The sequence below is a fragment of the Coffea arabica genome, chromosome 11c (genome assembly GCF_036785885.1).
Source record: "Coffea arabica cultivar ET-39 chromosome 11c, Coffea Arabica ET-39 HiFi, whole genome shotgun sequence".
NCBI lineage: Eukaryota > Viridiplantae > Streptophyta > Magnoliopsida > Gentianales > Rubiaceae > Coffea > Coffea arabica.
Window position 1 is genome coordinate 25,491,840 of NC_092330.1, and position 72,089 is coordinate 25,563,928.

At 39.1% G+C, this 72,089-nt stretch overlaps 1 protein-coding gene across 1 annotated transcript; it reads right to left on the reverse strand.

Annotated features, from left to right (window-relative positions):
• Positions 1–25,733: 25,733 nt before the first annotated feature.
• Positions 25,734–33,955, reverse strand: LOC140016512 (uncharacterized). The gene is made up of 5 exons (XM_072070045.1): positions 33,175–33,955; positions 32,447–32,694; positions 31,691–32,350; positions 31,033–31,535; positions 25,734–25,845 (listed from the first exon to the last, which is right to left on the reverse strand). The coding sequence occupies exons 1-5, from the start codon at positions 33,953–33,955 to the stop codon at positions 25,734–25,736; spliced, it is 2,304 nt and encodes a 767-aa protein (XP_071926146.1).
• Positions 33,956–72,089: the final 38,134 nt, after the last annotated feature.

Here is a 72,089-nt window from a genome sequence, read left to right on the forward strand (position 1 = left end):
TAAGCCTAGGATACACTACAAAGATCTGAAACCTAAGCTCTGATACCAACTGTGACGCCCCCACTTCTCCCAAGATTGAACCCAAGGGTATCGGCGGGATGCCTGCCCAGCTCTCGCCAGGACTCGGTACAATCCATAATTCAAAAGTTTGAAATACTGCGAATAATTTCAATATATATATTTAAAGTACTCCAAAACACTTCATACTTACAATAGTCAGCTCTCAAGCTTACTACAACCCAAAAGAATATTTACTACAGCCATCTGCTGTAGTACAACTTAAAGTTTTCAAAAGAAAATAATCTAGTATTATTCACGAGTACCCTTGGTCTCGAATCCTGTTAAGGAAAACAAAAACGTGGAATGAGCTACACAGCCTAGTGAGGTTCCAAGACACTCTAGCAGTTCCAATAAATCAATTAATTTGAGCATACCACATATATGGTTCAAGGTTTCATATTGGACACCTTAACATGAGATAGTCATCATTGTACGAGTACTTTGAGCATAACATAAGCATGGTTCAAGGTTGCACCTTAGCACATTAGCATGATGTAGTTATCATTGTACGAGTAATTTGAGCATATCACAGGTATAGCTCAGGTCGCACGTTGGCACATTAGCATGAAACAGTTATCGTTATGTACAATAAACACACATTGAAGGATACGATGTTCCAGTGGAACCATTTCAGTCAACTACACCTTATAACTTTAGAATTCCCTCGGTTTGTCTGGCCATCACCTTATCCCTCCAGTGGTAGTACTCGAGTATACCGAAATGGTGGTCTAAGGTTCCAACCTACCCGACCGAGCCTAGTCCTGGCTCGAGTAGGTTAGTAACCAAGGGCAGGGTCCAGTTCAGCTTAGAGCTTAAAATATGCACAAGTAATCAAATAAATCGGTGAACGGTTGTGATACCCTAACTTTTAGGATATTATTGTTGTTTAGTCTCCAAGAGGATATTACGATTTCTTTATTTAAGGCATTGTTTTGTTTTAAAAATGAGAAAACCCTAAATTCTAGAAACCCTAAAGTTTGATAAAAAAACCCTAGTTTACTTGTGACTAATCGATTTTCTTAAATCTCTCATATTTTAATTGAAACCCTAATTTTAATCACTGGAATTGTAAAATCCCTCATATTTTTCTTAAAATTCCTTTTAGTTGGAAATTATTACTTTATAATAGCCTCACTACCCAATCACCCCACAATAAGTACAAATGAATATAGAAGTAAGGGTTTCCTTTTCGTTTTCAAGTTAGCGCGAATTAGGGTTTTACGCCTATCCGTGGTGTGACTATCTGGTGTAGACACCAAATTTTTATTTTTATGTTTATTTTATTTATTTATTTATTTATTTATTTTTATTGTTATTGTTTTACTTTATTATCCACGTTTGCTCATTAGTCTCCTAATTTTATTTTTAGGCATTTTTAGCATTAAAAAAAAAAAGAGAAGGAAAAAGGAAAAAGGAAAGGTTCACAAAATATACTTTCTTTTAGCATTTTGTTTATCTTGTTTTATTTTATTATTTCATTATTTAATTTTTTTTTTTAAAAAAAAAGAGAGAAGAAGGGAGCAAGCTCACACGGGTGTGAACCACACAGGATCCAAGCCCATTCCTTCATATTACATTTCCAGAAAAAAAAGAAAAAAAAACAAACAACAACACAAAACAGCGGCTCAAATCTATCATCTAAGGGCTCCAAAGATCACCAATACACAATTCCACCTCACTCATTAAAAGATATCAAGAAGCTTCTGGAACGAGACCATCAAATGGCTAAGAAAACCTGCCAGCAAAACAGAGGTTTCATCGGCACCCTTGAAGGTAGGTTTTAGTGACCTTGGTTCCATATAAAAGATGAAGAAAAAACACAGCCGAAACGGAGAGCCTTTTTGGAGAGCAAAAGAAAGAAACCAGAGAGGGGGTGACGGCTGAAACAGAGGGCAGAGGGAGAGTAGAAAGGGAAGAGAGACGGCTAGGTAAGAAAAAAGCTGAGAGCTCTAGAGGTTTTGGCAGGCGGCGGAAGTCTAAGAAAAAAGAGCGGCGGCGGGGAAGAATCTGGGAGAGACAGGGAGAGAGGAAGGAACCAGAAACCAAAGAAAGGGAGCGGGAAGTGAAGGAGCTAGAGGGCAAGGAAGAAGAGCAAAACCGAGAGCTGAGGGAGGAAAAGAAAGCTAGCAGTTTGAAGAGTGCTACTGAAACTGCTAACCTCCACGCCATCAGCAGTCGCGGGTCTTCATCAAGAGAAAACACGAGTATTGTAAGTCATTTTTCCTTTTAAGTTTCAGTATCTTTTCAAACACAGCCTCTTGAACCTTTCAAAGTATGTATTTCATGACCTGACTTATGGAAAGTTAAGCTTACTATTCTTTTTGTTGCCCACTATTCCGCCCCTTCTGGTTCATGTTCACCGAGAATTTGTTGCATCATTTGTGAGTAAAAAGGCCAAATCTTGTAGCTGCACGTAGATTATAATGTGTGTTTTGAATTTGTGTGATTGAAAGCTTGTGAACCTAAAAAGCCATCAGCTTTGCATTTTTCTTCCTCTAAAATCGCAGGGATATGAACCACGGGTTGTGTGTTTCATTGTCTTGATTGTTATGATTTGGGTCTGTTTTTTTTTTTCTTTCCTCTTGAGGATATGGGGTTTGAGTTTCCATCAGCTGTTCATAGCACTTTGCCGCATTTTATGTCTAGTTTTCCTGCTAGAATTTCTGGGGGTAGATAATTGTATTATGGGCAGTGTTAACAACATGAGTTGGAGGTCATGGCATTGGGGGGTTTGGGGAATAAATTTATAGACTTATTTGAGTTGTTTCACAAGCATGCTTCGGCTTCATAAGAAAATTGCAGAAGAAAAATGGTGGCTGGAGTTTGCAGAAGGCCGTGTCCTTCGGGTTTTTTTTTTTTTGTGCATGATCTGGATAAGAAAATTTTTGGGAGATGCATAGTAAATAGTTGGGTTTTGATGACAAGATACGTGAAGTATTGTTTTGGGTTCAAAGGATTGTTGTTTGTGGAGACTTTGTCACTTGCGTCTGACATGAAAGTCATTAGCAACAAAAGTTGCAGAAACCAGCAATAAAAAGGCAAAGCTTTGACCCTGCTGTATTTTTCTGTTGTTAAACGATTATGGCTATGATTTGCTAAGTTCAGTCTGCGTTTTGTTGCAAATGGGAAGACCAGACGTGAAGTTCACTAGATTTAGGTCCCTTTAGTTACGCTTGTTGGTCATCTTCGTTGCTTTCATTTCCTTTCTTCATGTTCACTGGTTTATCCAAGAGACTGTTATCTTCAAGTTGAGGTCATGGATCGTTGTTAATATTTTGGACGATTTTGCTAGGAGTTTTGAATGAATCTTGACTTGTTTGCTTTGCCTTTTTCACGGTGATAAGCTTGCAAATGGTTGGCGGGTTAATGAAATGTTTTAGCGAACCAGAAAAGTTTCAAAGCGTAGGAAAAATTGCAGAAATCCTTCTTCTTTGAAGCTTGCATGGGAATTTCAGAAAATTACAGTTCTAATCCCCCAAGTCTTTCCTCGTTTCACTATGACCCAATCAATTTAATAATGTCCTCAATTTGGTCCTTAGTAGTTTTAATTTTACAACGTCATTGCTTGTTTGTTTCAATTAACTACTATGCTTTGTTTCAATTGCACTTATGTCATGACTTTAGGGGCTTTACGATCAAGTGAGCTTTGTATTTGCATATTTTCTTTAATTGTTTCAAATTAAATTGGTGCCTTGACCTTTTCTTTTATTTTGGAGGATAAATAAGTGACTTCACCCCATTAGAGCTCCATTTCAAGGGAGGTATAACTTCTTTTATCTTTTTTGTCTCTCCCCTATGTGATCCAATGTGTTAAGTGAGAATTGCATGTCTACTTTGCTTTCCTTGCTTTTCCTTAATTCATTTCATTTATTTCATTTACTTTCGCTTTTATTAAGTTATTCTTTATGGGGTATGTGTACACCTCTTGGCTTGTAATAGATAGGGCTTGGAGAGCATTTTTGTCCATTTTTTCCCTTCCCCATTTGTTTTAGTTAGCAAATGTAATAGGTTCATTAGCGTGATTACTTGCTTTTATTGCTATGTGTTAAGTTGCTTTATTAGGCTCTTGCATTTAGTCGAGCATGCTAAGTGTTATGTGCTACGTGTTTATAGGTGATTGGCATGCCTACTTGCTTTCTATAGTCGTAGATGAATTTGATGGATGAATGCACATCACCACACTAGTCCAACGCTAGTTGTGGCTCATTGTTCCGTTTTCCACTAGTCCAACACTAGTAGGAATTCATAGATATGGGCTAGTCCAACGCTAGACCCTTAGGCCTCTCGTTGGTACATACTTGCATGTTTCACTACATTTCATGCATTTTTTTTAGTTTTTTTTGCATTTGGCATGCCCCTCCAACCCTTTCCCTTTCATTTTAGGTTTTTGCATCCTCATGCTAGTTATAGGGTACATTTCCTTGAGAGTCCCCTTTTGGTAAGGGAAACGAGCGAGTGTGGCTACAAAATAGCCTTAGCACGCTAGTTCTTCCTTCTAATCAAAGGGAAAATTAAAATCATGAAGTTAGGAGTCATTCCCGTACCCGACTTGATGCATTCCTCTAGGTTCATACACACTCATTTTTTATTGTATCACTTCCTCACTTTCTTATCCACATTTTCTCACTACTTATATCCTTCTCAATACAAATGTCATGTTCACACATTTTTTCTTCTTGTCACTTGTTTTTCTACCTCACAAATTGCACCCAATTGCACTTATATGTATCTACTATCATATTTTTATCCATTTGCACACAAACACCTTTATTTTCCCAATTTGCACACATGCACTTGTCTTACATTCGTACACATGCACGTTTTCTTACATTTTCACACTTGCACTCATATTTGAGTCTTCATTTGCATCATTCGCGACCTCTATGAGGACTTTCCTTATTGGCCAGCACAACTCATGTGGTTGGGACCAAAAAGCCTCGTAAGAGACATTTTAGATTTAGGATTGCATTTCTTTTTTATATCCGTTAGTCATATCCATCATGCAACGCATATTTTGGGTAGAAGAATTAGGAAACGTGGGGCAAAATCGCGCAACTAGCTTTGGCTAGGATAAGGGAGTGCCTTAGGCTTTGCCTTTGCCTTCTCCCTTATCAAATGTGACCCCCGATCCCTTTCTTTGGTTACGTAGACCTAAAAGTTCTTAAAAAGGGGTTTGTTTACTTTACTTTTCAAAAAATTCATTTTTGGGTGACTTGGTACACCCTAACTCTATACCAAGTGAAAACTCAATTTTCCATGCAAAAAACCCTTTTTTTGAACTCTGTTTGGCCAAATCGTCACATTTTCAAGTCCCACGGCCTTTTATTTTCATTTACACACACATTCACATACATATTCCACACACACTTTCACACCATTGAAAAAGTGGGGCGCGACAGTTGGCGACTCCACTGGGGACCTCCTAAGTGGGTCCAAGCATTTGATTTAGCCATTCTTTTCCGTTTTCTACCCTTATTATGCATAGCATTTGGATATTAGGGTTGCATTTTCCATTTTTAGGACCTTTTGCCTCGCACGCGTATCAAACTACTCCCTCACTCACTTATGTATGATTGGTTGCTTGGATGTATGTTTTACTTGTTTTATCTCGCGCTTTGCATTGCATTTGGGGGGGGGTGTGTCACCTTTAGAGCCTCACGTTGGATCTCAACCCTTTCCCTCAAAATAGGGAACACTTCATACGTGCACGTTTATTTACTGTTATCCCATTTTATTTTATTTTTGTGGGCGCCATCCCACACCTCCTTGTAGGACTAGGATCGATTGCCTTGGGTAGGCGGATGGTGTGCTCTGCACCCATAGCGCTACCTAAGGGATCACTCGAGCCACCGACCGAAGGCCCTAGGAGTGATGACCCTTCGCCTTTAGGTCTGAAGGCTTGGGAGCCAAAGCCTTATCGAGTCTAGTCGCATTAGTGAGCCCCAGCCTCATGCATCCATGTTAGATATTTCCTAGGTTAGAGTCAGCCTCACCCTTTTTAAGCACATTAGGCATGAGGGAAAGGGTTCCACCCCTTTTACTTGCTTTTATTGTATTTCTTTTCCTAATTGCTCCCAATATGTTATGTGTACTATCAATTGCACTAACCATTTCATTGTTTTCTTGGCTTGCATTCATGTGCCTTACAATAAGAGGCCTCTTTGGTACTCTTTTAGTGACTTACCCACTAGATAACTCACATGTCTAAATTTTAGTCATTACACTTAATTTTCAATAAGTACATTTCATTTTTAGACCCTTTTCCCCCGATGCATTATTTATGTTCTTTAGGCCATATTTGTTACATATTTACATCGCTTTAATAAATGGCATCATGCATAAACCCTAGAAGGGAATGCCATTTAGGGGATCCCGTGCTAGGATTAAACCGCCCTGTGTCTCGGATATATAATCTAATGAGACTTGCACGTTTACATTTTGTACCATCCAAAGGGGTAGTGCACAAGGTAAGGTAGGATCCGATCCTTTCCATGACCCTGGGGCGATCTTTGGTACATTAGAATATGAGCATCTAACAATCATTCTTTGGCTATTTTTAACATAGTTGGTAAAAATCCCTTGTTTAAAGGACATTAACTTGAAGAAATTCGCAAATAATTCCTCATTGTTGAGCTGGTAAACTTATTGAGGCCAAATCTTGATTGTAGGAGGCTCATAGGCTAAGGCATCGCAATGCATTTTTGAAACTACCAAAGGGGAGATAATTTCATCGATTTTTGAATAAACCATCAATTCATTTGATCCAATTGTTTATCAGTTTCATTTTGTCAATTCATTCATTTTATTCACCAATTTTGTCTAGTCCATTTTATCAATTTGTCCATTTTTAGGGCAACCTAGTCGATTTTGAATTCATTTGACTAGTTTATCCATTTTAGGGCAATCTAGTCGATTTTGAATAAACCATCAATTTCAATTCATTTGACCAATTTACCTATTTTTAGGGCAACTCGGTCGTTTTTGAATAATTCATCCTTTCACTCGATCGATTTGATCAATGGATTTCATGCAATTCATTTGATTAGTTTAATTCATTTTTAGGGTTATCCATTCAATTTTCAATAAATAATCAAATTTCATTCAATGAATTTGACCATTTTACCCCCTTTGGCACATCATGCGTCGAACAAAGTAAGCAATCTATTCCGACTTTGCTCTCATTTTTAGGACAAATGTCTCTTCTCACTCCAAATTGGCCAAATTTTTCAAATAATTTTTTACTCAATCAGTTGATCGGATTCATCAGGTATTGTATGGTGCCTACCCTAGAGGATTGCATTTTCATGCTAGGCCGACCCTTGGCATAAAAGGGCTCCCCCATAGGACATGCATACCGATTTTGTAGTCTTGCTTACTAACTCAGGGTATTTTTCTTTTGTTTTTCCCCTCCCCTGCATTCATAAAAATGCCTTGGAAATATTTTTCTATATCTGATAACAATTTTGATCCGATAAAGTTTTGAAAGGTAATACTTGATTCTTGGGCAGACCCCACAATGAAAAATTTATTTGGAAGCGCTAGGCTAAAGCCTCCAAGAGTCTTCATCATTATTTTTCAAGAAAAAAGAAAAATTATGTTCCGAAAAGAAGGCAAACAAGTGTGTATATGTGGAGCTCTTCAGAAGTCTTTCTCTTCTCATTTGTAGAAATTTTGTTTCAAGCTTTTCTAACAATAAAGTTTTTATTTATACAATTGTTGTTTTGTATATAATCATGTATATTTCATTTTTTTTTGGCTATTTGAGGGATTTCATGATGAATTTTAAGAAATAAGACTGAATTGAGATTTTCCAACCTCTAGCCTGAAAATTCACAAGTGTATGCTTTCTAAAATCCTTACAATAAGAGTGCTCAAAAGTAAAAAAGAGGTCACTCAAAAGGCCCCATGAGATATCTTTTCTCCTTTACTTAACCCCTCCAAAAATCAGTCACATTGATTGATAAATTGCAAATTGGGGAAATTTTTGCTTGAAAATACTCACTGGTCTAACCGATTCAATCCACATCTCAGTGAAAGCAAAAATGTGCATTATTCTTGTTTGTTTTGAAAATTTGGGATGATATTTCGAGCGTTCGTTTCTCTACCTATACAGATTTTATCATTTGCTCGCTCATTTGAGCCTTTAAAAGAATAATTTCGTTCCAAAAAAAGAGCCTTAATGATCATTACCCTACGTTGGAAAATTTCAAAAATCAAAAGGGAATGGGTTCTCAACGAGCAATTCGTTTACTTTGGTTGTCATGAGGCGTAAGAATGATACTTTGGCCATCGTTTCTGCAACCTAAACACTGATCATCCCTTGCATCCTCATTTGAGCTAAAATTGGTGGTTCTTTTCAAAGCACTTACGATCGCACCCCACATTGGGGAAGGAAATTTGAGAGTTTTCCAAAAGGGGAAAAGGCAAAAATGCTAAATCCAAAAAGGGAGAGAACTGCAAATTGGCGAGATTTGATTCTACCTGGGTTTCAATTTTGAAAAAGAAAGAAAAGAGAGAAAGAGAAAAGGAAAGGAAGGGTTTTGTCTGGCGGATCGCCTATGTTTTCACAAATGTAGATGAACAGGAGTTTTCCTCAGTCAATTAATTCAGATACATGCAAGAAATTTCGCATTAATGAAAGTTTCCTTTCAGAGTTATTGTAAGGAACGGAATAAAAGTCAGGCCCTCTTCTTTTCCGATCAAGCATTCTATCCCTAATTATCCCTTTTGAGCCTTCAGAATAAAATACTTCATTTGGCAACCCCTGAGAATCGCAAACCCCACACTGGGGCAAGTTTGAGTTGAAAAGGGAAATTTCAAGAAGTGAAAAAGTGAAAGGCAACAAAATCAAAAACAAAAGAAGAAAAGAGAACCTCAGTTCAAAAAATAACTGGGGCAAATTTTGTGAAAAATTCAAAAGAATGGCAGAAGGCCGAAAAATCAAAAGAAGAAAGAAAATGAAAGAGAAAAAGCCTCAATTGAGTATAAACTGGGGCAAATTCTGATTTAGCCCTAAAATAGGGTTGACGCAACAATGCGATCTCAGATTTTTCAAACCACTTTTGAAATCCGCTTTCAAGCCTTAACTTTTCTAAGCACCCCACCTGACCCCATTACAAAAGCCGAAAGTCCTAACTTCTGTTCTTTGCAATGGCCCTGTCAAGAAAATTTCTGATGCCGGAAAATTTTAGCTGTATTTCTGAATTGCTTGAGTATGGGGTTGACGCTACTCACCACGTGAAAACCCACCAAGTTGAGGGAAAGGGAAAAGAGGCGAAAAAAAGTAAATGCAAGAAAATGCAGAAAAATTCGACGCTGAAGTCCCTGGTGAATGATAAGAAAAATGCAAACAAAGTCCGAGATCTTTGAGTATGAAATAAGAGCCATTTTGGAAAAATGCGATCTTTGGTGCAATGTCTTTGAAAGTCTTATTCTTTAACTATCGTTTTCAAGCCACATTACAAGTTCATAAAGTCCATCGTTGACTTATTCCTTCATGACAACCCAAAGTGAGGATTAAGCTTATAAGAAATCCATCAATCGCTCATGATCATAAGGGTATAACCAGTTTTCACATGTTTAGCTATCGTTTCTACCCATTTGTTGCAAGCTTAAACCTTATATGTTGACTAAATTTTCTTAAGAAATAAGGGTGACAAACTATTTTGCTTTCACGAAAACGTGATATCGAATGAGCACAAAATGAGACAAATCTTGACCTCCCATTTTCCTTTAGCCATCTCCAAATCAGAAATAACGCCCATTTGATTGGTTCTGAAAGATGAGCCAACAAGAAGTGGTGACCCATTGCCTCAAGCATCAATGCTAAAGTGAGGAAGGAATCATTTGTAATTTGGTATTATTTTGAGAAATTCATCATGAAATTTTCTGTTAAGAAACATAGTGTTCAAATAAATGGAGAGTCATCCAAACCAATTTTTGCAATTGAATAGGTCCACACTGGGACAAATTTTCATTTAAGAGATTTTACAAAATGGGCCCATACTGGGGCAAATTTTTTATTTGATTTCGCGAAATAAGCCCACACTGGGGCAGATTTTGTAACACATTTGAGGATTTCGTCCAAGAAGCAAATAATACATTTTTCAAATCAATCACGCTACTCTTTTCATGAAATTCAAGTGCATGTCATAAGCCCCCTGCGCAGGTATTCATAGTTGAAATCGGCGAAAGAGCAGCTGGTGATGTGGAAGGCCGATGCCGAAGAAAGAGAAGAAAAAAGGGAAAAGGGCCCTACACTGGGGGCAAATTATTTTTGAAAAGATTCTCTCAAAAAGATTCAAGAAAAATTCAAATTCAAAAAAAAAAGTCAAAAATCAAAAATCAAGTTCAAATTCTTGTTTCTTGGAAAATCAAATTTAATTTCTGGTTTTTTTACAAATCAAATTCAATTTCTTGACCAATTGGATGGCAGGACTGGGTCTTATCCCATTGACCATTCACAAACTTCACAAAAATCACGTTGGAACTGGGTTTTATCCCGCCAACCTCGGCAAAACTGGTTCTATCCCGCTGACCGTTTATATCACGTTGGAACTGGGTTTTATCCCGCCAACCTCGACAGAATTGGGTTCTATCCCGCTGGCCGCTTATATCACGTTGGAACTGGGTTTTATCCCGCCAAATCTCGGCAGGACCGGGTCTAATCCCGCTGACCAATGAAAGGCAGGCTCGGGTTTCAATCCCACTGACCGACCGATTTATCAAGGCAGGCTCGGGTTTAATCCCACTAACCTACCGATTATCAAGGCAGGCTCGGGTTTCAATCCCACTGACCGATCAATTTATCAAGACAGACTCGGGTTTCATCCCACTGACCAATTTGTCAAAGGCAGGCTCGGGTTTAATCCCACTGACCGACCGATTTATCAAGGCAGGACCGAGTCTAATCCTGCTGACCAATGAAAGGCAAGCTCGGGTTTAATCCCACTGACCGACCGATTTATCAAAGGCAGGCTCGGGTTTAATCCCACTGACCGACCGATTTATCAAGGCAGGCTCGGGTTTAATCCCACTGACCTACCGATTATCAAGGCAGGCTAGGGATTCAATCCCACTGACCGACCGATTTATCAAGGCAGGCTCGGGTTTAATCCCACTGACCTACCGATTATCAAGGCAGGCTCGGGTTTCAATCCCACTGACCGACCAATTTGTCAAAGGCAGGCTCGGGTTTAATCCCACTGACCGACCAATTTATCAAGGCAGGCTCGGGTTTCATCCCACTGACCAATTCATCACACTGGGACAAATTTTCGGATAATTTTTCGAGCAAGTCTTACACAGTCTCTTCATACATACCCGCATTTCTTTTATTTTTGCCACTAGCCATTGGATTAGTCCCACTAGTGCGCATTTCTTTTATTTCGCTACTAGCCGTTGGGTCAGTCCCACTAGTGAGCATTTCATTTTGCGTAGCCACTGAACATGGGTCAGTCCCACCGGTGTGCACTTCATTCGGGTCAGTCCCATGATTTAATTTTATTCGGGTCAGTCCTATGATTTAATTTTGTTCGGGTCAGTCCCATGATTTAATTTTGTTCGGGTCAGTCCCATGATTTAATTTTATTCTAGTCAGTCCCATGATTTTAATTTTGTTCGGGTCAGTCTCATGATTTAATTTTATTCGGGTCAGTCCCATGATTTAATTTTATTCGGGTCCGTCCCATGATTTTAAATTTTTGTTCGGGCTAGTCCCATGATTTAAATTTTATTCGGGTCAGTCCCATGATTTTAAATTTTATTCGGGTCAGTCCCATGATTTAATTTTGTTCGGGTCAGTCCCATGATTTTAAATTTTATTCGGGTCAGTCCCATGATTTTAAGTTTATTCGGGTCAGTCCTATGATTTTAAATTTTATTCGGGTCAGTCCCATGATTTTAAGTTTATTCGGGTCAGTCCTATGATTTTAAATTTTATTCGGGTCAGTCCCATGATTTAAATTTTGTTTGGGCCAGTCCCATTTTAAAGTTCTTGTTCAGGCCAGTCCCACGTTTTAAATTTCTTGTCTGGGTCAGTCCCATTTCAAAATTTTGTCAAAGGGGTCAGTCCCCATTTCTAAAGCGTCCATCGTTCGAGCAATTTGCAGCCGAATAACACAGGTAGGTATTTGGTGTCCAGTTCTTTGTCTCAAGTTTTTCCAAAATTCAGACAAAAAGGGGCAAACTGTAGACACCAAATTTTTATTTTTATGTTTATTTTATTTATTTATTTATTTATTTATTTTTATTGTTATTGTTTTACTTTATTATCCACGTTTGCTCATTAGTCTCCTAATTTTATTTTTAGGCATTTTTAGCATTAAAAAAAAAGAGAAGGAAAAAGGAAAAAGGAAAGGTTCACAAAATATACTTTCTTTTAGCATTTTGTTTATCTTGTTTTATTTTATTATTTCATTATTTAATTTTTTTTTAAAAAAAAAAAGAGAAGAAGGGAGCAAGCTCACACGGGTGTGAACCACACAAGATCCAAGCCCATTCCTTCATATTACATTTCCAGAAAAAAAAGAAAACAAAACAAACAACAACACAAAACAGCGGCTCAAATCTATCATCTAAGGGCTCCAAAGATCACCAATACACAATGCCACCTCACTCATTAAAAGATATCAAGAAGCTTCTGGAACGAGACCATCAAATGGCTAAGAAAACCTGCCAGTAAAACAGAGGTTTCATCGGCACCCTTGAAGGTAGGTTTTAGTAACCTTGGTTCCATATAAAAGATGAAGAAAAAACACAGCCGAAACGGAGAGGCTTTTTGGAGAGCAAAAGAAAGAAACCAGAGAGGGGGTGACGGCTGAAACAGAGGGCAGAGGGAGAGTAGAAAGGGAAGAGAGACGGCTAGGTAAGAAAAAAGATGAGAGCTCTAGAGGTTTTGGCAGGCGGCGGAAGGCTGAGAAAAAAGAGCGGCGGCGGGGAAGAATCTGGGAGAGACAGGGAGAGAGGAAGGAACCAGAAACCAAAGAAAGGGAGCGGGAAGTGAAGGAGCTAGAGGGCAAGGAAGCAGAGCAAAACCGAGAGCTGAGGGAGGAAAAGAAAGCCAGCAGTTTGAAGAGTGCTACTGAAACTGCTAACCTCCACGCCATCAGCAGTCGCGGGTCTTCATCAAGAGAAAACACGAGTATTGTAAGTCATTTTTCCTTTTAAGTTACAGTATCTTTTCAAACACAGCCTCTTGAACCTTTCAAAGTATGTATTTCATGACCTGACTTATGGAAAGTTAAGCCTACTGTTCTTTTTGTTGCCCACTATTCCGCCCCTTCTGGTTCATGTTCACCGAGTATTTGTTGCTTCATTTGTGAGTAAAAAGGCCAAATCTTGTAGCTGCACGTAGATTATAATGTGTGTTTTGAATTTGTGTGATTGAAAGCTTGTGAACCTAAAAAGCCATCAGCTTTGCATTTTTCTTCCTCCAAAATTGCAGGGATATGAACCACGGGTTGTGTGTTTCATTGTCTTGATTGTTATGATTTGGGTCTGTTTTTTTTTTTTTTTCTTTCCTCTTGAGGATATGGGGTTTGAGTTTCCATCAGCTGTTCATAGCACTTTGCCGCATTTTATGTCTAGTTTTCCTGCTAGAATTTCTGGGGGTAGATAATTGTATTATGGGCAGTGTTAACAACATGAGTTGGAGGTCATGGCATTGGGGGGTTTGGGGAATAAATTTATAGACTTATTTGAGTTGTTTCACAAGCATGCTTCGGCTTCATAAGAAAATTGCAGAAGAAAAATGGTGGCTGGAGTTTGCAGAAGGCCGTGTCCTTCAGGTTTTTTTTTTTTGTGCATGATCTGGATAAGAAAATTTTTGGGAGATGCATAGTAAATAGTTGGGTTTTGATGACAAGATACGTGAAGTATTGTTTTGGGTTCAAAGGATTGTTGTTTGTGGAGACTTTGTCACTTGCGTCTGACATGAAAGTCATTAGCAACAAAAGTTGCAGAAACCAGCAATAAAAAGGCAAAGCTTTGACCCTGCTGTATTTTTCTGTTGTTAAACGATTATGGCTATGATTTGCTAAGTTCAGTCTGCGTTTTGTTGCAAATGGGAAGACCAGACGTGAAGTTCACTAGATTCAGGCCCCTTTAGTTACGCTTGTTGGTCATCTTCGTTGCTTTCATTTCCTTTCTTCATGTTCACTGGTTTATCCAAGAGACTGTTATCTTCAAGTTGAGGTCATGGATCGTTGTTAATATTTTGGACGATTTTGCTAGGAGTTTTGAATGAATCTTGACTTGTTTGCTTTGCCTTTTTCACGGTGATAAGCTTGCAAATGGTTGGCGGGTTAATGAAATGTTTTAGCGAACTAGAAAAGTTTCAAAGCGTAGGAAAAATTGCAGAAATCCTTCTTCTTCGAAGCTTGCATGGGAATTTGAGAAAATTACAGTTCTAATCCCCCAAGTCTCTCCTCGTTTCACTATGACCCAATCAATTTAATAATGTCCTCAATTTGGTCCTTAGTAGTTTTAATTTTACAACATCATTGCTTGTTTGTATCAATTAACTACTATGCTTTGTTTCAATTGCACTTATGTCATGACTTTAGGGGCTTTACGATCAAGTGAGTTTTGTATTTGCATATTTTCTTTAATTGTTTCAAATTAAATTGGTGCCTTGACCTTTTCTTTTATTTTGGAGGATAAATAAGTGACTTCACCCCATTAGAGCTCCATTTCAAGGGAGGTATAACTTCTTTTATCTTTTTTGTCTCTCCCCTATGTGATCCAACGTGCTAAGTGAGAATTGCATGTCTACTTTGCTTTCCTTGCTTTTCCTTAATTCATTTCATTTATTTCATTTACTTTCGCTTTTATTAAGTTATTCTGTATGGGGTATGTGTACACCTCTTGGCTTGTAATAGATAGGGCTTGGAGAGCATTTTTGTCCATTTTTCCCCTTCCCCATTTGTTTTAGTTAGCAAATGTAATAGGTTCATTAACGTGATTACTTGCTTTTATTGCTATGTGTTAAGTTGCTTTATTAGGCTCTTACATTTAGTCGAGCATGCTAAGTGTTATGTGCTACGTGTTTATAGGTGATTGGCATGTGTTGTAGCTACGTGTTTATAGTCCAACGCTAGTTGTGGCTCATTGTTCCGTTTTCCACTAGTCCAACGCTAGTAGGAATTCATAGATATGGACTAGTCCAACGCTAGACCCTTAGGCCTCTCGTTGGTACATACTTGCATGTTTCACTACATTTCATGCATTTTTTTTAGTTTTTTTAGCATTTGGCATGCCCCTCCAACCCTTTCCCTTTCATTTTAGGTTTTTACATCCTCATGCTAGTTATAGGGTACATTTGCTTGAGAGTCCCCTTTTGGTAAGGGAAACGAGCGAGTGTGGCTACAAAATAGCCTTAGCACGCTAGTTCTTCCTTCTAATCAAAGGGAAAATTAAAATCATGAAGTTAGGAGTCATTCCCGTACCCGACTTGATGCATTCCTCTAGGTTCATACACACTCATTTTTTATTGTATCACTTCCTCACTTTCTTATCCACATTTTCTCACTACTTGTATCCTTCTCAATACAAATGTCATGTTCACACATTTTTTCTTCTTGTCACTTGTTTTTCTACCTCACAAATTGCACCCAATTGCACTTATATGTATCTACTATCATATTTTTATCCATTTGCACACAAACACCTTTATTTTCCCAATTTGCACACATGCACTTGTCTTACATTCGCACACATGCACGTTTTCTTACATTTTCACACTTGCACTCATATTTGAGTCTTCATTTGCATCATTCGCGACCTCTATGAGGACTTTCCTTATTGGCCAGTACAACTCATGTGGTTGGGACCAAAAAGCCTCGTAAGAGACATTTTAGATTTAGGATTGCATTTCTTTTTTATATCCGTTAGTCATATCCATCATGCAACGCATATTTTGGGTAGAAGAATTAGGAAACGTGGGGCTAAATCGCGCAACTAGCTTTGGCTAGGATAAGGGAGTGCCTTAGGCTTTGCCTTTGCCTTCTCCCTTATCAAATGTGACCCCCGATCCCTTTCTTTGGTTACGTAGACCTAAAAGTTCTTAAAAAGGGGTTTGTTTACTTTGCCTTTCAAAAAATTCATTTTTGGGTGACTTGGTACACCCTAATTCTATACCAAGTGGCGACTCCGTTTTCCATGCAAAAAACCCTTTTTTTGAACTCTGTTTGGCCAAATCGTCGCATTTTCAAGTCCCACGGCCTTTTATTTTCATTTTCACACACATTCACATACATATTCCACACACACTTTCACACCATTCAAAAAGTGGGGCGCGACATCTGGTACGGAGTGTGGATCAAATTTGGTGATTAAGAGTGATTTTTAGATGATATTAAGTGTGTGATTGGAAGTGAGAATAATAAGTGAAAGAATTATAAGTGAAAACCCTAGTACGCGCGATTTAAGAAACATCGGGTTGAACCGACGGGTACCGTTTGTTACCGATTTAGTGCACCACTTGACCACCATTTTCTTACCATAAAATAACCTTGATATTAGTGCAAAATATCAGCCCTTAATCCAGCTTAAGATGGCCGAAAATATTGACCAAGAAAAGGGAACAAAAAAGGAAAAATTAAGGTTGAATCTTATGGTGACACTTGGGGGTCATCCACCTAACTTTGACGCAAACCAATTACCATCTTATAAACCTTCTTGAAGCTTCATTTTCTCCTCCATTCCAGCCTCATGGTCGTGGGTTTGAGAGGAAAAAAAAAGAGGAAGACAAGCTAGCAACTTCACCTTGAATCCAACTTAGTTGAGTGAAAATCCAAAATCCAAACCGATTAAACTTTCATTTTAGTGCTTAGATAGTTGTGTGTGGAAAAAGTTTGGGAAGAAAGTGTTTGGTTTCTCACCTACAAGGAGCTTTTGGAAGGTACCATGGCTGCCTATCCCTTTACTCTTCATTAATCTTGTTTAAGTTTGGATAGAAACTCATATTCTTGGTTTATGACGGTAAATTTGCTAATTGGGAATGGTATGTAGAATATGGAGTTAGGGTTTACATTTTCAGCCTTGCTTATGGTTATTCATCTAGTAATAGATGTTATAGTGTTAGTAATTGTTGGCTTTGATGCTTGAATGCTTACTAGATATGAAATTCTAGAGGAAAAGCTCAAATTCCATGTTTAAGTTTTCATATTTCCCTGTTCTGCCTGGTTCTAGTTTACCATGTTAGAGGTTGAATTAGGCTTAGCCTAAAACATGAAATTTGTAGAGAATGATGTTTTATAGTTTTCTATAAAATTTCAGCTCAATCCGAGCACTGTAGCATGTAAAATGATAAAAATACCCCTGACTGCCTTAGTAGAACGTGAGGGACAGTTTTGACATTTTACCAATTTGATCGCATCTGTTCACCCTGATCTGTACTGAATTAGCATTTGGTCAAAACACAGAAGTTGTAGTGCTATGTCTTATATTTCCAAAATCGCTGAAAATACCTAAATCGGACTTCGGTAGCCTGAGTTATTGTCGGTTACGCATAGTGTAGTTAATTAGCCCAAATGTGAGATTTTGGTTCTGTAATTTGAAATTTTGACCTAGATATACTATGAACTGGATGAAGTGGTCCGCATCAAAGTTGTAGGTCTTTGTCTTAGCTTCAAAACGATATCTCGTACACCTTAAACCGATGACCACAGCTTCTGTTATAATTAAAACCGTAAAAGGTGTCAAAACTATAAAATGTCCGTTTGTGCTTTTGGGTGCGGACGCGCGACCGTTTTCATTTCTGCACACACGTACGCACATTTCTCAACTGTTTTTGCCATTTTGGACCGTTTAGAACTATTTTTGTTATTTTGTTACCATTCCGGCCGTTTCAGCCAATTTTGACAATCTTGTGGCCTTAGTGTCGTTTTGACCGTTTGTTTTATTATTTTTGACCGGTTTCGGTCGTTCAAGTTATAAACTGCTATTGTATGGCCATTTCACTTATGTGTGTATATAATCTGTCAATACAGACTGTGAGGCTTTTGACGGTGACTGTCAAGCTCAGTGAATTGTATCGTTTTTCGTGCCAAACTTTATCAAGTGGGCAATTGGGTTGTTTATTGATGTGAAATTGTTAAAGTGCTTTGTATATGTTAAATATATACTTAGGGGAGGGTGTACTTTATCTCACTCGATCTAAGCCCATCCTTGTTTTGATTTAAAATGTGAGAATACATGTTTTGTGCTGAGTAACACCCTTTTGTTGTGTGCTGATGAGGGTGATTACGTGACTTGACTTGAACCCCATTTGCTGTGTGCTGTTTTGGGTAAGTACTTTGTTGTGTACTTTGTTGAGAGATACCATCTATTGAGAGATCAGATATTTCAGGGCTTGGTTCCAGCCCGATTCTAAGGGTAGACGAACTATTCAAGCTAGCCAGGGCTTGGTCGAAATTAGTTCAATGCTAACCTTGGGATTTAGTTCTTTGTTAAAGCTTTGTTGAAAGTTAAGTGATTTTGTTTTGCTCGAGCTGCTGTGTGCTGTTGACTGGCCAGCGAGAGTTGATAAGGTGAACGGGGAAAGTTAAGTGGAGTCTACGGACTATGAATACTTTGGTTGACAGAGTGTCAACAGGCGTTCAAGTTCGGGGAATTGAACTGGTTTTGGAGCCACCCGTATCCTACCATTGTGATGTTACATTTCTGTATTGATGTGAAATATTTGGATTTATATGTTTATTTGAATGTGTTTTTACATTTAACCCCAATTATTCACTAAGCATATAACTTACCCCATTCCATTTGTTTTCCTTAGCAGGAGGCCGACGCTTAGCAGGGGGCCGACGCGGGGATCGCTCGGGAAGGTGTATAGACTTTTGGTTATAGACTAGTTGACTTCGTACTTGTTATAAGTTAACTAGTAAGATGTGTATAGTTGTCGTGGTGGTTGTAGTTATCAGCTTTTCTAGGGTTTACTTTCTGGTACTCGTGATATGTAATTCTTGGAGAATTGGATGTAATATTTGAGATTTATCTTGTAATTTATTTGAGGACTGTAGTGAATGAGTGAGTCCCGACGAGAGCTAGGCAGGCGACCCATTGAACCCTTGGAGTACGCCCTAGGAGGAAGTGGGGCCGTCACAGGTGGTATCAGAGCTTAGGTTTCAGATTTTTATAGTGTATCTTAGGCTTAAAGTTTAGGATGCCAGACTATGGGATTGGTTTGTAAGTTAAGTGCTCTTTTGGAGCGTAAGTTGTGAATCTTGGAAGTGGTACGCGTAAGATATGACTTTACTGATTTTCATTTGAGAGCGTATGGTCTGAGTCGTGAAGTTTCTTAGTTTGAATTCTTGTACTTGAGCACTCGATATTTTTCCTGAGGAAATGCTCATGAATTTTGGACGGAACATGGTTTAATGTATGATGATGTGAATAGAAATTATAATTGAGTTTGAGGTAAGTTGTAATGGCACAGGTTAGAGAGCAGAAGATTTTGTCTTGTACTCGAGACTTAACTGAATGAGGAGATTGAAATAATGATTTGGACTTGTCCAATAAGTGTTTGGCTTGGGTTTTGATAGATTATGGTGGTGGCCGGAATTGTTGAGAAAACTTTGGATTTTGCACCCTGCTTCTAGTCTTCTTGTTTGATTAAGGTTGGCACCATCCGATTTGAAAGTGTTGGGATTTGAACTACTTGAACTGCCTGAGACTGACTAGGCTGAGTTCATTTGAGACTTGAACTTGTTTAGGCGAGTGTGCTCTTACGTACACTTAGTGGACCTGATTTGACTGAATGTATGGTATTTCATTTACACATGAGCAAGTAGTTTGGTTCGTATACGACCTGTAAGTGGACTTGGATTTTGTGAGTTCTTATTCGTACCTGTGCTCCTTGAACTTGAAGTAATTGGCTCTGCTTTTGAACTTATTTGTTTGAACCCTGCTTTGACCCTACTTTTGAACTTATTCGTACTTGTGTGGTTGTAGACCAGCTACTACTCTTCTGTAGCAGATTGAACTAAAACTCTCTAGTGAGGCATTGCCTGTTGTGTTTTCATGCACCGCCATTCTACTTGTGAGGCATTGCATGTTGTGTTTTCAAACACCACCAGGGATGAAATTTTGAACTGAGATCCTTCGGTGAAATATAGCCGTTGTGCTAGCTTGTTGTGTTGTCCAGCACCGCCAGGGGTAATATTTCCGACCAGAGAAATTTTCGACTTGAACCTAAGCCATGTTCTGAATTTTTCGAATATTTGGGACTTTATTTCCAACTCAGAACTAGTTGGTTGAACCGAGCCCTTTTGCATGTTCTATTTGGTTACTTGTTTAGCTACCTGTTGGCTCGTTGCTAAGTGATAAATAGGATCGGAGATTCTTAGTAATTGACTGCTTTCAAGGATTGTTTTGATCTGATTGGTGCAAGTTGAAATGTCGAGGGCGACATTCTTTTAAGGAGGGGAGATTGTGATACCCCAACTTTTAGGATACTATTGTTGTTTAGTCTCCAAGAGGATATTACGATTTCTTTATTTAAGACATTGTTTTGTTTTAAAAATGAGAAAACCCTAAATTCTAGAAACCCTAAAGTTTGATAAAAAAATCCTAGTTTACTTATGACTAACCGGTTTTCTGAAATCTCTCATATTTTAATTGAAACCCTAATTTTAATTGTCGCGCCCCGCTTTTTGAATGGTGTGAGAGTAGTGTGTAGGATATGTATGTGAACGTGTGTGAAAGTGAAAATAAAAGGCCATGGGATTGTGAAATGCGACGGTTTGGCCAAACAAAGGGTTTCAGATAGAAAAGGAGTCGCCACTTGGTATAGAGTTAGGGTGTACCAAATCACCCAAAAAGTCATTTTTGGAAAAAAAAAGTAAACAAACCCTTTTTAAAGAATTTTTAGGTTTACGTAACCAAAGAAAGGGATCGGGGGGTCACATTTGATAAGGGAAAAGGCAAAGGCAAAGCCTAAGGCACTCCCTTACCCTAGCCAAAGCTAGTTGCATGACTTAGCCCTTCTTTTCTTAATTCTTCTACCCAAAATATGTGTTGCATATTGGATGTGACTAATGGATATGAAAAAGAAAAATGCAATCCTAAATCTAAATGTCTCTTATGAGGCTTTTGGTCCCAATCACATTGAGTTGTGATGGCCAATAAGGAAAACTCTCATAGAGGTCGCAAGTAATGCAAATGAAGACCCAAATATGAGTGCAAGTGTGAAATGTAAGAAGAGTGCATGCGTGCAAGTGTAACAAAAGTGCATGTGTGCCAATTGAGAAAATAAAGGTGTTTGTGTGCTAGTGGATGAAAATGTAATAGTAGATACATATAAGTGCAATTGGGTGCAATTTGTGAGGTAGAAAATAAATGATAAAAGAAGAAAAATGTGCAAACATGGCATGTGGATTGAGAAAAATATAAGTAGTGAGAAAATGTGGATGAAAGAGTGAGGAAGTGATGTGATAAGAATGAGAGTGCATGAACCTAGAGGAATGCATCAAGTCGGGTACGGGAATGACTCCTAATTTCACGACTTTAATTTTCCCTTTGATTAGAAGGAAGAACTAGCGTGCTAAGGCTATTTTGTTGCCACACTCGCTCGTTTCCCTTATCGAAAGGGGACTCTCAAGCAAATGTACCCTATAACTAGCATGAGGATGCAAAAACCTAAAAATGAAGGGGAAAGGGTTGGAGGGTCATGCCAAATGCTAAAAAACTAAGAAAAATGCGTGAAATGTAGTGAAACATGCAAGTATGTACTAACAAGAGGGGACGGCCTATTGGGTCTAGCATTGGACTAACCCTTTCTATGAATTCCTACTAGCGTTGGACTAGTGGAATACGGAACAATGAGCCACAACTAGCGTTGGACTAGTGTGTGGACATGCATTCATCCATCAAGTTCATCCATGACTATAGAAAGCAAGTAGGCATGCCAATCACCTATAAACACGTAGCACATAACACTCAGCATGCTCGACTAAATGCAAGAGCCTAATAAAGCAACTTAACACATAGCAATAAAAGCAAGTAATCACGCTAATGAACCTATTACATTTGCTAACTAAAACAAATGGGGAAGGGAAAAAATGGACAAAAATGCTCTCCAAGCCCTATCTATTACAAGCCAAGAGGTGTACACATACCCCATAAAGAATAACTTGATAAAAACAAAAGCAAATGAATAAATGAAAGGAATTAAGGAAAGGCAAGGAAAGCAATGTAGACATGCAACTCTCACTTAGCACGTTGGATCACATAGGAGAGACAAAAAAGGGATAAAAGAAGTTATACCTCCCCCGTTTGTGATGCTAATAAAGTGAACAAGATTTAACTTGGGCTAGAGTCCCCAAAGAAAGGGATAATTTGGGCTAAAACTATCAAAGCAAAGGATTAATGCACCAATTTAATGATAAAATGTAAATAAGCCAATTTGAATCCATCAAATCATCGAATCCTTCTTCAATTGCAACTTAAAAAAAGTGATCGACTAATGCATAATTTCCAAGCAAAAGTGAATCATTGATCAAACTTCTTAAATAGAAAAATGACTAAGGACCCAATAGCAACTATTAATCAATCAATCAAGGCCAATTAAGACATTTTAGGAACTTCAAGGGTCCAAAAGCAAAGAAAAGGTCAAATAATGATTGAAATTGCAATTACTTTAGGACCTAATCGCAAGAAAATGGAACATAGCTGGGCCTTTGTAGCATTGCTTAACAAACTAGGGGTCAAGGTACAATTTTTGAAAGCCATTTGCATGCAATTTCCATGCAACTACGAAGGAACATGCAAACAAGCTTCTTCAACAACAAACTTTCAGCATTGCTGAAGTATTCTTCTACAATTTCCAGCCGCTGCTCCCTTTCATTTCATTACCTCAAGCAACCAACATTTTGATATCCCAAGCAACTAATACACCACAATCACTAAGCATTCATCTCATTTCTCACCTTGAGACCCTTGCGTTTAAGCACCAGAAATGTATACAAAAGATCATGCAAACATCCAACAATAAAGCTGTACAATTTTCAGCTACGATTAGCTACACTTGTGGTGTTCATCCGATGTGATTTTCTCATCTAAACTCAGCTAATATCTCAAACCGACATCAAAGTCTCGGTCCCAAACAACGAACTTACCAAAAATTCAACGTCCAAACAAACCAAGAAAGAAAAGAAAAATTTAGAATGGGAGCATGTAATTCTGGAAAATTTTCTGCTATTGCTGTCATGAACAAACAAATCATCATTTTTGATCCAAAACAAAAGCACAATCCATCTAACGTGAACCGAACATTTAATAAAAGAAAATCAACAACAAATGGCCAAGCACCGAATCTGAATATGCATTTGTTTCTATGTCCCCAACAAGAAGGTTCTAAACACAGCTTTGATATTGAGCCATAAGACTATGACGAAACGCAGGAGAAAGAACATGGAAACTGCAAAAACTCAAGCTTCTTCTGAAATTCTGGTTTGAAAAACTCTTGCAAAGAAAACCATTTCAATCACTCACCCATTACCCAACACTGACCCAAAGTAATAGAAAGGAGAAATGCAACCCCAGAAATAGCAAGCAAACCCAAAAGTTCGAGCAAACCCAGATCATGAAAACAAATAAGATACTAAGAACAGAACTTGCAACCCACGAGCTACACTTATTCAAATTCATGGAAGAAAGAAAACACGAAAAGCTAACAGCTTTTTGGTTCATAAGTTTCTAATCACAGACATTGAAAACCCAGCTATTGAGGTTATAATCTCTCCACCAAGCTACGACCAACCGAAAACAATGCATTCTGAAGACCGAGATGCCAGCCATGCTAACAAACAAGAAACCCAAGTTCCAGTTTTAGAAGAAACAAACAAGAGAAGTGTTTAAAACTACCTCTTTTGCTGCCTTTGGAGTCGAACCACGGTGGGTATGTTTGGATGAGCGGGATTCACCAAACCCAGATCACAAGCTTCGATAAAGGGCTGTAAAGCTCTGGGCTTTCGGTCTGAAACCTGTCTCCTTCCTTTGTTTCTCCTCTGCCATTCTCTTTCCTCTCAAGCTCACGGCTTTCCTAGCTTTTCTTCTTTCTTTTCCTCCTTCAGATCCCTACTGTCCAGCCCAAGCTCTCCCTCTAGCCCTCTCAGTTTCTTTCTTTTTGCCGTCACTCTCTCTCGGCCTTTCCCTTCCAATTTTCCAGCCGTCCGTCCCCCTTCTGGTCTTTCTCTCTCTCGGTTTTTCTCCTGCGCAGCCGTCAATCGATGCCCCCCCTTCTTGAACCCTTAGCCTCTTCTTTTATATCCCATCCAAACCCCTTAACCCTTATCTCAATGACTCTAAAACAACCTCAGATCCTCCCCTTATTGTTAGCCGTAGGATTTGCTAGAAAATGGTATATGTTTTCACACTGCTGCATGCGGCTCTCTCTTTTTTTTTTTTTTAACATCTAAACAACCTGAAACCTGCGTGCGGGTTTTCTCCTTTTTTCTTTTTTCTTTCTTTCTTTTTTTTAATAAGTAAAAAAAACAACAACAATTTAAGTAAATCATTTAACAACAATTTAAATCATTTTTCATTTTTCATCATTTTTCTCTTTTTTTTTCAAGAAAACATTGAATTTAAAAAAATCAACTAAATCATATTTTTTGAATGCTTTTCCTTTTTTCTTTTTCTTTTTTCTCTTTTTTTTCTTTTCGAGAAATTCTATGCTAAAAACGTACAAATAAAAATAATAAAATGAAAACTAAAAAACTAAAAACTAAAAAGTGAATAAAACTAATACGACAAATAAAAAATAAGACAAAATAGTAAATGCAAATTACACTAAAATTTTGGTGTCTACAGTTTGCCCCTCTTTGTCTGAGTTTTGGAAAAACTTGAGACAAAGAAATAGACACCAAATAGTTACCTGCATTATTCGGCTGCGAATGATTCCAACGATTGCCGCCCTTGAAACGAGGACTGATCTCTTTATCAAAATGTTGAAATGGGATTGACCCAAACAGGAATTTAGAACGGGACTGACCCGAACAAGAAATTTAAACGGGACTGACCCGAATAGGAATTTAAACGGGACTGACCCGAACAGAAATTTAAGACGGGACTGGCCCGAGCAGGAATTTAAGACGGGACTGACCCGAACAAGAAATTTAAAACGGGACTGACCCGAATAAGAAATTTAAAACGGGACTGACCCGAACAGGAATTTAAAACGGGACTGACCCGAACAGAATTTAAAACGGGACTGACCCGAACAAGAAATTAAAACGGGACTGACCCGAACAAGAAATTTAAAACGGGACTGACCCGAACAGGAATTTAAAACGGGACTGACCCGAACAGAAATTTAATACGGAACTGACCCGAACAGGAATTTAAAACGGGACTGACCCGAACAAGAAATTTAAAACGGGATTGACCCGAACAAGAAATTTAAAACGGGACTGACCCGAACAGGAATTTAAAACGGGACTGATCCGAACAAGAAATTTAAAACGGGACTGATCCGAACAGGAAATTTAAAACGGGACTGACCCGAACAAGAAATTTAAAACGGGACTGACCCGAACAATAAATTTAAAACGGGACTGCACTGGGGAGGTTTAAACAATGAATTGAGTTTTTTTTTGGGAGTAGTTCAAACTTTTATACCAAGAGGGAGATTTGATCTCTGTAGCTGAAGCGATAGCTAATGTTGTATCTTATGATCAAGCTTTGCCAATAACATCACCGCTTCGTTTTTGCTTACTGGGGAGCTTTTCTGGCGTCGATTTGGGTGTGAAAAGTAGAGTGGTTGTTTCATTTGTAAATGCACCGTTCCTGCAAGAAAAAGAAGAAATAATGGACTTGCCACCATCATGTGATCCGGTTTGCCTTGAGAATCGTGTAAACATGAGTCTTGTGGTGCTTTTGCTTCTGTTCTGCGGCGTCTGGCTTAGTTGAACTTGTAATTTTGAAACCTTTCCATTTCTGAGACTGATAAAGTACGTATTTATCACGTCACCAAATCTATGTAGCAGCTTTGTTGCGTTTTACTCCTTGCACAAACTTTAGGGTTTATTATGCATTCGAATCCAATGATGAAAGAATGATGCATGAAAAATTTGTCATATAAAAATCAATGATATATTGCAAGATGATTTCCTATGTCAGGCAAAAATGAGCATGCAAAAGAATGCAGATAACCACAAGCAATCGAACGCAAATAATCGAGAGAAACCAAGAGATTTATAAAGATACATTTTGCAAAAGAATATTTGTAAAGGAAAAATACAAATTTGGCCAACGAATATCATGTTCAAGCCTTTGGATATATTTGCTTCGGAATTCGATTCTGGCAGAAGTATCACAATCATGAGGAAAAGTCTAAATGAACCAGGTCACCAGCTATTCCTTCTCGTTTCGTCTGTTGAGAAAACCTGCCTTGGCGCCCTTTCGGGTTTTCACCAAGGTTGCCCCCACCCCTTTTTTGTTTTTGTTTTGTCTTTTCTTTTTTTCTTTTCTTTTCCTTTTTTCATTTCTTTTTTTTTTCGAGGTGCCCTTTCGGATTTTCACCTATAGAGTAGCAGAACTACCTCATTCCCAATCAACTGAGAAATGTGGTTAAAAGATTGTTGGCATCAGTAAAATGCACGTCCATTATAAATTTTAGGTGAAGGCATTATAGACATCACTTGCCAATTAATTAGCAAACTTTCAAGTAAAAATGCAGCAAGTGACGAAAGCCAGGACTTTGGGCTTTTGTAATGAGGTCAGGTGGGGTGCTTTGAAAATGGTTGAGGCTTGAAAGCAAATTTTGATGAAAGGTGTGCAATTACCTGAGATTGCATCATTTTGAAATTATCTCCAATTTTTAAACGAAACCAAGGAATTTTGCCCCAGTTTGATTGGATTTTCTCTCTTTGCATCTTGTATTGCATTTTTCTTATTTTTGCATTTTTTTTTCAAAAGACTAAATTTGCCCCAGTGTGGGGTTCTTTCTTTCTCTTTTATCATTTTTCTTTCAAAATAAATTTGTCCCAGTGTGGGGTTTGCAATTCTCAGGGGTTATCAAGGGAAAATTTGTCAAATCTGACGGCTCAAAGGGGACAAGTAGGGATAAAATGTTTTAAGTGTAAAAGAAGATGGCCTGACTTGCATTTCGCCGTTTGCGTGAATTTCTAAAAGAAATTTTGCATAATCAAATGAAGAACTTCTTACACATGTCCGAGTTGATGGGTTGAGGGAATGCCCGCCCATCCATTTCTGCCAAAATAAGTGCTCCGCGGGATAATACCTTTTGGATGATGAACGGCCCTTGCCAATTTGGAGCAAATTTGCCTTTACCTTCATCTTGCATTGGCAAAATCCGTTTTAGTACTTTATCACCTTCTTCGAATGTATGCCGATGGATTTTTTTGTTGTAAGCCCGGGCCACACGTTTCTGATAACACTGACCATGACAAATAGCATTGAGCTGCTTTTCATCGATCAAAGTCAATTGCTCATGGCACTGCTTCATCCAATCAACCTCCTCCAATTTAGCTTCCATGAGGATTCGTAGCGAAGGAATTTCAACTTCAGCTGGTAATATAGCTTCCATTCCATACATGAGTGAAGATGGCGTTGCCCCAGTCGATGTCCGGATAGAAGTCCGGTACGCCATTAATGCATAAGGCAACTTTTCATGCCAATCGCGATGCCTTTCAGTCATTTTACAGATAATCTTTTTCAAATTCTTGTTTGCGGCTTCTGTGGCTCCATTCATCTGAGGCCTATAAATGGCAGAGTTGCGGTGTCTGATCTTGAACTGCTCGCATAGTCCATCTACCAGGTCATTGTTGAGATTCTTAGCATTGTCTATAATAAGCGTTTCGGGTACTCCAAAGCGACAGATGATGTGATCTCTCAAGAAATTGGCAACTACCTTCTTCGTTACATGTTTGAATGACTCCGCTTCAACCCATTTAGTAAAGTACTCAATTGCCACCAATATAAATCGATGTCCATTTGAAGCGGAAGGATCAATTGTACCAATCACGTCCATACCCCACATTGAACAAGGCCATGGGGCGATCATACTATGCAATTCAGTGGGTGGAGCGCGTATAACATCACCGTGCATTTGACATTTTATACATTTCCGGACAAAATCTATGCAATCACGCTCCATAGTAAGCCAAAAGTATCCGGTTCTCATGATTTTCCTTGCTAGCAAATGGCCATTCATGTGAGGTCCACAAACGCCACTATGCACTTCTTTCATCATATATTGAGTTTCGCCTTTGTCAATGCACCTTAACAAGTTCAAATCTGAGATTCTTTTGTACAACACTTCTCCACTTAAGAAAAATTTTGAAGCCATTCTACGCAGAAAACTCTTATTATTTGTACTAGCATGCAGAGGGTAAGACCCAATTTTGAGAAACTCCTTAATATCATTATACCAAGGAATATTGTCAGAGGACTTGTCTACAACCCAACAGTGGGCAGGCTTGTCTTGAAGTTGAATCTGGATTGGTTCGATCCTCAATTCATTTGGATATTGGATCATAGAAACTAAGGTGGCCAAAGCATCAGCAAATGCGTTTCGGGCTCACGGGAGATGTCTGAACTCCAAATTTTGAAATTGCTTGGCCAGAGTGAGCAGACTACAATGGTAGGGCAGAATTTTTGAATCTTTGGTTATCCACTGCTTCAAGGTTTGGTGCACGAGCAAATCTGAATCACTGAAAGCTATCAACTCTTTGATTTCCATTTCTAAAGCCATTTTGAGACCAAAAATGCAGGCTTCATATTCAGCCATGTTGTTTGTGCAAGCAAATTGCAATTTGGCAGCGGCAGGGTAATGCTTCCCTTCGAGTGAAACCAAAACAGCTCCAATTCCAGCTCCGAGAGAATTCGAAGGTCCATCGAAGAAAAGCCTCCATTCAGGGCTTTGGTCACTTATATCGTCTGTGGCACCTACAAATAAGACTCTCTCATCAGGGAAATAAGTATGGAGTGGTTGATAATCATCATCCTTTGGATTTTCTGCCAAATGATCAGCTATAGCTTGCCCCTTGATAGCCTTTTGTGAAGTGAAAACAATATCGAACTCTGCGAGAATTATCTGCCATTTAGCCAGACGTCCCGTTAACATCGGCTTCTCCAAGAGATACTTCAAAGGATCAAATCGGGAAATAAGATAAGTAGTATGGCTCAACAGGTAGTGTCTCAGCTTTTGAGCCGCCCAGGCCAATGCACAGCAGTTTTTCTCAATGAATGAATAACTAGCCTCGTACTGCGTGAACTTCTTGCTTAGATAGTAAATGGCTTGTTCTTTCCTTCCGGAGTCATCGTGCTGACCTAAAACACACCCTACCGCTCCATCAAGTACAGACAGGTACATGATTAATGGTCGGCCCGGCTTGGGCGGCACCAAGACTGGCGGATGTAACAAATAATCTTTAATCTTGTCGAAAGCCTGTTGGCACTCCTCATTCCAATACAACGGCACATTCTTTCGTAATAATTTGAACAACGGCTCGCATGTGGCAGTTAATTGGGCAATGAATCTCCCAATAAAATTAATTTTCCCTAAGAAACTTTTCACGTCCTTCTGAGTTTTCGGTACTGGCATGTCTCGAATTACTTTGATCTTTGCTGGGTCTATTTCTATGCCTCTTTTACTAACAATGAATCCCAACAATTTACCAACTGGTGCTCTAAAGGCGCATTTCGCAGGATTTAGTTTCAAATTGTACTTCCGCAACCTTTCGAACAACTTCTTCAAATCAACCAAATGGTTCTCTGCCCTTTTAGATTTGATTATGATGTCATCCACGTAGACCTCCATCTCCCGGTGGATCATATCATGAAACAAGGTGGTCATGGTTCTTTGATACGTAGCTCCGGCATTCTTTAAACCAAAGGGCATCACTCGGTAGCAAAATGTGCCCCAAGGGGTGATAAAAGCAGTCTTCTCCCTATCCTCTTCTGCCATCAAAATCTGGTGGTATCCAGCGAAGCAATCACAAAAAGATTCAATCTCATGCCCAGCGGTATTGTCCAGGAGAATGTGAATATTTGGCAAAGGAAAATCATCTTTAGGACTGGCCTTATTGAAATCTCTATAATCAACACAAACTCGCACCTCTCCATTCTTTTTTGGAACAGGGACTGGATTCGAAAGCCAAATAGGGTAGTGGGAAACAATGATAATGTTGGTTTTGAGTTATTTTTCAATTTGCTCTTTTATTTTGAGGCTCATATCTGGTTTGAATTTTCGGAGTTTTTGCTTTACGGGTGGAAAAGTAGGGTCTGTGGGCAACTTATGCACTACCACATCAGTTGAAATACCAGTCATATCATCATAGGACCATGTAAATACATCCTGGAACACAGTTAAGAATTCAAGCATCTTCTTTTTCTGCCTCTCATTCAAATGAATACTAATTTGCACCTCAACTTCATCTTTAGTGCCAATGTTAACCTTTTCTGTTTCTTCGAGGTTCGATTTTGGTTTCTCCTCATATTGTTCAAAATCCTTTGCAAAAGAATCGAATACCTCCTCATTATCACTCTCGCTTTGGAGCTCAGATTCACAGACCTCCAAGTCGTGAGTGATATAGAGATTGCCATTATTCAATTCCAGAACAGTGATATCCAAAGGGTCAAACAGTTTTATTTTTGGCCATCTGAAAGAATTAACGAATGTGGGATAATAAGCAAACAAACATACAACATACAAATGAATAAGCAATATGACAAACAAATAAACAAAACATCATGACAAGAACCACTTGTGCATTTTCATAAAACCTTTGATTAAAAGCGAAAACAAAAGGAAAGCAAGCAGAAACAATATTTACATGTGCAAATTTTAGTCAAAGATAAAGATGCTTTCATTAGCTATTTACAGATGCAGAAGTATTTTCATGAATTCGCATGAATGACAAACCCCTCTAGTTTTACCGAAACTCCTTCTGAATGGGCAGAAACTCGGCTGTCCAATTGGAAATTGATCCTTCAGGGATGTCGGGAAACTCGGCCTCATCTGGGAGACTGTCTTCAAATGTTGCCCCAACGAACAATTGGGCCAGACTGGTTTCGATTTCGTCAACTGGGTTAATCTCTGACGTGATCACCTCGGTTGGTCGTGGAAAGGTATAATGCAGTGGTGGAATATCAAAGGCCTTTTGCCTGCCTTCTTTCTCTGCTCTCTTGCGTTTCTTCATTTCTTTGATGTCTTTAGCGGTTGGTCGGAAACCCAAACCGAATGAATCCTTCTTCTCCACAATTTCCACTGGTTTCAGAATTCCTTGTAAATCGCGTCCCAGCCCTTTGTCAAACTCATATCCTCCGCGAATCATTTCCTTAGCCATCATGACACTGGCCTTTGACAGAGCTCGTTCCTCTTTTGTTATCCAACTTACGGAGACGATATCAGCTGTGTTATGAGGGGTCACTGTGGCGTTTCGGCTGCCATCTTCTTCGGACCCAGAATCAGCAATTACGAAGCAATCCTCCTCGGCAAAGATAGTTATCAACTTGTCATTTAGTATGAATTTTAACAATTGATGCAATGAAGAATGCACAGCCCCGACTTATGAATCCACGGCCTTCCAAGCAAAACATTGTAAACACTAGGAAAGTGCATAACTTGGCAGGTTATTTGAAACTATGCGGGCCCCATCTCGATCACTAAATCCACTTCTCCTATTGGTTCCCTTTGTGCTCCATCAAAACCTCGAACTATGGTCCCTGAAGACCTCAGCTTGATATCTTGCAACCCTAGCTTTTCCAAGGTACTCCAAGGACAGATATTAAGCGCAGATCCGTTGTCAATCAACGCCTTTGGTAGCATTTTCCCATTGCACCTCATAGCTATGTACAGAGCCTTGTTATGTCCAATACCTTCTGCTGGTAATTCATCATCGGAGAAAGTGATTTGCTTTGTAGATAATACATTCCCAACTATATATGAGAAATTAGCAACCGAAATGTCTTTAGGGATTTGAGCTTTAGTCAACACTTCGAGCAACGCATCCCTATGCATATCTGAAGAAAAAAACAGATCCAACATGGATATTTGGGCGGGCGATTTGCTTAGCTTCTCGACTACGTTATATTCGCTTCTTTGCAGCCTTTTAAGAAAATCCAAGGCTTCCTTCTCAGTAATTGCTGGTTTAGCGGGCAGCTCAGGACTGTTTGTTTGAATCGGGACGGTAGCTCCAAACGGACTTGCAATTCTCCCTGATCTAGTGACCACTGACACCTCCTCTTTGGCAACTGGCTTTCCTCCAATTTGTATGACAGATTCATTGTAATTCCATGGCACTCGTTGCAAACTTAGAACAGGCGCCTGCTATGGGAATTCGATGACCACTGGCTCCAAAGCCTCGCTCTCAGCTGGAGTGAGATCCAAAGTAAATGGTCTTTTGTTCTCCTCAAATGGCACCTCTATTATAAATGGTTGGTCTGTGACCCCAAACACCTCAGCTTCCCTTGCTAATTTTTGGGCTAGTTCGTCATACTCTGCGTCGTCCAGAATGACCCCAATGGTATTAGCATGTTCCGGCAAGGGGTTCCTATTTATATTCGGCCCTTGTGCCTCCCTTTTCCTAATTACAATCTCTCCAGCTTCAATCATATCTTGAACTTTATGCTTAAGAGCCTTGCAATCCAAAGTTGAATGTCCGGGTGCCCCTGAATGATAAGCACAGACAGCTTGTGGGTTATACCACGCGGGCATGCCATATGGATAGGTAGGAGGGGGTACCATACCAATTTTCCCGGCAGCCTTCAACTGGTCATACAATTGGTCCAGAGGCCTGCCTAAATTGGTAAATGTACGGCTAGGGGGTCGGTTGTAAGGTTCAGGAGGTTGAGGGTGGCTGTAAACAAGTCTATTTGGGGGAGGAAACCTTGGGTTATATGGAGGGCGAGGTCGGTTTTAGGGCGGATTTGGTTGAGAAATTTGAAAAGAAGCTAAAGGTGGGTTAGGATAGCTTGGGCGAGGTCGAGGGTGGTGGATATTGGTAGTATATACATGGTGCGGGTTTGAATAATAAGGGTAATGTGGTTGATAGGTTGGATTGTGTTGGTATCGGGGTTTGGGCGAAGGGTTCTGGTTCCAGATAAAAGTTGCATCCCTCTCTTTCTTTTTAAACTGCGGTTTCTTTCCACTGCTCCCTTGCCCTTGCAAAGCTTCTACTTGCGATTTTAAGGCAGAGACGTTAACAATTTTCCCGATTCTCACAAAATCATCATACTTTTCGAGTTTATTCACAATCGCAGCAAATGAACATCCGGTCATACGGAAGATTTCTTCAAAGTGTGGAGGATCATGCGCCTTTATAAAAGTGCGAATAATTTCATCTTCGGTCATCGGAGGTTCAACCTTGGCAGCTATCTTTCTCCATCTTTTTGCGTATGTCTTGTGATCTTCAGATGGTCGCCTCTTTGCGTCTTCCAAAGTAGTTCTGGTCGGTGCTAGCCCGCAATTATATTCGTATTGTCTGATGAAGGCGTTGGATAGATCAAACCAATTCTTCACCTCCTCTGGCTTTAAGTTGGAATACCAATCGAGGGCGTCTCCCTCTAGACTCTCTAGAAATAACCTTAATGGTAAGTTTTCGTCATCCACCGGTCTGCCCAACTTGTTGGCAAACAAACGCAAGTGTGTCTTAGGGTTGCCCGTACCATCATATTTATTGAATTTCGGAGTCTTGAACCCCACGGGCAGCTGTACATTTGGAAACAGGCACAGATCATCGTAGTCTAGCACCCCTTGTTTGCTTAAACCTTGGCTTTTCTTGATGAACTCATCGAAACGATCCAACCTCTTGAGTAGCTTCATATCCATCGGGGCAGACGACTCTCCCACTTCTGGCTTGGTTTGAACAATATGCTCTGGCACAACAGGCTCTGCGGTAGTCTGATAAAAAGCTTGTGGATCCAGAGGCATGTTTGGACCACCTTGAGGCTGAAATCCTTGCCCATAGGAAGGATAGAACGGAGGATTTTGAGTATAAGTATACTGCGGGTTAAAAACTCCCTCAAAAGTGGTTTGAATTGGAGGAATGACAAATGGTTCGGATTCCGGTTGTTTGGCGGGCACAGGCTCAGGCTGCACTCCGCTACTAATGAGCTCGTCGATCAATTTCTTTTGGGCGGCCATTTCAGATGCCATTTCCCCAAATTTAGTGAGTAATTCAGTCAACTGAACCCCGGAACTTGTGGCTTTCGGCTGGGTAGTTGTAGCGATCTTATTAGACGATTCTGGCTGAGTACTCATGTCTACACGATTCCTTTGGGCTTTACTTCGGGATCGCGTAATAATGGGGCTTTTCCGAGAAGCTATTTTGAAACTTTACCTGAGGATGCAAAAGACATCTTTAGATAAACCAATCGTTACTAGATTTCTGCAACTTATTCAAAAAAGAAAAGGAAAAAGACATGAGTTAGTAATTGTTCAAACAATTCAGATGCATGTCCTATAGGGGGACCCTTTTTGTGCCAAGGGTAGGCCTAGCATGATGCAAGCCTTCGGGGTAAAATCCCATTTCCAAACCTGTAAGTGAATTTAGAACTTTGAAATGGAAAACTTCTCAAAAAATATAGAAGAGTTCAATCTTTCTTTACAACCTCGTCAATGGTCTTAGTAACCATATTTACAAAATCCCTATGTCTCAAGAGACTTGTACTTTGTGACTCTCTAGAGCTTCCTAAACTGAGCCTAATTCTATCAAGGGCGTCTATGGTTTCCTCTAGTTTCTCATTCTTCTTCTTCTCCCTCCTCAACTGTACTTGGGTATCTTCTAAAACCTTGTTGGCCATTATAAGTTGGGTTTGAGATTTCCCTAATTCTTTCCTTAGCTTCTCCATTTGTTCTTCGGGACTGGCTGATGCTGATTGTTGCCTTGCCCTATCGTGTTCCACCCTTTGTTTGGTCCATTCGCTGTACCCAGGTATAACTGCAGGTGCCATCTTGTTTACCAATTCCAACTGCAAATTCTCAAGACCTTGCAAATTTCCCCAAGCCTCTAATACCATGCTTTGACTCTCGGTCACCGTACCCAATCTGAGATCTTCAACCCCTTGTACCATAGGAATGCTTTGCGGGTAACCAAACTGTCTCATAACCCTTTGTGGAATATAGGCGACTAGACCATTAACTCCAGCTAGAGGGATGAAGTCATGTTGAGTGGTCCTAAAAGCTGGGTCCCTAACCTTGGTCCAATCTAGAACCCACTGCACTTTTTCTGGTGTCAAATTGTTGAACTCCTCAATAAACTGGCTTGACGACATCACGCGGTAGTAGCAGCTGACTCTCTCTCGATGTGAATCGATCCAATTCTCAACTGGGAGACAAGAACCCAAAGGGTTAAGTGATCACTTCACCAAATGTTCCATGATCCACATTTGAAGTAGCAAATTTGAAGCATAGAAGAAACCCCCTTTCCTTTGGCAATTGGTAAGGGCTGAGAAGATGTCCGCTATGACAACGGGTATCAAAATTGGTGTTGTTCCACGAATTCCTAAAAAGAGACCTTGAATCATGTTGATTGTTGTAAATGTCATCTTTTCATGCCTTTGAGGGAATAGCAATAAGTTGATCAAAACCAAACCAAAAGCTTGCACACGCTTCTCTTCCCATTGCCCCCTTGTTATAAAGAAATCGATCTGATGGCGCTCAAAGGACTCCTTTTCCCCAAACCGGTCATATAAAAACCTCAGTAGACAAGATCTAGCGTCGAGGTGTTGGTCTAAACTATTGTTCCTCAATCCCAAAAATCTACAAAACTGCTCTCTCATTCCCCCGCTCGGGTATATCATAGGACTGCCTTTTCCCGATACTTGCAATAATCCCTCTAACTCTTCTAGGGTTGGGGTGAGTTCGCACATTCCAAACCGAAAAACTGAGGCATCCGGATCCCAATAATTGATCAGTACTTGGATAGCAGACACGTTGGGTATTATGTCGACAAGGCTTGGTAGATGCCCCACATATTGGAATAGCCCCCCAATCTCATAAGATAGATTATTCTTCCACTGATTCAGCTCTCGGGGGACTTGGTTGAGCATTCGACACTGCCTCATCTGGATGAGGAATTCACTTAGATACCGTTACCTTGGGATTTTACCCCTTAGGTTATTTTGCAAAAAGGGTAAACGTGCAGATCCCAAAAATAGGGTTAAATACCCATGGGATTGTAGGGTTGGTTTATCCCTAATGATGGAATTGCCTAAATGGCGTTCCTTCTAAGGTTTAATGCATGATGCCATTTATTAAAGCGATGTAAATATGTGACAAATATGGCCTAAAGGACATGAATAATGCATCGGGGGGAAAAGGTCTAAAAAATGAAATGTACTTATTGAAAATTAAGTATAATGACTGAAATTTAAACATGTGAGTTATTTAGTGGGTAAGTCACTAAAAGAGTGCCAAAGAGGCCTCTTATTGCTAAGGCACATGAATGCAAGCCAAGAAAACAATGAAAATGGTTAGTGCAATTGATAGTACACATAACATGTTGGGAGCAATTAAGAAAAGAAATACAATAAAAGCAAGTAAAAGGGGTGGAACTCCTTCCCTCGTGCCTAATGTGCTTAAAAATGGTGAGGCTAACTCTAACCTAGGAAAATTCTAATATGGATGCATGAGGCTGGGGCTCACTAATGCAATTAGACTCGATAAGGTTCAAAAGGTCCGCAAGCCTTCTGACCTAAGGGAATGGGTCATCAATCCCAAGACCCTCGGTTGGTGGCTCGAGCGATCCCCTAGGTACTGCTATGGGCGCAGAGCACACCATCCACATACCTAGAGAAATCATTCCTAGTCCTACAAGGCGGTGTGGGAAAGAGCCCACGAAAATAAAATAAAATGGTATAACAGTAAATAAACGTGCACGTATGAAGTGTTCCCTATTTTGAGGAAAAGGGTTGAGAACCAACGCAAGGCTCTAAAGGTGACACACCCCCCCCAAATGAAATGCAAAGCGCGAGATAAAATAAGTAAAACATACATCCAAGCAACCAATCATACATACGTGAGTGAGGGAGTAGTTTGATACGCGCGCGAGGCGAAAGGTCCTAAAATGAAAAATGCAACCCTAATATCCAAATGCTACGCATAACAAGGGTAGAAAACGGAAAAGAATAGCTAAATCAAATGCTTGCACCACTTAGGAGGTCCCCAGTGGAGTCGCCAAGTTGTCGCGCCCCACTTTTTGAATGGTGTGAGAGTAGTGTGTAGGATATGTATGTGAACGTGTGTGAAAGTGAAAATAAAAGACCGTGGGATTGTGAAATGCGACGGTTTGGCCAAACAAAGGGTTTTAGATAGAAAAGGAGCCGCCACTTGGTATAGAGTTAGGGTGTATCAAGTCACCCAAAAAGTGATTTTCGGAAAAGAAAAGTAAACAAACCCTTTTTAAAGAATTTTTAGGTCTACGTAACCAAAGAAAGGGATCGGGGGTCACATTTGATAAGGGAGAAGGAAAAGGCAAAGCCTAAGGCACTCCCTTACCCTAGCCAAAGCTAGTTGCATGACTTAGCCCTTCTTTTCTTAATTCTTCTATCCAAAATATGTGTTGCATATTGGATGTGACTAATGGATATGAAAAAGAAAAATGCAATCCTAAATCTAAATGTCTCTTATGAGGCTTTTGGTCCCAATCACATTGAGTTGTGATGGCCAATAAGGAAAACTCTCATAGAGATCGCAAGTAACGCAAATGAAGACCCAAATATGAGTGCAAGTGTGAAATGTAAGAAGAGTGCATGTGTGCAAGTGTAAGAAAAGTGCATGTGTGCCAATTGAGAAAATAAAGGTGTATGTGTGCTAGTGGATGAAAATATAATAGTAGATACATATAAGTGCAATTGGGTGCAATTTGTGAGGTAGAAAATAAATGATAAAAGAAGAAAAATGTGCAAACATGGCATGTGGATTGAGAAAAATATAAGTAGTGAGAAAATGTGGATGAAAGAGTGAGAAAGTGATGTGATAAGAATGAGAGTGCATGAACCTAGAGGAATGCATCAAGTCGGGTACGGGAATGACTCCTAATTTCACGACTTTAATTTTCCCTTTGATTAGAAGGAAGAACTAGCGTGCTAAGGTTATTTTGTAGCCACACTCGCTCATTTCCCTTATCGAAAGGGGACTCTCAAGCAAATGTACCCTATAACTAGCATGAGGATGCAAAAACCTAAAAATGAAGGGGAAAGGGTTGGAGGGTCATGCCAAATGCTAAAAAACTAAGAAAAATGCGTGAAATGTAGTGAAACATGCAAGTATGTACTAACAAGAGGGGACGGCCTATTGGGTCTAGCATTGGACTAGCCCTTTTTATGAATTCTTACTAGCGTTGGACTAGTGGAATACGGAACAATGAGCCACAACTAGCGTTGGACTAGTGTGTGGACGTGCATTCATCCATCAAGTTCATCCATGACTATAGAAAGCAAGTAGGCATGCCAATCACCTATAAACACGTAGCACATAACACTCAGCATGCTCGACTAAATGCAAAAGCCTAATAAAGCAAATTAACACATAGCAACAAAAGCAAGCAATCAATCTAATGAACCTATCACATTTGCTAACTAAAACAAAAAGGGGAAGGGGAAAAATGGACAAAAATGCTCTCCAAACCCTATCTATTACAAGCCAGGAGGTGTACACATACCCCATAAAGAATAACTTGATAAAAACAAAAACAAATGAATAAATGAAAGGAATTAAGGAAAGGCAAGGAAAGCAAAGTAGACATGCAATTCTCACTTAGCACGTTGGATCACATAGGAGAGACAAAAAAGGGATAAAAGAAGTTATACCTCCCCCGTTTGTGATGCTAATAAAGTGAACAAGATTTAACTTGGGCTAGAGTCCCCAAAGAAAGGGATAATTTGGGCTAAAACCATCAAAGCAAAGGATTAATGCACCAATTTAATGATAAAATGTAAATAAGCCAATTTGAATCCATCAAATCATCGAATCCTTCTTCAATTGCAACTTAAAAAAAGTGATCGACTAATGCATAATTTCCAAGTAAAAGTGAATCATTGATCAAACTTCTTAAATAGAAAAATGACTAAGGACCCAATAGCAACCATTAATCAATCAATCAAGGCCAATTAAGACATTTTAGGAACTTCAAGGGTCCAAAAGCAAAGAAAATGTCAAATAATGATTGAAATTGCAATTACTTTAGGACCTAATCGCAAGAAAATGGAACATAGTTGGGCCTTTGTAGCATTGCTTAACAAACTAGGGGTCAAGGTGCAATTTTTGAAAGCCATTTGCATGCAATTTCCATGAAACTACAAAGGAACATGCAAACATGCTTCTTCAACAACAAACTTTCAGCATTGCTGAAGTATTCTTCTACAATTTCCAGCCGCTGCTCCCTTTCATTTCATTACCTCAAGCAACCAACATTTTGATATCCCAAGCAACTAATACACCACAATCACTAAGCATTCATCTCATTTCTCACCATGAGACCCTTGCGTTTAAGCACCAGAAATGTATACAAAAGATCATGCAAACATCCAACAATAAAGCTGTACAATTTTCAGCTACGATTAGCTACACTAGTGGTGTTCATCCGATGTGATTTTCTCATCTAAACTCAGCTAATATCTCAAACCGACATCAAAGTCTCGGTCCCAAACAACGAACTTACCAAAAATTCAACGTCCAAACAAACCAAGAAAGAAAAGAAAAATTTAGAACGGGAGCATGTAATTCTGTAAATTTTCTGCTATTGCTGTCATGAACAAACGAATCATCATTTTTGATCCAAAACACAAGCACAATCCATCTAACGTGAACCGAACATTTAATAAAAGAAAATCAGCAACAAATGGCCAAGCACCGAATCTGAATATGCATTGGTTTCTATGTCCCCAACAAGAAGGTTCTAAACACAGCTTTGATATTGAGCCATAAGACTATGACGAAACGCAGGAGAAAGAACATGGAAACTGCAAAAACTCAAGCTTCTTCTGAAATTCTGGTTTGAAAAACTCTTGCAAAGAAAACCATTTCAATCACTCACCCATTACCCAACACTGACCCAAAGTAATAGAAAGGAGAAATGCAACCCCAGAAATGGCAAGCAAACCCAAAAGTTCGAGCAAACCCAGATCATGAAAATAAATAAGATACTAAGAACAGAACTTGCAACCCACGAGCTACACTTATTCAAATTCCTGGAAGAAAGAAAACACGAAAAGCTAACAGCTTTTTGGTTCATAAGTTTCTAATCACAGACATTGAAAACCCAGCTATTGAGGTTATAATCTCTCCACCAAGCTACGACCAACCGAAAACAATGCATTCTGAAGACCGAGATGCCAGCCATGCTAACAAACAAGAAACCCAAGTTCCAGTTTTAGAAGAAACAAACAAGAGAAGGGTTTAAAACTACCTCTTTTGCTGCCTTTGGAGTCGAACCACCGTGGGTATGTTTGAATGAGCGGGATTCACCAAACCCAGATCGCAAGCTTCGATAAAGGGCTGTAAAGCTCTGGGCTTTCGGTCTGAAACCTGTCTCCTTTCTTTGTTTCTCCTCTGCCGTTCTCTTTCCTCTCAAGCTCACGGCTTTCCTAGCTTTTCTTCTTTCTTTTCCTCCTTCAGATCCCTACTGTCCAGCCCAAGCTCTCCCTCTAGCCCTCTCGGTTTCTTTCTTTTTGCCGTCACTCTCTCTCGGCCTTTCCCTTCCAATTTTCCAGCCGTCCGTCCCCCCCTTCTGGTCTCTCCCTCTCTCGGTTTTTCTCCTGCGCAGCCGTCAATCGATGCCCCCCTTTCTTGAACCCTTAGCCTCTTCTTTTATATCCCATCCAAACCCCTTAACCCTTATCTCAATGACTCTAAAACAACCTCAGCTCCTCCCCTTATTGTTAGCCGTAGGATTTGCCAGAAAATGGTATATGTTTTCACGCTGCTGCATGCGGCTCTCTTTTTTTTTTTTTTTTTTAACATCTAAACAACCTGAAACCCGCGTGCGGGTTTTCTCCTTTTTTTTTTTTCTTTTTTCTTTCTTTCTTTTTTTTTAATAAGTAAAAAAAACAACAACAATTTAAGTAAATCATTTAACAACAATTTAAATCATTTTCATTTTCATCATTTTTCTCTTTTTTTTCAAGAAAACATTGAATTTAAAAAAATCAACTAAATCATATTTTTTGAATGCTTTTCCTTTTTTCTTTTTCTTTTTTTCTCTTTTTTTTTCTTTTCGAGAAATTCTATGCTAAAAACTTACAAATAAAAATAATAAAATGAAAACTAAAAAACTAAAAACTAAAAAGTGAATAAAACTAACACGACAAATGAAAATTAAGACAAAATAGTAAATGCAAATTACACTAAAATTTTGGTGTCTACATTAATCACTAGAATTGTAAAACCCCTCATATTTTTTTAAAATTTCTTTTAATTGGAAAGTATTACTTTATAATAGTCTCACTACCCAATCACCTCACAATAAGTGCAAATGAATATAGAAGTAAGGGTTTCCTTTTCGTTTTGAAGTTAGCGCGAATTCGGGTTTTACGCCTATCCGTGGTGTGACTATCTGGTACGGAGTGTGGATCAAATTTGGTGATTAAGAGTGAGTTTTAGATGATATTAAGTGTGTGATTGGAAGTGAGAATAATAAGTGAAAGAATTATAAGTGAAAACCCTAGTATGCGTGATTTAAGAAACATCGGGTTGAACCGACGGGTACCGTTTGTTACCGATTTAGTGCACCACTTGACCACCATTTTCTTTCCATAAAATAACCTTGATATTAGTGCAAAATATCAGCCCTTAATCCAGCTTAAGATGGCCGAAAATATTGACCAAGAAAAGGGAACAAAAAAGGAAAAATTAAGGTTGAATCTTATGGTGACACTTGGCGGTCATCCACCTAACTTTGACCCAAACCAATTACCATCTTATAAACCTTCTTGAAGCTTCATTTTCTCCTCCATTCCAGCCTCATGGTCGTGGGTTTGAGAGAAAAAAAAAAGAGGAAGACAAACTAGCAACTTCACCTTGAATCCAACTTAGTTGAGTGAAAATCCAAAATCCAAACCGATTAAACTTTCATTTTAGTGCTTAGATAGTTGTGTATGGTAAAAGTTTGGGAAGAAAGTGTTTAGTTTCTCACCTACAAGGAGCTTTTGGAAGGTACCATGGCTGCCTATCCCTTTACTCTTCATTAATCTTGTTTAAGTTTGGATAGAAACTCATTCTTGGTTTATGACGGTAAATTTGCCAGGTGGGAATGATATGTGGAATATGGAGTTAGGGTTTACATTTTCAGCCTTGCTTATGGTTATTCATTTAGTAATGGATGTTATAGTGTTAGTAATTGTTGGCTTTGATGCTTGAATGCTTACTAGATATGAAATTCTAAAGAAAAATCTCAAATTCCAGGTTTAAGTTTTCATATTCCCCTATTCTGCCTGATTCTAGTTCACCATGTTAGAGGCCAAATTAGGCTTATTCTAAAATATAAAAGTTGTAGAGAATGATGTTTTATACTTTCTTGTAAAATTTCAGCTCAATCTGAGTACTATAGCATGTGAAACGATAAAAATACCACCTTCGATTTTGCTCCTTCTACCCGTGACTGACCTGAGGTAGCTTTCGATGACTGAGTAGCTCCTTTCGCTTCTCGAGACTGAACCGGACAACTGGGGAGCCGGTGCTCCGCACTCCAGCAGCGTAAGCACTTGTTCTGCTTCCTCCAACAGTCATCCTCCGTCTGGTTTGGTTTCCCACAGAAGCTACACGGCCCACGAGAAACGGTGGCTGAACTCCCTTGTGAGATGCTCCTCTGCTGGCCTCGTCCCGTTTGGCCACCTCGGAGTGGAGTCCCTCTTGCCGTACCCGAAAACCGTCCCCCTCCAGCTCTCCTTCCAAATTTGGGAGGGGTACTCTTATCCCCTTGAGTTGAGCTACTTCTAGAAGCTCCACATTTTCTATTTTGAAAATTCCTCACTCGAAGCCTTGCGTTTTCAGCTCGTAAGGCTTTCTCAACTGCATCACTAAAGGTGGTAATTTGAGCCACGGCTAGGTCCTTTTGAATTTCTACGTTGAGCCTCTGAAGAAAACGTCTCACCCTTCTTTGCTCTATCAGAATGAGTTCAGGGGCAAACTTGGACAGTCGTGTGAATTGGCTCTCATATTCGGCCACCGATTGAGTGCCTTGGCGTAGACGAATAAATTTGTCTTCCTTTTTCTCTTGGACCAAAGGCGGAAAGTATTTGGCATTGAATTTCCTTACAAAATTCACCCATGTCCTTGGCATCTGTTCTCTCTCCCACTTGGTCCGAATAATGTTCCACTAAGAGCGAACGGCCCCTTCTAATTGAAAGACCGCAAAAGTAACTTGCATTTCTTCCAAGTAGCGTAAGGCGGCAAAAATATCTATCATCTTCTCCAGCCACTATTCGGCCATGTCCGGATCGGGCCCTCCAAGAAACTTTGGTGGAGAGAATTTTTGAAACCGTTCGAGAGCTCGATCTTCGCTCTCGACGTGATTTCCAGGGTTTCCGGGGTTACCAACTGGTGGATTAGGGTTGGGGCCCTGTTGTTGCACCACTTGGGCTAGAAGATTGGTCATTCGCTGGATAGCAGCGGCTACCTGAATATTGGGGTCGATTTGGGGTTTAGGATTTGGTTCGGGCATAGCAGTCCCTGCACCCCGTTCAGTTGTGGGTTGCCTACCCCCACTTCCATGTCCTTGGCCACTACGAGTGCCTTCCATCAATCTAGGTCAATCTAGGATCGAGGCACAATTATAGCATTAGATAAGCAGTTAACCCTTCACAGATAATAAGCGCAGACAATTACTCCAATACCACATAAAAGATAGAAACACATAGAACATACATTCATATAACACAGAGCAGTCATACAGTAGTTTAGTCACACATAACAGTCATACAGTAATTCAGTAGAACATGTACAAAAGATCCCTTTAAACAAAGCGGGATTTTCCAAAAGTCACTATCCACCCTAGGAAAAGGCCAAACGGCTAACAACGACCTCTCTTTCCAGGTCCCCTAACCCCGGGTCAAAACACGGCTCAAGGAACTTTAATCTAGCTTCCAACTGAGCCTACGGATTCACCCCCATGACTAGGACTGGGCGTGACTCCTTCTCCAGGTGCCCCAACACCCAAAGCCTCCACTACATGCAACTGCTCTCGAAGAGCATTCACACGCTCTTGCTCCATGACTAAATAGTCTTGGAGCTCCGCAATTCGGTCGGCTTGCATCCTAAGGACGCCTCTCAGTCTAAGGATCTCAGTGTGATCCTGAGCGGCTGCGTGTCGGAGTCTACTCCTCTCCTCTAGCACCACTACAACCATGTGATCGGCATAGGAGTACCTCTGGCAACGGGTACAACGTCGAGTACAACTAAAAGTGTACCATAACCGGATTGGACCTCCAGGTCTCTCCTGGTAGTCGATAACGCGATAACATCTTCGCGGCGGCTCACCTCCGCTCCCACCAGCTCCGTCCATACCTATAAAAGAGTCATGAGTGATCACTCAGACAATACAATAAAACTAAAGCGTTTTCTAGCACTATATTCACCAAATCTCAAAATCAAGTCCTAGTTTGCCCAGATTAACTCAAACCTAGGCTCTGATACCAACTGTGACGGCCCAATTTTCCCCTAAGACGAACCAAAGGGGTCAACGGACTGCCTGCCCAACTTTCGCCAGGATTGCGAAACCGAAACAGACAAAACGCACCTAACTCACGAGAGAAAATTCACTAAAACGAGCGGTCAATCATTATTACATCGCTCTTCTTCCAAATTTGTCACTATGAATGAAAGTATAGCGCTCGAGCACTCAAATTGGTCATGAAAACGAAAAACGAAAATTTGCCGCGGATGAATAGTACTGGCCACGTCACTATCCGGCCGGATTCTTGGCCGGATATGAGGCAGTGGCCAAAACCAAAGGGGTCGAAATCCCCCTGTCAATCCGGCCGGTAATGCGGCCAAACACTGGCCGGATTGCCCTGGCCGGATTGCCCTGGCCGGATTGCGGCTAGAGGCTAAAACCAAATTTTTTTCCTTTTCCCCTGCATATCCGGCCAGAAGTTGGCCGGATTCTTGAACAGTAACCTCGTTAACATTTTCCTTCTTTGCTCGAATTCGGTACTGGTCTCAAATCAAGTCAAACACATAGAGCAGTTAATCCCCAACTCAATGTATACATGTCATATACATATGAGGAAATATAAATATTAATCCCACATTTACATTATACAACTCAAAAGATACTTGAATTCATATATATCAAGGTTTTTCCAAATATTCGAGGAGCGATTCAAAAACAAAAGGCCTAACTAGCTCAACTCATTTTCTCAAAACTTGGTTCAGAAAGTATCCCTGTAAGGAAAACAAAACGACGGGGGTGAGCTTACGCTCGTGAGGTACCAAAACTCATAAGCACAATATGCATGGCCAGCAAACACACAAATGCTTTTATCATATCAACCACATATCAAAGGATACAGTCGGCCCTCAAGGGCCGATTTCCAATTGCCGTACTTGATCGTACCCGTTGACACTCCGTCAACCGTTGATGATGAAACAAGACCGTAGACCCCTCTTTACACCATTTCCTTCCACCGTTCCCCCCTTACTGGGCCCGAACACCTCACAGTTACAAAAGGTAATACTCGAGTATACCATATGGTCGAGGAGTTAACACTCCACTCAACTAACAGTGACCCGAAGGTTCGTTATCGATTTGCCCAAGCCCTTGCCGGCACGACTCGAATAACAACCTAAGGGAATGAGCTCAGATTTCACAGTAATAATCGGGCATAGCCCTATCAGATGTCAAATCATGCACATATACCATTTCACAGTCAAACAGTAACAGTAATACAATTAAGTGATCGAGAGCGATAAAATACACTCTCGTCCCATTCAAGTCATTCAAGTCACATAACAAGTATAATCGACCATACAATGATACACTCACTGAAGCAATTAAGCAATTCACACGTTCGCATCAGACGTAGGCCCCGGATCACCAGTACGACCTAAAACAAACAAGAAAAGCATGTTTGAGACTCACTCACGAGTCAACATATTAACATTAAATTACTAGTATAGGATACCCGAAAGTAAAATGGGGTGACAATAGTGTGGAACGTGAACAACTCCAAGATTCTTCCATTTCTAGTCAAATCCCTATCAATTCAAGACCACCCACATTTCTTATCAATTGGGCAGCACTTCCCCATAATTTCTTCACATTTCCAAGCTAACCATCAAGACCCAACTCATACAAATACTACTACATGTTATAAGCTAGTCCATTCACCTCATTTAAATCACAATACCCTCAAGTATACATTAATTGCTAGTATAAAAGCCATGCATAGAAAAACCCCAAATTTCATAACCCTAAAACTGAAATTTCCTACAAAAGCGGAAATTTTCCGCAATCAACCACCATTAACACATAGAGGCTCTAAATTATCCAATCTAAGACTATCATACCTTAGCTAACTACAATAAACTATATAAAACAGAAAAATTCCCAATAAATAGCAAAATTAGACAACCCAACCATAATTCATAAAATACTCCATAAATTTGCATCTTTAACTACTAACACCTACTAATTTCACATCATAACCAACAAAGAAACAATTTCTTAACCACTCACCTTACAAACACTAGAGACAAGATAGCTTAGGCTCTTCCCTCTCCAAACAACTCCACCAAGCACTTCAATCCTTCCTAACAAGTAAGTTTTATGGAGAAATTTGGGAAATTAATGGTTGGATTTCAAGATTTGGGCAAGAAAAGGAAACAAAAGTTGAAGAGCTCTCTCTCTTTTCTCTCCAAAGTTGGCCGCCCAAAAGGATGAAAATGGAGAGGAAATTTGGTCAAAAATTGATTTAGTAAAGGTATGAAGACTAGTCAAAATTCTAGCTTCCAATAGAATTGAAACATGTGGCACTTCTCAAGCTTATCTTACTTCTTTGTCTTACCCACATAATTAACTAGCTAATCTCTAATTAGCTCACAATACAAGGTAATAAAATCTCCGTATAGAAATTTTTCCCCAAACCACATTACTGTACCAATCGTACTAGTGGGTCCCACATCCACTGTACGCCCCTATTACTACAGAAAATGACTTGTTTCAGGAAAATGATTTAAAATTCATATTTTCTCATAAAAATCCCCAGAAAATACACATAGTAAGGAAAACACTAAAATTAAGCCCAAAAGCCTAACATAAATGCCTATGAAATAAGAAAATTTTCGGGGTCTTACACAAGCGACCCACTGAACCCTTAGGGTACGCCCTAGAGGGAGGTAGGGCCGTCACAACGGTAAAAATTTATCATTTTAGTGGGTCGAATGTGTGATAGCCCCACCTTCCCCTAAGGCGAACCAAAGGGTTCGGCGGACCGCCTGCCCAGCTCTCGCCGGGACTATAGATCGGGGACGAGCGTAAACCCTACCACCCGCTCAAAAGAACTTCGAGAAGATAACATTCACTGTCCGAAACCCAAACAAGCACCACAACTTTAGATAACCCTAGAAAAGAACATTTCCAAACTAAATCAACTTAGGAACATGGTTAAACACTTTTATATACACATGGTTGCAAATTTACAATTCAAAAGGGAATTGTTTGGTTAAAATACATATAAGGTTTTCCAACTATCGAGGAGCTATACAAAAGAATAATAAAACTAGCTCAACTCATACTTCAAAACATCATAGTCTTCAAAAGGTGATATCCTGTAAGGAAAACAAGGATAATGAAACGGGGTGAGCTAGAAGCTCAATGAGGTACCAAAACTATAACAGTAGAAATCATGAGAAAACACTTATAGGACACATATCCGCATCAAGTAAAAGAAATGAACAAACATCACAATTTAAAGGATACAGGTGGCTCTCAGGAGCCAAATCCCCGTTGCAATACTTGATCCAGCCTTGTTGACCCTCCGTTAACGTTCAAATAAAGGAACCAGTCCAGTAGATCACCACTTTAATGCCAAAATCCCGTTCACCAAACATACCCCTTACCGGGCCCGAACGCCAAACAAGAATGAAAGTGATAATACTCGAGTATACCAGAATCAAGAGTCTCAATACTCAAAGATTCCCTAGAAACAGGCACTCATGGATCGTCAAATACCTCGACCAAGCCCTTGCTGGCTCGATTTAATTAACTCCCCATGAGGTTGAGCTCAGGTTTAACAAGAAGGTCGTTGGACACACTTCCAAACGCCCTTATAACAAGTGCAAGTAACAGGTTCAAGTTCATAACAAGTACAAGTAATAGATTCCAGTTTGTTCAATACAGGCAAGAGAACGAGTGTGATAAAGTACACCCTCGTCTCATACAAGATAAACAGTCAGGAAAGACATTCAAATAGCAATTTCCAAGTACAGATAACCAGTTGAGCAATAATTCAGGGGAGTGGTACACTCACCTGATCAAACAAGGATAATTTCAAAAGTTTCCTTCCCAAGTCTGGCTTTACTCGCCGGCACCTCCTAGAACAGTCAAGGCAAACACTTAAGACTAGACTTCAAAACCTAATAAGTGGAATTCGCAAGTAAAACTCGATTACAAGTCAGGTGCCTATCCAAATGAACCATTAATGTAAAGCGAAGAGGTGACTTTGGAGTGTAAAGATAACGATTAGTCCTAACGGCATGAACAACTTCAAAACCCTACCTACAATGACTGACCAACTCCAAATTTGAAGTAGAAAATGAAAGTAAGATCGATACTAGGAAAACAGGATTTTCCAGTTTCGCGCAACCCTATATGAAAAATCATATCTCAAGTTTTGTAAGTCCAAAATTAGTAAAAGTTATACCGTTAGAAAATACATTCAAAGTTCTATAACTTTCAAAGGAACACCTTCATAAGATTCAGAACGCAAGTCAGTCAAATTCAAGCCTTAAGTTGCTGCTTTATCCAGTGAAAGACAGAACAGGTACAATATTTCATTCAAATTTGAAAAATCACCAGAAATTGTACAGATAGAAACAGGGTCTGAAATTTACATGGTTTATAGATCTATCAATCAAATTTAAAAGGCAACAAACGGAACTCAATTCCGACATTCCTACATCAAGATATAGCAAATTTCCCGAGACTGTGCAGAAGCTCCGCGAAAATTTTGACAGCATTTCCCTTGTCTTTCTTTACTTTCCAACCAAACCTCAACACCCACAAATCACAAGCTATCAAACACCTTTAATTAGAGCCACAATAAGGCTTGAATACGAGTCATAAACCGAATCCACATATCACTGGAGTAAAATCATATGGAACGTATAAGTTCAAAATCAAACTAGGACATATGCGGAAACGAAGTTTAGGTTGGAAAACAAAAGGCAGATTTGCCGTTGCTTAGCGGAATTAACACAACTGAAGATATCCTTGTCAAGTTGAGGTGTAATTTAGGCCATTTCGAAGCTAAGGAAAAGGGCTACAATGTTGAAGAAGGCCACTCTGTCCAGTTTGCAGTGCAACTAGGTCAAAAGTTCAGTGTACCAAACCAGAACCGTATAAACAGGTTAACGAACCACATTCTGGTTAAATAACCATAATTCAGGCTACCAAAGTCCAATTCAAGTGATTCTAAAGCCATCCGAAAGCTAAGATACCAGGTTATATTTCTTAAGAAGACATCAACAACCAAATCAGTAGTATTCCCAGTCAAACTACCCAATTACCAAAGCTGATTACCAAGTTCGGACAGAAACAGGGCAGCAGGGGAATTTCAATCTTTTCACAGGCTACGTTCCTCCGATTGGCCTGAAATTTTGCAGGCAACTATACAATATCATTCCCTACAATGTTCATGTTTTAAACCAAGGCTAATTCGGCCTCTAACTAGGGGAAACATTACCAGGCATAAGGGGAAAAAATGGAAACCCTAATCTGGAAATTTCCTTTCAAAGCGGAAATTTTCCGCAAATAGCCACAATTTATGCACTAAGGCTTCATTCTAAACCATTCCCAACCATCATCCATGGCCACACAATATAATCATATGAAAACAGAAAAATCATGAATAAATATAAAACTTCACCAATTTCTATCAAAAATCAGGAAACAACACCTAATATTATCTCTTTAACTCACATAAGGTACCAATTGAACATTATTAGGATCAAAGGGAAGGTTCCTTGGTCACATACCTTGCAAACCCAAGAAAAGACCCAATTTAGCACCTTGGTCCTCCAAACCACTTCACAACCAAGCTTAATACTACTAAACTAAGTGGTTTTATGGAGTAATTTGAAGTTTTATCGGTTAAGTTGTGAGATTGAGCAAGATTGAGTAGAAGAAATTTGATAGCTTTTCTTTCTTTTGCTCTCCAAGAAACTCGGCCAAGAGTGGGAAAAATAAGAGGATTTTTGGCCAATTTTTGGTATTTATTTGGTAAAGGTGGTAAGATAGTCTTGTGGTCAAATTCCAAGTCCAATAGCAAAGTGACATTTGTCCCTCTCTTTAATGCTAGGTTATCCTTTTGTCTCTCCACTCTCATCCATATAACAACCTCTAATTATCTCTTAGCACCTAATAAATTTAATCCGTGTATACGAAACTTAACCCAATTGGCCAAATTTAATCGAACTTACCGCACTAGTGGGTCCCACATCCGGTATATACTCTTAAAAGCTCATGAACTCAATTATACTAGAAAAATAATTTAAAAACTCTATTTGCTCATAAAAATTATCTAGAAAATTGTTTTAATAAAGAAAATGCATTAAAGGCGTGCAAATAAATAAAATAAAGTCTAGAACTTAAGAAAATTTACGGGTTCTCACAGAATGAGATAAAGTACACACTCGCCTTAACATGGTGGATAATTTCATATGAGCAATTATTAGTAACATTTAACACATAAACACGTAAGCAATATGCGGTAATTTCATATGAACATATAATTTACGGTAATCAAGTAATCAAGTAGTCAGGTAATCAAGTAAGTAGGTAATCACGTAGGTAGGTAATCAAGTAGGTTGATAAACGGTTAACAATTTACGGTAAGTAATTACGGTTAATTGGCAGATATTTGCCATTTTAATAGGCCGCCATTGGCCATTTTTCACTTTTACCACTTAAGAGTCGAGGAGATTCACTCCAGCCGACTTATGCAGCCATAGCATAATTAATCATTTAAATACTTCACGTAAATATGCAATTCAAGTATTTCATGTCCAGTAATTCAAGTATACCTTACTTAAATATGCATGAGTGTGCTAATTACTTGACATGTAGCATTTAACACTTAATAATCATGGAATAAGCATGTCATAGACTTATTCAAATTACGTACTCCTATATGGAACACTCACCTAGTCAAAACAAGTGAGTAAGTGCCCAAACAAGTGTTTAGGCATCCTCTCCGAGTCCCTCTTGAAGGTCCCCTTGAGCGCCTGAACAAGTAATAATTAACTTTAGTTAAAATCATGCATTTACCAAGAAGGATGCACACTCAATTAGACTAAATCAAAGTCTTCAAAGAAAGCTTCAATTCTCTCTACTCGAGGTTCAAGAGTGGAGTTTTAAAGTTCAAAGAGAGTCTAACATCGTTCATGAAATCGAGTTCAAAATGTTCAACCTATATCGAGAAAAGAAGTCAAGGTTCTGAAATTGCATTTTCTAAGAAATTGGCAAAATTCAGCTTTGTGTGTCAAATTTAGAAAAATCATATCTTGCACTCAGTAGGTCAAAAAATGGAAAATCTTATACCGTTGAAATCTTGTTTCAAAGTACTAAAAGTTCCTAGAAGACACTTTTTCATGATTCCAATTGGAAGATGTTCGAAATTTGGCCCAAAATTGCTGTTTTGGAAAGTCAAGACAGATTTGGGTTGATTTTCGACAAAGTTTGGAAATTCACCAAAATTCACACAACGTGAACTAGCCTCTGAAATTTGGAACTCAATTAGAGTTACAATCAAAGTTTAAAACAAAATAAATGGAACAAGAATCGAAGTTTTAAATGCCAAGAAATAGCAGCTCAAAGCTGACCAAAAATTCCTCATTGATCAAGAATTTTCAGATTTGAAACATGAATTTTGGGACTTCAGTTGGACATTGAAATAGACTTGGAATGGCACAAAATTTGGTAGTATTACTCTACCATATAAGAGCTATTCCTCTGTCAAATTTCATTTAAAAATCTTTCGGGAAGTCGGTTAACAAAGCCACTAAAGTTCCAAGACCAAGGTAATTCTGCCTTGTACTTTAATTTTGCTTTTTAGAAGCTTTGTTCCCCACAATCAACTTCAATTAATTCAAATATTGAAACTAATGTTCCATAAACATCCATTACATAATTTAGAAGTAATTGACATCAAGGTTTTCGAAATATAACTTCCCAAATTAGATGTGACCATTCGGCTAAGAGAAAAGGAAAATTTTTCAGATTCGAAGAGCAACTTTGGGGCATCATTTGTATATCAAAATGGTCTTAGATTTACACCAAAATTGGTAAAATTCAACTTCCATATGACGACTACTCCTCTACCAAATTTCATTTGAAAATTCACATGGGAAGGTAGTGAACTAAACTACCAAAGTTCAAGAAAATCCCAAGACCAATCTGTCTTTTGCTTCCTTCTTCATTTTCAAACATTTTGCCCAGTGAAAATGATTCAAATCTGGCTCATTTATGAAACAAAGGTCTAAGAAATATCCAAAATACATTTGGTAGGTGATTAACACTAAGAATTTCAAGATCACAATTCCCAATTCAAAAAGAGTCATTCAACTAGCCAAAAAGAAGGTTTTTCATCACTAAGTCAGTTTCGATGTTCAACCACAACTCAATCAATTCAACTTGGAATTAAGTGTGGCTAGTGGCGTTGAAAACTAGATTCATAAAGCTATAATTTCTTAGAAGAAATCATTCGTAAACTCTATCCACAGCTAGCTCATATTTGAGCATCAATTCAAAACGGAAAACAGAGCTCCCAGTGCAGACACGAAACAGGATAGTCATGTTCAAATGATTGGTATGGACTACTCAGGTGGAACCAGGATATGTATTTTATACCGTTGGAAATCTGGAAATGTCTAGTTTCCAGTGCCATAAACGGCACTCGATTTTGACATCGGAGCAAAATATTATAGCCGTTTGAAAAACACTGCCAGAGCAGTTACGGGAAAGTTTTCAGTTTTGCTAGACTTGCGAAATCACCACATTTGGCCAACCAAATCATGAAATTTTTTGATGAAACTTTGTACACAACTTATATTACACATATACATCAGAAACAAGTCATTAGAACCACAAAAAATTGCTCTAAGGGCCACAGTATATACGTGGGGGTAAAAAATGGAAAAATCCTCCCCTTCACTTCCTTTGAGCTTTCCTTCAACAATATAACCTATTTCCACTAGATTAAACACTAATCCAATATCAATATCTCAAAACACAACAAATCAGTCCATCAAGCCATAGTGGGAGTTCATAGAGCCCACACACCAATTTTCCAACATAAATAAAGCTACCCACAAGAAGATATGAACTCATAAGTGCTATATTACGTCCATAAATCAAGATTCAAGGGGTTGATCATCATTACCTCCTTAGATGATTAAGATCAGAAATTTTTGGTCACCTTAAGCCCAAGAAAAACCGTGACATGAAGCTTCCTTCCAAGCTCAAGTGAATCTCCAAGTGGTTTTGTGGTTACTTGCAAAGTGGGAGATGATTTGGAGCAAGAATGAGCAAGATGGATGAAGAGCTTTCTTCTCTTCTTTTCTTTCTTGTGGCTGGTCAGCAGATGCAAGGTGAGAGAGAGGAGGGTTTTAATCAAAATGAAGCTTCCAAGAGAAACTTTAATGTGTGGCTACGATTCGTTCAAAAGTCAACTCTCTCCCGCGCCCGCACGCGCGCGTTTTGTGCTCGATTCCTCTCGAGTTTATTTCACTTGTGCACTATACCTCTAATGCACTTTCATTCATATTATTATTATTATTCACTCTTAATAGTCCAAAAATAAAAGTCTAAAGTCCCTCAATTAAATTGCATGCGCAAAACGCGTACTTCCAATTTTTGCGCTATAAAGCGAAATTTTCAAGAAATTCTTATAACGATAGCTTTACAAACTAATATTTGAATACTTAAGTATAAGAATACCTATTTTAAGACTAATATACAAGTCTCCAATTTCTCAAACTCATTGTACTCTCAAATAGGCTATAGTCTCCGAACGCGTATTCACTATTATCACTTAATGGCTTTCAAAAATTAAATTTCGAAACGAGTCATTTTAAAAATATAAGTGAGTCATAGTTCCATGAAATTGGGTCTAAAAAGGTTGAAATAAAATATTCAGAGCAAACAGGCAATTAAATATTTAAATAAGCTAGTAACAGGAGTTTAAAATAAGTAAATTTTTGTGAGTCCTCACACCTCCGGCATTTGAAAATATTTAAAAATGAAAACTCCTTCAGTGTTCATTTCATTCATTCATTTAGTCATTTATTTCAATCACTGCATTGCATTCACTGACCAGTACTCCATCCGATTTCGCGGTTGTACTCGAACATACCAAAACACTGTTCCAGGGTCACCAGCTACCCGATCAAGTCTGCTTCTGGCTCGAGTCAACTGGCATCGAAGGGCAAGAGCCCAGCTCAGCCAAAGCCTTACATCATGCACAAGTAACATTCAATCATTTGATCATTGAAAATTCACATTCACTAGGTCGAAAGCGATAAAGTACACACTCGCCCTTTGAAAATCCATTTAACAATGATTGAAAAGCATTTAACATTCAAGCAAACATTCACAACATTCCACATAGTCATTAGAAGCACAACATGCAAGGAAAACTCACCGATATTAGTAGATTAAATGTCAACTCTCTGGATGATAACCTTGATCGCTACCAAACCCTGACGCAAGATTCACAATCACAATACATTTAAACCTAGTAGATTCAATTAGCCAAAACATACACATCTAGTATTCCAAGATATTCTATATGCTTCTCACTTTGAACTCGAGACTTCAGGATAAAATCCAACACAAGTAATCTAAAAGTGAGAAGAGCAATTTAAGCATCTAAAATCACACCAAATTAAGGTTTAAGACTTAGAAAAGTTTTTCCAAAATTTTTCAAATCCCACTCAATTCATTTGACAAAATTTCCAGTTTTGGTGACATTCTTTGAAAAAGCATAACTTGAGTTTCGTAGGTCAAAAATTCACAAAAATTATACCATTAGAAAAAGACTCGAAGCACTAACAGGCTTTGGAAGACATCTTCATGAAATTTAGCTCATAGGTTAGTCAAATTTTAGTTCAAATTCACTACTGTCTCATGTGCAAAAACAGGACAGTCATGGTGTTGAAGAAAATTTGCAGATTTTCTGGTATTTATAGGAGTCGAACCAAACCCTAAATTTCATATCGTTGAAAGCCCTACGAGTCTAGTTTCAAATGCAACAAATAGAACTCAATTCCGACTTTCCTATACGAAATTATAAGCAATTTCCTAAAGCTGCACAGGGTTTCCTACGAAAATTTTCCAGCAAGCAATTAGTTTGGAAAACTAGTTTTTTCCCTTCTTAAATCTCTTTGTTTTGGCTCAAAACTAACACACATGCAAAGAAATAGATTGTACAAGTGTTTTGAGTAAAATCATATGCAAGCGGAAAATAAAATATCCTAAATTCACACCTTAACCCTCACTTGACCAACAAGGAGAAAATCCAGCAATATGTCTCCATACCTTTTCATGTTAATCATCCAATTCAAATCTTAATTTCATAGTAAATGAATCTCAATCAAGGACACATATTGTAAGGGACAAATGGTGCATACACTAAGTCACAAAACTATCAACTTTGAACATATATATCAAGCTTCAAGTCACTTACACCAAAGCTGAAATTTTCATCTCAAAGCTGGAAATTAGCCACTAAAGCTGAAAAATCGTACATAAGAGCTAGATAACTCCATACCAAAGTTAAAATTTCATATCCAACCTCATATCAAAGAAACACCATTCTTATCAAAGCTGTCCAATACATTTCAAAGCTGAAAATTACAAGCTAGTAAGCAAAACCATGAAATCTTCCATAAATCTTCCATATTCAAGTAATATATCCACTAAAATGCAAGATTAAAGGGAAAAAGTAGTTCCTTGCCAAGAGCACCTTCAATCCCTACGGAGAGTAGCAAATCACAGCTTTCTTTTCCCCAAAATAACTCCACACCAACCTCATTTCTTCCTTGTTGCAACCTTCAATGGATAGATTTAGGGTTTGAGGGTGATTTTCCCACAAAATCTTGCTAGGAATCAAGATGAAACTTGAAGAAATTTTCTCTCTTTTCTTCCCTTAGAAATTCGGCCAACAAGGAGGAAAAATGAGGGGTTTGTTGGGTGAAAATGGAAGATAAGTGTTAACGTAGTCTTGGTTAGAGTTGGCCTTGATTGCCAACACTTGTCCCCCCCTCTCTCTCTCTCTCTCTCTCTCTTTATCTTTTCCTCTCCTTTTCTTTCCAATTTCATCCAGCCCTTAGAGGCAAGTAAGAAATAATGATAAAAGAAAAAAATGGAGAAAGTAAGAAAGAAAAGTCTTGGTCAAATAATAGCTTTGATCGGTGACAAGTGGCACGAGTTGATTCAAACCTATCTTTTTTTCCTCGCAAAACTTCTTCTAAATCACAAATTTATCACTCACCTCACTAGTCGGTCACACTACCTTAATATACTACGGCAACTTAACATGCACTAAAATATAAAAAGAGAATAATAAAAATCTTGGTTTAACCAATGAGATCACCATGAAATTAAGGCAAGCAAAGTAAAATAAAAGAAAATATAAATTAAATTTTTTAAAAAATAAGAGAAATTATAAAATATTTTTTTGGGTTCTCACACTCTCTCTCCCCCTTAAGAAAATTTCGTCATAGAAATTTTTACCTTCCATCGCCTCAGACGACTCTTGAGCCTGTTGCTTGTCTATGGCGTATACCCGCGTTGGTACTCTTGATCTATTCCCTCTTTCATTAGCTTGTCTAGGGGTAGTTTTATCTCATTGTCGAGCATTATTCCCCCGTTGCTGCTTCCTTGGACAGTTGCTAATTTGATGGTCCGTACTCTCATAAACCAAGCACTTTCGTCCCTTCATCCAACATTTATCCTCAGTGTGATTTGTTTTCTCACAGTATCTACAAGTCAAGTGAGGAGCCACTTTTTGGCCTTCTCGAGAAATCCCCCCTTGTTGCCCTTTTCCTACTTGACTTCCTCTCATAGAACCTTCTTCTAGTGTTCCTAGTGTCTGTGACAGCCCCACCTTCCCCTAGGGCGTACCCCAGGGTTTGGCGGGACGCCTACTCAACTCTCGTCAGAACTCACTCACTCATAGTTCAAGAAAAATAACGTACATCCATAGAAAATAAATAACACATCCACTTCAACTTAATACATACATACATTGATGCTCAAATCCAGATACAAAGGTTCTACAGGCCAAGATACTTTCAAGTGGTTACAATTCAAGTACAAAGAACCCTTGTGGGGTGCTAGCGCGAGTACAGTTCCAAAATTCAAAACAACTGGACTACGCTAATTTGTACACGTCTCACGCCTTGCTCGTACCCTCTGTAAGGAAAACAAATGGAGTGGAATGAGCTAAAAACCCAGTGATGTTCCACATAGCAAGTTGACCATTATTTAAAGGTACACGTATCAACGTAGCAAAAGATAGCGAGCATAACAAGTTCATAAAAGTGAACACTAACACTTCAAGTAGCAAATTTCCAAATGAACGAGTGTAAAGTGCTTTTGGTTTTCAAAAGCAACAATAATCCAATAAGCAATAATCATTTCTAAGTATAAGGATACGGATGGCTCTTATGAGCCAAGTTCCCATTGCTTCACCAGAGCTTGATCAAATATTAGTTGACACTTCGTCAACTTTCAAATAAAGTAACCAATCCAGTAGAGCATCACTTAACTCCAATCTCCGTCCACTAACCAAACCCCTTACCGGGCCCGAACTCCAAGATAAACGCTGGTGGTAATACTCGAGTATACCGATTAGTCGAGAAGATAACACTCCACTCGACAACACTAGATACCCATGGTTCAGTATTTAATCGACTAGGCCCTTGCCGACTCGACTCGATTAACTAGCCAATGGGGTTTGGGTCCCCAAAAAGTCGATGAGATAACACGACAATCAACTGAATCAAGATAAAAGTACGGAGACGGGAATGAGAGGTACCTCCCACTCGGATCGAGTGTGGTACATACTGCCACTCATACTTACAAGTCACGCACAAGTATCTCAAATCAATTGCAACAATAAACTAGTACATATCACATTAGGGCAAGTGCGATAAAGTACACCCTTGCCCGATCATACCAATCACATATCATTCGATCATATTGGTCAAGTATTGAAAACCAGTGTCCAGTTCAATCAGGTATTTGGAAGCACTCACCAAAACGTAGTGCTTTTCAAAAATCACGTTCAGGTCCAACTCCTAGGTTGGAGTCCAAATCTGCGATAAAATAGCATTGACGAATGTAAAACTCTCTAGAGTTCGAAACATAGGAGTTTCACTTCAAGAAAATCAAGTACATGCAACTCGTTTAAGTAGTATTCAATATACTTATCAAATTTCGAAAAATTCATGCTCGCTCGTTTAGTTTCGGTAAGAAAGCGGTTAAAACTTTAGAACTCCCATTGGAGTCGAAAGAATGAGGAAACCGTATTTCTATTGATTATTACTTTCATTTTCCAAGAGTACAAGGTCGGCCAAATTCTAACTTGTATATCTCGATAAAATAAGATGCAAATATTCTAGATGGTTCAAGTGGTATTCATTCTCAAATCCTTACGCAAATCGCGAGTATATCTACCTAGCGCTCGAGTGCAAATTTGGGCAGCACGCCCTTTGTATTTACCTATTTTTCAGCTATTTATAGCTTCATTGTTTTTCTCAATCAGTCCCAAAGTCACACACAAAATAATCTCATTCCAATAGGCTCAAAGTCATACAAGTACAAAATCAAGTTAGGAATATGTCCGGAAATGAAGTTTAAGTCATAAAACAAAAGACAGATTTGCCGTCGCTTAGCGTAACGGACACAACTGAAGCTACACTTATCAGATTATGGTGAAATTTATATCATTTCGAAGCTAAGATAAAGGGCTACAACTTTTATGAAGACTACTCAGTCCAGTTCGTGGTGTATCCAAGTCAAAATTTCAATTTACAGAACCAAAATCTCACAATCAGGCTATTTAACTGCACTATGTATAAATGACAATAACTCAGACTACCGAAGTCTGATTGAGGCGTTTCTAGGGCCGTTGGAAATCTAAGACATATCACTACAACATCTGTGTTTTGGTAAAATGCTAATTCAATATGGATCAGGGTGAACAGATGCGATCAGATTAGTAAACTGTCAAAACCGTCCACAGAGCTCTACCTCTGGCAGTCAGGGATATTTTTGTCTTTTCATGTGCTACAGTACTTTGATTGAGGTGAAATTTTACGGGAAGCTATAACATATCATTCTTTACAACTTTCATGTTTTGTACTAAGCCTAATTCGGCCCCCATAATGGTCAAACAAAACCAGGCAGAACAGAACAAAGAAGAATCTCAAATCTGGAATTTGAACTTTTCCACTAGAAATTCATATGCAACAAGTATTCTATCATCAAAACCATCAACTACTAGCTCAATAACATCAATTAAGAGGTAGATAATTATAATCAAAGTTGAAAATGTAAACCCTAGCTCCATATCCAACAAATCCATCAAAACTAACCGATTAATCGTCATAAGGCAAGATTAAGAGCTTCTAACTAAACTTTAACAAGATTAAGGGAAATAAATGTGATGGACAGCCAATATACCTCTCAAAGATGCTTGGAAGAGTTATCCACCACCTTTCATTTTGAAATTTAGCTTCCTAAGCTTCCCAAGCTCTCAATTTGCAAGTTAATCGGTTTAGTTTTCTTGTTTTCTCACTAAATCAAGCAAAACCCAAGATGGATTGAAATGGTTTCCTCTCTTTTTTTTCCTCTCACTCTCATGGCTAGAAGGCTGTAAATGAAAGCTCAAATGAAGCTTCAAGAAGGTTAAAATGATAGATGAATTTGGGTCAAAGGTGACAAGTGTCACATTTTGATTGGTAGTTAAATTTTGTTTTTTTCTCTCTTATTTTTTGTCCAATATTTCGGCTGCCTTGAGGATATTTTGGGGCTGATAATAATCAATTAATAGCAAGGAGATTAAGGTAATAAAGTAGTGTTCAAGTGGTACACTCACTCAGTAACAAACGGTACCTGTCGGTTCAACCCGTTTTTTCTTAAATCGCGTATACTAGGGTTTTAACTTATAATTCACTAACTTATTATTATCACCTCTATTCACACACTTAATATCATCTAAACTCACCCTTAATCACCAAATTTAGTGCACACATCTCACCAAGTGATCACACTGTCAAAATACGCAAAAAGCCCGGATTTACCCGAACCAAGAACCTACAGGAAAAACCCTTGATTCTATGGTTGATTGCAATTACTGAGGGTGTGAATGAGTAGTAAAGCTATTAGAAAGGAAATGCCAAATAAAAGGAATTTTAAGAAAAATGTGAGAAATTTTACAATTCCATTGGTTACAATTAGGGTTTCAATCAAAATATAAGAGATTTAATAAAACCGGTTAGTCACAAGTAAACTAGGGTTTTAGTCACAAGTAAACTAGGTTTTTTTTTTCTTTTGATTAGAATTTAGGGTTTCTAACCTTTAAAACAAAACAATGTCTTAAAACAAAAATAAAATATAGAAACCATAATATCCTAAAAGTCGGGGTATCACAGTGTCCATGGTGGGTAAGGTGAATGGTTTGCTCTTCTTACTTTGGGAGGCATTACATTTTCTCTAGATTTCTCATTTGTACTGCTAGGTGCACTCCTTTTTCGTGCTTAGAAAGCTTTAACCTGTGCCTTTGCATTCTCGATCCCTTGTGTTTTCTCAAGAGTTTCAGTAAAAGTATTAACTTGAGCTGCCACTAAGGCTTCTTGAATATCTAGATTCAATCCTTGTACAAACCGTCACACTCTCCTCTCCTCCGCTCCGTAATCACCAATTCAGTAGCAAATTTGGACAGTTTAGTAAATTGTGTTTCATATTCGGCCATACTCAGCGTTCCCTGACGTAACCTAATAAAATCATCCTCTCTCTTCTTTTGGACCAAAGGTGGGGGGTACTTCTCATTAAACTCCCTTATAAAGTTTACCCAAGTCCATACAGTCTGTTCCCTCTACCACTTTGCCCTAATAACATTCCACCATACTCGAGGTGGTCCTTCGAATTGAAATACAACAAAGTTCACCTACCTTTCCTCCGTGTAGTTCAAAGCTGCAAAGATATTAGTCATCGTCTCCAACCAATGTTCAGCTATCTCCGGATCAGGCTCTCCAAGAACTTTGGTGGAGAAAACTTTTGAAAATGCTCTAGGGCCCTATCCTCTCCTATCTTAGGGTTCCTAAACTGATTCAATGGAGCTTGGCCTTATTCCTCTACCAATTGTGCTAAGATATTGGTCATTTGTTATATCGCCGTCGCTACTTGGTCCCCTACTTTGACCCTCGGTCCTCAATCTTGCTCAGCCACTGCTTCTCCTTCATGCCTCGGTTCCTACGATTGCCTAGCCCCACGGCTATGATTAGCCCCAAGTCCACGACTACGTTTTCGCTCCATACCCTTCTCTCTCTCTTTTCTTTGTTTTTTTCAAAATAGGCTATATAGTAAATAAATAAAATAAATCTGATAAAGCGGCAAGATAAAGACATTTCTAAACCACAAAACCAAAGATAAGGAAACATACTTAGCATATTTATAACACACCAAGTTCATACATCAAGTCACAATGATACTGTACGTATCACCTGGTCAAAACCAAGTGCATAAGACAAAAGCAAATACTATACATATTAACATTGACATGTCACGAGCAAAATACATACACTGGCAATTCAGTGGCAAAATAAGAAAAAAAACATGTCGTCCCAGCCACCCTAGCTCATATCCTACAACCTCAAGATCTTACGTTTCTAGCTTAGGTCATCACTGAACCAGCTGATTCCACTTCTCCTTCAGGTGCAGGTTGCTTTCCTTCTTGACCCTTCTCAGCTACATTCACTTGTACGACCTCAATCACAAGCATTCCACACTCGGTTAAAATATTCTCCGTCCGATCTCTCACTTCTCTTACCACCCAAATTAGACATCCGTTAACCTCTTGCACTTGCTCTTGTAAAACATTCGTCTGTTCTTGTTCCTCGTGAATAGAGGCCTCAAGTTCTCGAATACTATCACCTTGCATCCTTAACATTACCGTCAGGTGCTCTATCTCAGTCTGGGCCCTATTATTGGCATTAGCCAACCTTTGCCTTTCGTCACCTATCGCTAAGACCCCCTGTCAGGGTAGGAGTAAGTTCACCAACAATCACAGTACCTCACCTTGTGCCACGGATCCCAATGACGTCCTCCTAGCTGTTCTTGGTAACTAAGAACTCGACAAGGCCGCTTAGGATTCTCGTTTCCTCGGTCTTCATCCATTCCAACATTACATCCAAGCATTAGGACAATAAAAACTTAGGCAAATAAAGCAAGATTCACTACCTAACACTTTCAAGTTTTACACTTAAACACTCGCACTTAAGCCATCACAACTACACTCACTCAATCCGCCCAAGCCAATTCAAACCTAAGCTCCGATACCACCTATGATGACCCCACCTTCCCCTAGGACATATCCAAGGGTTTGGCAGACCACCTGCCCAACTCTCGCCAGGACTCACTCACCAACATTCTTGAAATAGTCTTTCACGCCTCTAGATTAACATAAAAAATTCCATTCATCCAAGAATTTTAATTTAATTTACAACTCAAAAGTGAAATATAAGGTACATTACCAAAGATCCCAAATACATTTCCTCTACAAAAGTACAAGTACATGAAGATTATACACACTGTTTCACGCTTACTTGCTCCAGCCTCCATTCCTATAAGGAAAACAAATATAAAAGAATGAGTTAAAAATCCAGTGAGGTTCCCAAACAAGCAGTCAAATAGATATGGAAGTATTACATTTAACAATTTGCACACTTTGCACAGTAATAAACAGTCATTCCTGAAACAAACATTCAATCATTGGAAAGATACGTACTCACTTGGAGCCATTCATTCATTCAATCATTCAATCTCTAACCATTTCTCCCTTATACCTCCGGCATTTGAAAATATTTAAAAATGAAAACTCCTTTAGTGTTCATTTCATTCATTCATTTAGTCATTTATTTCAATCATTGCATTGCATTCACTAACCAGTACTTCACCCGATTTTGCGGTTATACTCGAACGTACCAAAACACTGTTCTAGGTTCATCAGTCGCCCGACCGAGTTCGCTTCTGGCTCAAGTCGACCGACAATGAAGGGCAAGAGCCCAGTTCATCCAAAGGCTTACATTCATGAACAAGTAATATTCAATCAATTGATCATTGGAAATTCACATTTACTTAGGTCGAGTGCGATAAAGTATACACTCACCATTGAAAGTCCATTTAACAATCATTAAAAAGCATTTACCATTCAAGCAAATATTCACATTATTCCACATAGTCATTGGAAGCACAACATGCAAGGAACACTCACCGATATCAGTAGATTAAATGTCAACTCTCTGGATGATAACCTTGATCACTACCAAACCTTGAAGCAAGATTCACAATCACAATACATTTAAACCTAGTAGATTCAATTAGCCAAAACATACACATCTAGTATTCCAAGGTATTCCATATGCTTCTCACTTTGAACTCGAGACTTTAGGATAAAATCCAACACAAGTAATCCAAAAGTGAGGAGAACAATTTAAACATCCAAAATCACCAAATTAAGGTTTAAGACCTAGAAAAGTTTTTCCAAAGTTTTCTAAATCCCACCCAATGCATTTGACAAAATTTCCAGTTTTGGTGACATTTTTTGAAAAAGCATAACTTGAGTTTCGTAGGTCAAAAATTCACAAAAATTATACCATTACAAAATAGGCTCGAAGCACTAACAGGATTTAGAAGACATCTTCATGAAATTCAACTCATAGTTTAGTCAATTTTAGTTCAAATTCATTGCTGTCTCATGTGCAAAAACAGAAAACATCATGGTTTATAGGAAACTTTACAGATTTTATGGTATTTATAGGAGATGAACCAAATCCTGAATTTCATATCGTCGAAAGTTGTACGAGTCTAGTTTCAAACGCAACAAACAAACTCAATTCCGACTTTCCTATATGAAGTTGTAGCCAATTTTCCAAAACTGCACAGGGCTTCATGCAAAAATTTTCCAGCAAGCAATTAGTTTGGAAAACTAGGTTTTTCCCTTCTTAAACCTCTTTGTTTTGGCTTAAAACTAACACACATGCAAAGAAATAGATTTTAACAAGTGTTTTGACTAAAATTATATGCAAGCGAAAAAAAAAATACCCATAAATTCACACCTTAACCCTCACTTGACCAATAAGGAGAAAATCCAGCAACATGTCTCCATATCTTTTCATGTTAATCATCCAATTCAAATCTTAATTTCATAGTGAATGAATCTCAATGAAGGACATATATTGTAGGGGACAAATGGTGCATACACTAAGCCACAAAACTATCAACTTTGAACATATATATCAAGCTTCAAGTCATTTACACCAAAGCTGAAATTTCATCTCAAAGCTGGAAATTAGCCACTAAAGCTGAAAAATCGTACATAAGAGCTAGATAACTCCATACCAAAGCTAAAATTTCATATCCAACCTCATATCAAAGATAAACCATTCATATCAAAGCTGTCCAATACATTTCAAAGTTGAAAATTGCAAGCTAGCAAGCAAAACCATGAAATCTTCCATAAATCTTCCATATTCAAGTAATATATCCATTAAAATGCAAGATTAAAGGGAAAAAGTAGTTCCTTGCCTAGAGCACCTTCAATCCCTAAGTAGAGCACCTTCAATCCCTAGTTCCTTGCCTAGAGCACCTTCAATCCCTAAGTAGAGTAGCAAATCACAGCTTTCTTTTTGTGACGACCCCACCTTCCCCTAAGGCGTACCAAAGGGTTCGGCGGACTGCCCGCTCAGCTCTCGCCAGGACTCACTCACTCGTATCATGTGCATACACCCGTGGACCATAAATAACATCGCATTTCAAGCTTATAATTTATATTGATGTACAATCAAGATACAAAGCCTCAATATGCCCAAACTGGTTCAAAGTGTATACAATCCAGATACAAAACATTCTATTCGAGTAATAGCGCGAGTACAAGTCAAAAGTCAAAACAACTAGACTATGCTACTCTTTACACGTTTCACGCCTCGCTCGTACCCCTGTGAGGAAAACAAAACTAACGGAGTGAGCCAAAACTCAGTGAAGTTCCAAATATCAAATTGGCCATCAAACAAAGTAATAACAGTGTAATAGTAAAATAGCGGGCAAACAAGTCCAATGAAAGAGATGATACTTCAGGTAGTCAAGAAATATATGGATCATATTCACATGTAAGGATACAGTGGTTCATGTCTCGGCTCCATCCCAGCTTGATTGATTGGTAGTTGACACTCCGTCAACTTTCAAGTAATAACTAGTCCAGAAAGAAAACCCCACTTCATGCCAGTCTCCGTCCACCGATCAACCCCCTTTTCCGGGCCCGCACGCCACACAAAACACGAGGAGTAATACTCGAGTATACTGATTAGCCGAGGAGATAACACTCCACTCGACATTACTAGTTACCCAGGGTTCGTTATCTAATTGACCAGGCCCTTGCCGGCTCGACTCGATTAACTAGCCACAGGGTTTCTGGAATTCCAGACAAGATACAATTCATATGCATGTAGAGAAAGTCAAGTGAAATCGATAAACAAGAACAATTCTCGTTAGGGCAAGTGTGATAAAGTACACCCTTACCTGATCAAATCACTTATATATCATATAATCACATTGGTCAAAGATAAATCACAAATATCAAGTTCAATCAGATATTTGGAAGCACTCACCAAAAGTAGTGCCTCTAGTGTTCGCGTCTGGGTGGTACTCCGGGTTTGGAGTCCAAATCTGCGATAAAACTTGACTTAAGAACTTTGAAAATCGATTAAGGTTCAAAACTTAGACGTTTCGTTCAATAAGAATCAAGAAATTGAAATTCACTTGGAGAGTGGTCGTGAAACAGAAAAATTCTGTAACATGTTTACTTGGAAATAACTTTTGAGTCGAAAGTGCAAGGAAAACGGATTTATAGTGATTATTACCATTTTTCCTAAGGGTACAAGTTCGGCTAGGTCCTTACTTATATACCTCAAAAAAACAGACGCAAATCCTAGATGATTCAAGTAGTGATCACTCTTAACCCTTACTCAAGTCGCAAGTATATTTCTCTAGTTCTCGAGCGTAAATTTGGCAGCACGCCCTTTGTATTTTCCTATTTCCAGCCATTTATGACTTCATTCTTTTCCTCAATCAAACCCAAAATTACACACAACACAAATTCATTTCAATAGCCGTTCAATAGGCTCAAGACAATATAAGGACAAAAATCAAGCTAACAACAAGTGCGGAAATGAAGTTTAACAAAAGACAGATTTGATGGGTTTTTACGGAATGGACACATCCGAAGCTACGCTTATCGGATTGGGATGGAATTTATACTGTTTCGAAGATAAGACAGAGGGCTACAATTTTTACGGAGACCACTTAGTCCAAATCGTAGTGTAACCTAGTCAAATTCCCAATTCACAGAACCAACTTCCAACTAACTGGCTAGTTAACCGTACTACATTTAAATGGCCATATCTCAGGCTACCAAAGTCCGTTTAAGGCGTTCTTGGAGGCGTTGAAAAGCTAAGATAGAGTAATAAAACTTTCATATTTTGGAAAATGGCTAAATCAGCACGGATCATAGTGAATAGGCACGGTCAACTGGATGAACTGTCTAAAACGGATCACTGGATGCATCCTAGAGCAGTGAGGGTATTTTGGTTTTTTCACAGGCTACGTTGCTCCGATTGAGCTGAAATTTTGTAGGAAACTATAAAAAATCATTCTCTACGACTTTAATGTTTTATTCTAAGCCTAATTCGGCCTCTAACATCATGAACTAGAACCAGACAGAACTGAACTACAATTTTCTAGAAATCTGAAATGTTTACAGTTTCAAAGGAAACTTTCTTCGTTTCTTGCTTCAATCACTACCACAACCTCTCATATAAGCTTAGATACAACAAATACTATCCATACAGCAAGTATAGGCAGAAAAGCATCAAACCCTAACTCATGTAACTCAAGAACATACACTATATCCATCCCAATCATTAAAATAGGTATCATCCACCACAAATTTATGCCAAGTTAAGCAAGATTAGGTGTAAGAAATGGTAAATCAGCATTATTATCTTACTAAAGTTACTACCAAGAGCAGCCCTAACTTTTCCTTCCAAAATTTCACCAACACACCACTAGCTAAACACTCAAAGAAGGTTTTAATCGATTTAGTTTCTTGTTTCCTCACTTGGATGGCTCAAACTCAAGATGGATTGGTGAAGCTCTCCCTTGGTTTTTCTCTCCCTCTCTCTCGGCCAAAGCAAGCAGAAAATGAGGAAGAAAGGAAGCTAAATGGTGATAAAAAGGCAAGACAATTTGGTCTCGGTCAAGGCCCTAGATGGCCAACAAGTGTCATACCAATTTCCACTCATTTTTTTGCTTCTTTTCCTTGCCAATTTGGTCAAAATTTTTGGCCAAAGCCAGCTAAGAATGAGGGGATATTTTGCTCAAATATTAATGAGCTTATATGGTAAGAAAGTGGTGACCAAGTGGTGTGTTCAATCGGTAGTGTACGGTACACATCGGTTCGCACCGTTTTTCCTTAAATCACACGTACTAGGGTTTTTACTTCCTATTCACTAACTTTTTATCATTGCTTCTAATCACATATTATTTCTCACCTAAAAGTCACTCTTAAGCACCAAATTTGATCCCCACTCCATACCGAAAAATCACCCTACGGAAAAACATGAAAACCCTAACTTGCTCCAACTTGAAAACGAAAAGTGAAACCCTACTTTCTAGATTCATTTGCACTTATTATGGAATGATTGGGTAGGGGGCTATAATAAATGAATAATTTCCAAATAAAAAGGCATTTTTGAGAAAAATATAAGGAATTTGCGAGTCCTCGCACCCTTTCCCACTTAAAAGAATTTCGACCTCGAAATTCATACCTTTCGTCGTGAATAGGTCGGAATATTTCTCTTGCATGTCTTTTTCTAGCTCCGAGGTTGCTTCTTCCACTTCATGATGCTTTCATAGAACCTTTACTAATGGAATCTGCTTGTTTCTCAGGTCCTTCACCTTCCGATCCAATATTTGAATGGGTCGTTCTTCATAAGTTAAGAACTCGTCGAGTTCAATATTTTCGGGTGGCAAAATGTGAGTTAGATCCGGATGGTATTTCTTAAGCAAAGAAACATGGAAAACTTCATGGATCCGAGACAAACTAGCTGGTAACTCAAGTCGATAAGCCACCTTTCCTATTCGCTGGAGTATATTGAAAGGTCCTATGTACCGTGGCTGCAACTTTTTCCCTTTTCCTGCTCTAATCTTTCCTTTCAACGGGGTAATTCGAAGAAACACCTTATCTCCTATCTCGAACTCCAAATCCTTCCTTCGATGATCGGCATAACTCTTTTGTCGGCTTTGGGCTGTTTGAAGTCTCTGGTGGATCACCTTTACCCGTTCGTAGGCTTCCTCAACCCATGGTATTGTAGTCGGATCTATAATTTTTCTCTCTCCTACTTCATCCCAATGGATTGGCGATCGACATCGTCGTCCATACAAGGCTTTATATGGGGCCATTTGAATAGAGGAATGATAACTATTGTTATATGTAAATTCAACCAAGGTTAAGTATCGGCTCCAACTTCCTCCAAAGTCCACAATACAGGCTCTCAGCATATCCTCAAGAGTTTGAATGGTTCTCTTAGATTGTCCATCAGTTTGTGGGTGATATGTTGTACTATAGTATAACTTAGTTCCTAGAGCCTCTTGCAATTTCTGCCAGAATCGAGATACAAACCTAAGGTCTCTATCAGATACAATGTTTACTGGTACCCCATGTAGTCTCACCACTTCATCCATATAAAGTTTGGCAAGTTTCTTCAAAGAATATTTCATGTTTACTGGCAGGAAATGTGCGGTCTTAGTTAATCGATCCACTATTACCCAAATCGCATCATGCCCCTTTTGTGTTCGTGGCAACCCTGATACAAAATCCATCGTTATGTGCTCCCATTTCCATTCAGGGATCTCAAAAGGTTGTAACAGACCTGACGGTTTTTGATGCTCAGCTTTCACTTGTTGGCACGTAAGACACCTTTGTACAAACCGGGCAATCTCCGCCTTCATATTCTCCCACCAATACAGACTTTTGAAGTCCTCGTATATCTTATTATTCCCTGGGTGCACTGTATACCTAGAGCGGTGTGATTCCTCCAAAATCTCCCTCTTTAACTCCTCCTCCCTAGGTACAATGACACGATTTCGGAGCTTTAAGATTCCATCAGGACCTAGGTTAAAATTAGGCAACTCCCCTTTCTTCACCTTTTCCACCCACTTTTGCACCATTGGGTCCTTCACTTGACCCTCTTTAATTTGATCCAACAGTGTCGACTTCACCTTAATATTTTCAAAAACCACCTTCTTCGGTTCCAGACGAGGTTTCCACTCACATACATCTTCTAACAAGCTCCACTCTCCCACCATGGAACTTGCTAGTTGAGTCTTTCGACTTAAAGCATCCGCTACGACGTTGGCCTTTCCCGGATGATAGTTAATCATGCAATCATAATCTTCTAAGAACTCCACCCACCGACGTTGTCTTAGATTTAGCTCCTTCTGAGAAAACAGATACTTAAGACTCTTGTGATCCGTATATACCTCGAAAGTCACACCGTATAGATAATGTCGCCATTTTTCAAAGCAAACACAACAGCTGCAAGATCCAAGTCATGGGTTGGATAGTTTTGCTCATGAGATTTTAACTTCCGAGATGCATAGGCAATCACATTCCTATTTTGCATCAACACGCACCCTAACCCCTCTTTTGAAGCATCGGTATAAACCGTGTAGCTATCGTTCCCATTGGGCAAAACTAACACTGGAGCCATAGTCAATTGCTTCTTAAGCTCTTGGAAACTACTCTCACACTTAACATCCCAAATGTACTTTCCTTGTTTCTTGGTCAAATTAGTTAAGAGTCCCGCAATTCTCGAGAAGTTCTTTATAAATCGGCGGTAGTACCCTGCTAAACCTAGAAAACTTCTCACCTCTATTGGATTCTCTGGTCGCTTCCATTTGGCTACAGCTTACACTTTCGCCGGGTCTACAGCAAGCCCATCTTTTGAAATTATATGACCTAGGAATGCCACTTTTTCCAGCCAAAATTCACACTTGCTGAATTTAGCGAACAATTGGTGCTCTCTTAGGGTTTGTAGCACTATTCGCAAGTGTTGTTCATGCTCCTCCCTTGATTTCGAATATACTAGGATATCATCAATAAACACCACTACAAACCTATCCAAGTAAGGTTTAAACACTCGATGCATTAAGTCCATGAATGCCGCTGGGGCATTGGTTAAGCCAAAAGGCATTACCGCAAACTCAAAATGTCTATATCGAGTGTTAAACGCCATTTTTGGCACATCCTCCTTTCTGATTCTTAACTGATAGTACCCTTGTCGTAGATCTAATTTCGAAAACACCACAGCCCCTTGTAACTGATCAAACAATTCATCGATATGGGGTAGAGGATATTTATTCTTAACAGTTACTGCATTCAACCCTCAATAATCAATGCATAACCTTAAACTCCCGTCTTTCTTTTTAACAAATAGCACTGGAACTCCCCATGGTGACTCGCTCTCATGTATGAACCCCCATTCTAGTAAGTCCTGCAATTGCATCTTTAACTCCTTAATCTCAGCAGGTGTCAGGGGTTTTAGAGATGGGAGTAGTTCCGAATACTAGATCAACCTTAAATTCAATCTCCCTTTCGAGTGGCAGTGACCCCAACTCCTCCGGAAATACATCCGGGTATTCACTGATTACCGGCATGTCCTCCAACTTCATCTTTTCTCCCGAAGTGTTAATTAGAAAAGTTAGATAACTGCATGTCCCACGACTAAGCAATTTCTTAGCCCTTATTCTCGAAATGAGCGCAGATGAGGCTAACATACCCCTTACGTCTAACTTCAAAGTTGCCTCACCTGGTATGCAAAACTCTACTACCTTCATCCTACAATCTACCCGAACATGGTAATGAGCTAGCCAATCCATACCTAAAATGACATCGTACCCCTTAATGGCTAGACTAATGAGGTCGACTACCAATTTCCGTTCACCAACCCAAATATCGCAATTCCTGTACACCTCATTCACAAGTAAAACTTGGTTACCCGTAGGTGTTCTTACTTCTAAGTCATAAGGTAGCCTTTCAACTTTCATGTCAATTCCAAGCATAAATGTAGGGTTAACAAAAGAATGAGTAGCACCGGGGTCTATCAAAATTTTGGCTAACCGGTGAAAAACAAGGATCGTACCTTCTACTACTTCCGTTGGTTCAGGCACGGATTGTTGGTCCAGCGAATACACTCTGGTCGGTACCCTCGACCTGGTCCCTCTGACATTGGTTGGCTTTGGGTTTGACCTGGCAGTCGACTGAGTATTACTGATCAATGGGCAGTTGACTATCTAGTGCTCTGTACTTCTACACCTTAGGCACTTCCGAGCCTTTCTCCAGCATTCATCCTCTGTATGGTTCGGTTTTCCACAATATCCGCATGTTACTCGGGGAGTGGAGGTCTGGCCTCCCTGTGAAATTCCTCTACCTTGTCCCCTACCACTTTGACCTCCCCTCTGGGCACCTCCTCTCTAAGCACCTCCCCTAGATGCACTCAAAAACCA

Coding starts and splice junctions, on each gene's coding strand:
- LOC140016512 (XM_072070045.1), bottom strand. CDS start 33,955: ATGCCTCTGGATCCACAAGCTTTTTATCAGACTACCGCAGAGCCTGTT. Junction 32,351..32,446: donor ACCAACCATTTATAATAGAG/GTGCCATTTGAG, acceptor TTCCCATAGCAG/GCGCCTGTTCTAAGTTTGCA. Junction 31,536..31,690: donor CAATAGGAGAAGTGGATTTA/GTGATCGAGATG, acceptor CTAAATGACAAG/TTGATAACTATCTTTGCCGA.